The 72,089-nt window shown below is 36.1% G+C and overlaps 1 protein-coding gene across 1 annotated transcript; it reads right to left on the bottom strand.

Annotated features, from left to right (window-relative positions):
- Positions 1 to 41,765: 41,765 nt before the first annotated feature.
- On the bottom strand, positions 41,766 to 46,994 carry LOC149531893 (uncharacterized). Its single transcript, XM_089810533.1, has 8 exons — positions 46,690 to 46,994; positions 45,843 to 45,958; positions 45,459 to 45,577; positions 45,201 to 45,363; positions 44,832 to 45,013; positions 44,536 to 44,681; positions 44,060 to 44,394; positions 41,766 to 43,968 (listed from the first exon to the last, which is right to left on the bottom strand). The coding sequence occupies exons 1-8, from the start codon at positions 46,864 to 46,866 to the stop codon at positions 42,093 to 42,095; spliced, it is 3,114 nt and encodes a 1,037-aa protein (XP_089666659.1). The 5' UTR covers positions 46,867 to 46,994; the 3' UTR covers positions 41,766 to 42,092.
- Between the last annotated feature and the right edge of the window lie 25,095 nt (positions 46,995 to 72,089).

Below are 72,089 nucleotides of genomic sequence, written 5' to 3'. Positions count from 1 at the left end.
GAGACAACTTAATTCTCATGCAAGAGGACAAGTGTGTAAGAGGTGTGAGAAGCATGGATTCTCACACATGTGTGAGACACCTTGACTCTCATTCAAGAGGACAAGTGTGCAAGAGGCATGGAAGACATGAGGGGTAAGGAAAGTGTAAAAATTCCTCACACATGTGTGAGCACACATTAGGATTAAAAGTGAATTAGCAAGATGATTAGGAAAAGCAAGCAAGATTAAGGAAGTGGGTAGGTTTAGCATGATGGTTAGGTTAGGAAAGTGAGGTTAGGTGAGGGTTTAAGTTAGGAGCCATGTGCTCAAATAGGATTAAATTTAATATTTAATTCCAAGGGGGATTAGGCAAGGATTAAGTAAATGAATTATTTAATTAAAGTGAATGGGTTAGGATTTAAATAAACCTTAGTTTATTTAAATCAAGGTAAGTAAATATAATTAAATAAATGCAAATTAATTTAATTAAAGGTAGGGTAATTAAATAAATAATAAATATCTATTTAATTGGTTAGGTTAAGGGTATTTGGACAATTTTAGGTGTCTACATTTTACCCCTCTTTGATATAGCATTAGTAATATTATATCAAAGAATAATAAAATATAGTGGCTAGGAGGATAAGACTAGTAGCATGATGCCCTAGTCATGGAAGGATGAGGAAGGATGACAACAAGACTAGTAGCATGATGCCCTAGTCATGGAAGGATGATGAGGGTGGAAAGGTATGCCCCCTCGAGAGGACATGTAGGTTAGGAGAATATAGATGTTCTCTCAAAATGGATGGGAGGATGGAAGGGAGTGGAAAATTTATGCTGAAATGGTGTGAACAACCTAAGTTTGATATTGTATTTAACACTATGCACCAAGGTATGAGGAACCAAGATGACAATGTGTCAAGTATGTGAAAATAGGGGTCTAATACAACCATATGCCATATGAAACCATGATATGGAAGACCATGATTCCTAGGATAATAGGATGCAAAGACCATGATAAATGAAAAAAATACTAATGCATACAAGTAACAAGCAATCATGCATAGAGAACTAAAAGTAAACCAAAACTTTGCCCCTAGTCAAGGAAAAAACCCATTAATGGATTGATTGATGATGATTGATTAAGGATGGCAAAGCTAAAGAAAAGCACATCCAAGGATTGGGAAGGATTCATCCCATGATAATGTTTAAATATGGTTGATGGATTATCAGCTGAGTGGGTCAAATTGATGAATTGATTAAGGATTGATGTACAAGATTGCAAGATGAGATTGATTGGATTAGTATTGATTGTGCAAGCGATTTTTTTGATTTTATGGTAGATACAAGAATGAATGTGGATAAGATTGGAAGAATAGATATTTATAGGATGAAGAATGATTAGAGTAGAATAGAAATTTATGTGAAATGATTAGAAGAAGGGAAAATTGGTGGAATTAGAGGAGAAATGAAGTTGATTGAAGTGGGTGGAAGAATTAGATTGAATGTCAGTTAGATAGAATGAATAGAAATGAATTGATTGAACAAATGTGGGATAGAATGGATAGAATGGATTGGGACCAATGACAAGGGAGAGCTAAGGCATGGGAAATGGAGGAAAAGCAATGTGAGCTGGTGGATGAAAGGAATGGTGAAAGGATATGAGGGGCCAAATGATAGGGTATCAAAAAATGCAAAGCCAATGACCATGTTTTGAAGGAGTCCAAGTGTCCCATACCAAGGATAGGAAAATGGCAGGAAATGCAGTGGGAAAGGATGCATGAAAATGGAAAGATGGTATGAAGGCTAGCATATGGAGGAAGAGAAGGCATGCACTCTTCCAAAGCATGTATGAATGTTTTAGTATTGTGCCTCTAATAGTGATCATAAGCATGAGTATGAAAGTGAAATGAAAAAGGGATATGGGAGGGAGGGTATGAAAAAGGGATAATGATATGCAATGTGGGATATGAAGTGGAGGCAATGGAAGGGATAACCAAGATCAAGGACATATAGAATAAGGATGGAAGTATGTAGGTGTATTGATGGAAAATGGATGAAATGAACATGACAAGGACTATGGGATGCAAGATAGGGATAGCTTGTCAAGATCAAATACATGGAAGGATTATGGGAGTATGTAGGAATATGTATGGATAATGTGCAATGGATATGGAAAGTGCATATGGATGGATGAAAGGAAAGTGAAAGTCAAGATCAAAGATGGAAAATGATGATGAATGGTAGATGGAAGTATGGAAGTGTGGTATGGCTGGAGCTTGCCCCCAATATAGAGTGCAAGTGGAAGAGGAAAAGTGAATGGATGGATAACTAGAAGTGGAAGACATTGGATACATGACAGGAAAATGAAGGGAGGACTCAAGCATCTAGTTACATGGATGGTATCCCTTGATATTTCTTCCTTCATTTTTTTTTCTATTTTCAAGGAATTTTTACTATTTTCTCATAGATGCTGGTAGGATAGGGAATGGAGGACAATGACTTATGAAAAGGTTTGGAGTAAGTGGGTGGAGTGGGTGGGAGGAAGATATGGTTGATGGATGCTAGGTTGGAAGACTTATGGATGGGTGGATGAAGGAGGCAAAAAGATTTTCATTGGCACACACCTTGAAGGGTGATGGAAATGAGGAAATTTTGGAGGATATGTAGGAGAAATTTTGAATTTTGGGATATAGGGACCCAAAATGGATGAAGAAGATGATGGATTTAGGATGGTGGATTTGGGTATATAAGGACCCAAAATGGAGATGGAAGATGGAAGCTGGGATGGATTATGAATGCAGGAAGCCTTGGAATTAGCAAAATTGGATGTCATTTTGAATCTTTCTTTGAAATTCATTGCTGCATTAAGTAGGTTTGGAATCCACATAATTTTTGCATTTTTCATTTTTAGTCTTTGTGGCCTTTTGATTTTGCTTCAGATCATATTTTTATTTTCTTCAACATGTCTTTTAGAGGGGACATGTTGATCCTTGGGCTTCTATAGATTTTTAGATTTATTCTCATTTTCTTTGGCATCCAATTCACTTCCATTGGCCATGGTATGGGTGCATGAAGATAAATGAGATGGAGAGCTTAGGGATGGTGACCATTGTAAGGAATCCAAGGATGTGTGCCTTTGTTGATTTGTAATATGAGCATGAGGGGATGAAGTGGAAAGCATGGATATGGTGGATGGATGTAAGTAAGGACCCAAAATGGATGGAAGGGATGAAGTGTTGGACTATGGAACATAAGGACCTAGAATGGATGGAAGTGAGGAAGGAAGGGGAATATGGATGCAGGGTCCTAAAATGGACTTGGAATATGAAGGATGGGAACATTTTGGTTTGGATGGAGAAATTTTGGACTTGGAAGGGGTAGAAGGTATACCAACATCTTGAGACATTATTTCTTTAATGGGATACGTATCATTTTTAATACAAGATGCGAGTCCAGGTATATGGGGTTCATGAGTGGATTGGATAGGTGTGATAAGGTCATGTGGAGGATTAGGACCGTGAGGGGGATTATGAGGGATAATAGGATCTTGATATGGAAGGGGATCATGGAAGGCAAAGGAAGGGTTGCTTTGATCTTGACTTAAAAGTGGATCATGTAGCGAAATGAGTGGATCATGAGATGAAATAGAATCATGAGATGTAATGGAAGGAATGGAACCATGAGATGGAGTGATTTGATCTTGACATGGAGGAATATTGATGGATGGAGTGGAAGGTATCTCTTCATGAAGTGGAGGATCTATGGAGGCTAACTCTTGAGATGGAATGGAAGCAGTAATGTGCATGGTACATGGAATGTCTTGATCTTGATTAGGAAGGGGATAATGAGATGTACTAGGAGGGATAAATGGATCTTGAGGGATAGGGGAACAATGAGATGGAGAAATGCTTAGATCTAGAGAGTAATCTATAATGTCATGCTTTGGAGGAAGGTCTTGAGATGGAATTGGGGGTATGGCTTTGGATGATTGGCTCACTTCATTTTGTATTTTACACTTAGCCAAGAATGATGAGAAATACCCCTTACAAGGTGGGGAGGTTTATGGATTTTGGAGGATTAGGATTGTGTGAAGGTGGAACTATGGGTAGGGGATTGCATGGAGGGTTGGGGTTGGATGGGACATGAGGACTATGGTCTTCGAAACATGGGGGAAGAGGACATATGGCATGGAAGGTGGACTCTTTCTGTTGACTTGCTAAGAGATCATTCTTTAGTTGTTCAATTTCCATGGAAAGGTCATTTGTGTTTGAGGAATTGTGTGGGCTATGAATGGAATTGTATGTAGTTGAAGGATAATGAGGTGGATTTCCCTTGTCAAAGGTAGAAGAATAATGAACATGAGATGGATTAGATATGAAGTGTTGAGGATGAATTTGATATGTAGGTTGAATGGGAGGTGTAACTCCATATTTCCTTTAAAGATTTTAAACCATTTGATTAAGAAAATTTGGATCCATGGATGCTAGAGGAAGAGTGACAAAAGATTTGATGATTGATGGAATATGAACTTGGGACTAGGAGCAATTTGGACTTTAGTTGATTTGATTTGAAATGGATTGGACTTGATATTGATTGGATTGAATTTGATTTGATTTGATATTGATATGATATGAATTGATATTGATATTGATTAGATGAGGGTTTGATTTGAATTGATAAAAACCCTATGATATTGTGAACAAGTGAATGTGAGATGTGAATGAAAGTCCAATGTGTATGACTATGCTCCTATGTCCAAAGTAGAAGATATTATGCAAAGTTGAATTAGAAGAAGACTTGAATGAAATTAGAAAGATTGATTATGGATGAAGATGTAAATGGATTGAATTATAAATTGATTAGAAAAGAATGAATTTGACAAGGGATTGGATTAAGAATCATGAGGATGAATCATTGAATGAGGAAAGTGGATCTTGATGTGGATTATGAACCATGATTAGGATGAAGATTATGGATGAGATTGAATGACAAGGAAATTATTTGGATGAATGGAGATGATTAAGATGTCAAGGGATGATTTGAATGATGAAGACAAGATGTATGAGGGTGATGACTTGGATGGAAAGAAGATGTGATGTGGAATTGATGTGGACAACTTGACTAAGGGGACCTAAACCAAGACTTGTTTTTATTTTTTCAAAAAATTTATTATTTTTTGGATTTTTGAAGTTTTAAGATGTTTTTAGATTTTTTTATGTTTTACGATGTTTTTGGGTTTTTCAAATTTGAGATGCAAAATCAAACAATGAAATATATACAAGGTAGGTTTAGATGGTGTGTCCCCTTCAATAGGGGAGGGTTTCAAACACTCAAGCATGTCAAATACACCAACAATCCTATGAGGTTGCAACTAGGATGTACAAGGATCAACTATAGGGTGTCCTCGATATACGCAAGGTATGTGAGGCCCAAATCTATAGATGAAAGAAAATATTGCCACATAGTTAGGGGGAGATGGTAACCCAAATCTCCTCCTTCACTTCCCAAAGGTATAAATTTCTTTGGGGCTTAGCCAAGAGTGACAATATTTTACTTCTAAGAGAGGTGTCTTTCGATTCACCTCCTGATTTTTATACTCCACTAGAACACTGGAGTTGAGGTCATCCCAAGGGGTGATAAAATCCCCAAGAAGGCCTAATAAAAAGAAAAATAAGACCACTTATTTCTTGTGCACCCAAGATCACCCAAAGGTGCGAGGGGAGAGAATACGTAAGTGGCCTTGGGGTTCAAATGACACATGTTCTTTTCCCAATGAAGCTTTAGGTTTTCTATCTACTTTGCAGACACGTGTTTATAGCATACAATATTCTTTCCAACTTGAAATATCGCCAATGTAAATTAAAAATGTGGATTCATCAACAAGAAAGGAAATTGAGTGTGCAAAAATAAAATGCTGAAAATAAAGTCAATTTACCTTAGGTCATTCAAGAGTGTATGACTTCATTTTAAGAACCAAATCCAAATGTGATCTAGCCTAGGCATACATGTCCATTGTCCCTTAATGCATTCAAGATAGTGTGAGTTCTTTTTATGCACCAAATCCAAATGTTTTCTATCCTAAACATGCATTCCAACAAAAGTGTGAGCATTCACAAAAGTTTTCCTTTAGGCATTTAAGAGTGTGTTTAGGGTTTACTTATTAACTTGCATCATACATTCAAATGAAAGTGATTAAACATACAAGTTCATTAACCCCTAAGTTTAAAGTGATAAGAATCACTACAAACTTCTTTAGTGATAAAAATCACTATTATTTTTATTTTAAGTCTTTTGAGGTTAATTCCCAAGAGCAATAAAACATTAAGAAAAACCTGCAAAAAAATATGGTTAGGTGTTTAAAATGATCCAATCTCATGAAATCACCAAGTGGTTGATGATTTCCTTGCTTATAGGATGTGGTTACTCATAATTCCTATAGCATAACAATGAGGTAGATGGTAGATGTGGAAATGAGGAGAGAACTCTCCTTTTATAGGAAATGAGATGCAATGGATGGCTAAGATTGAATGCAAGATGAAGGGCTAGGATCCCTTAGGATCGATGAGGTGTCCATGAGGTGGAGGCCAAGTTGACTCCATGTGGATTAGGGTTTTTTACCATTCAAAGGGGGGAATATGCTCACACATGTGTGAGCAACCTTTGATGGTGACATGATCAAGAGGTGTGAGACAACTTGATTCTCATGCAAGAGGACAAGTGTGTAAGATGCTTCTCACACATGTGTGAGACACCTTGACTCTCATGCAAGAGGACAAGTGTGCAAGAGGCATGGAAGACATGAAGGGTATAGAAAGTGTAAAAATTCCTCACACATGTGTGAGCACACACTTAGGATTAAAAGTGAATTAGCAAGATGATTAGGCAAAGCAAGCAAGATTAAGGAAGTGGGTAGGTTTAGCATGATGTTTAGGTTAGGAAAGTGAGGTTAGGTGAGGGTTTAAGTTAGGAGCCATATGCTCAAATAGGATTAAATTTAATATGTAATTCCAAGGAGGATTAGGCAAGGATTAAGTAAATGAAGTACTTAATTAAAGTGAATGGGTTGGGATTTAAATAAACCTTAATTTATTTAAATCAAGGAATGGCTAGGATTTAAATAAACCTTAGTTTATTTAAATCAAGGTAAGTTGAATATAGTTAAATAAATGCAAATTTATTTAATTAAAGGTAAGTTAATTAAATAAATAATAAATATCTATTTAATTGGTTAGTTTAAGGGTATTTGAACAATTTTAGGTGTCTATAGAAAGTTGTATCCTACGAGGATCTATAGGTGGTATCTAGAGTAGTGATGGGATTTGGAAGAACAAAAAATTTTAGAAGAATGCTTGGATGACAAAGTATCTGGCATGAGGACTTTCTGAAATGCATAGCTAGAAGAACTACAAGTTTTGATTAGAAACATACTAACATGCAAAGTTGGGGTATACACAATGGCACCAAGAGAAGGATAGACTCTAGGATATACAATAAATGGACTAAGATATTTACAAGGATCATCATATAAAATCTTAATATGATAGGATAGAAAAATGAGTCTAACATAATACAATGTGAAAACACATAGGATGAAGTGATAGCAAGAAAAATCTCAAGATGAGTAGATAGAGGGGATAAAAATCTCAAGATGAAGAGATAGCAGATGAGAGGTTTATGATGAGGAGATAGCAAATGAAAATCTCAGGATAAAGAGTTAGTAGATGAAAACTCAGGATGAAGAGATAGTGGATAAAAATATCAGGATGAAGAGGTAGTGGATGAAAATATACGATGGTTCCTTAGTAAAGTTGAAAAATGGAAAGATGGATTGATGGTGGATAGGGCGATGTGGAGAAGAGAATGATATACCTTAACACAATGAGTCAAAAGGATGCATCACAATGATGATGATTGGATTGTGACCAATTGTAAAAAGTTGGGCAGAAGTTTAAGAATGTAATTAGATGAGTTGAAAGATGTGCAATGTGAGGATGCATATGATGGTAGATTTGTAGGAGCATTAGGATATGAATGGATGACATTGAGGTAAAGCTATGGAATTTGGCATGTAAAGAACATTAACAAGGACTATAAAATTCACAAACCAAAACAAAAAGTCACATATAGATTAGACAAGAGAAGGTGCAAAAGAGAGTAAAAATTAAAGGAAGAGCACCCAAAAAGCCTCCTTGATTGTTTAGATGTTTCCAATGATGGGGATGTATGTGATGGTGGATTTCTAGGAGCATTATTATATGAATGGATGATATTGGGGTACATGGGGATAGCTTAGAGCTAGATATGAATGACAAGGGATGTACTAGGTGATGGAAAGATGGAGGTGATGTTGGGAGGTATAAGAATAGATAGTGGATAGAAGGATTTGTGCAAAGGAATATAAAAAGATAGGGATTAGGAGATGAATGGTGTCGGGGATAACTAGATGGAAATGGGACTAGAATGGGGAGATGGAAAGATGGACATGATAATGCCTCCAAGGAATATAGTTCCCCCAATTATTATATGTCATTCATGACAAGGTCTTTATGAGAGGTGTGATAGCATGGAAGATTGGTCAACAAGAGGATGGCAAGGTAGATGCAAGCTAGGAAATGAAAGGTGAATGAGCAAGGGAGAGAGGGGATACTTATGGTTGAGAAAGAGGAGGTGGAGGGATTATATAGAAGAAAGGAATGGGTCAATAAATGATAGGTGGATACAAGCTACAATGAGGAAATAGATGCCAAAAGGATGACCAAAAGCATGTATCTGGTGGTATTCTTTATCTTATCAAAATTCAAAGGAGGGAGGTAATGAAATGGATAAAATGTTGGTATGGTTGGATGAGATGGATATAGTGGGTGTTGGAACTAGCCCCCAAGTGTGTAGAGAATTTGGTTGGAGGGGTTACACATGATGCCTTTTTGCAAATTTTTCATCATGGTACTTGTCCAAGGTGCTTGAATTGCCAAGTTTTCACCAATGGACACTTATTTTTCTTTACTTCCTTTTTTTCTTTTTTTTTTCTTTTTTCAAAGGATTTCTACTCATAGATGTTGGTAGGATGGGTGGAGCATGAAAATAATTGGATTAAATGAGTGGAATGGTGGATGGGAGTTGGTAGATAATGGATGGGAAGACATAAGACTTGTGTGTAAATGGATGAGGAAAATGGAAATATTATCATTGGCATACACCTTGAAAGGTGATGAAGTAGTGAGAAAGATGGTTTTGAATGAGATTAAGGAGAAAATGGAGTAGGAGAAATATAAGGACCAAAAGTAAACTTGGAAAATTGAGGATTGGAAGTGTAGGATAAGAAGTACAAGGACTAAAAGTGAATTGGGGGGATGGAGGATGTGTATATTAAGATTTGGATGAAGTATGAACAAATGAGGATTTTTTAGTAGCAGAAATGGATGCCTATTAAAAATTTTCTCTGAGATGCATTTCTTTTATGAGCATCCTGGGTATCCACATGGTTTTTGACTTTTTCAAGTTGGGCCTTTGTGACCGTTTGACTTTTTATTTTGTTTGGATCAAATTTTTTTCTTCTTCAACATGTATTTTACATGGGACATGCGTATACTTGGATTTTTGTGAATTTTTGGATTTATGATTTTTATTTTTGACATCCAGATTGCTTCTATTAACCATGGTATTAGAACAAGAGCATTGAGAATATGGAGGGGTTGTGGAAGGAATGGATTCAAGGATGTGTACCTTTGATGATCTAGCTTCTAGAGTTGAGGGGATGGGGTGATGGATTTGAATATAGGATATGGATGCATATAATTGCCCAAAATGTATAGAGGGAATGAAGGATAAGGACCTATTAGCCATTTTATTTCCCCCTCCTTTATTCCCTTGTTGCCATCATTGAAATTTGATTAGAGATATCTATTCATGGTGTCAAGGTTGCACAGTGTGCCAAGCATGTGGCTAAAGCCTAACTAAAACCCTAATTAACCACTTTAATGATATACTTTTGTATTACCTTTTTGAAGGGTCAAATTACCCATGTGTCACTTAAGTTGGGTCCCCTTGTTAGGTTCATTCACTCTAAGTGTTGACCTTACACCCTATTCATTTAAATAATTTATGTGTCTACCTCTATATTTTCCCTAAGTCCATTTTCAATGGGGCTTGGTGGTGGTGACATAGCATTGGACAGGTGTCAACATCCTAGGAGATCTCAATAGATCAAAGGAAAAAATGTCTCAAAGGCCTATGATCAATCTTGGTTGTTGATCAGATGTAGACCAGTGCTTTTCATATTCTCACTTTATGAAGTTGTATGAAGGATAGCCAAAGTGAGAAAGCAAGCATTCAACATGTGGACATAGTGGGACAAGACTCAGGTGTGGGCTGTAAAATTGAATGTGTCAGAGAAAGCTGATAGAGTGGCATGTTCTGGTTGGTCGAGGTGTTGACTATGACAAAAGAACTTTAGTTATATAGAAATTGTCAGATCTCATTAGATTGATGGCTATCACATTCTCACTTTTCAAAGTTACCTAAACTTTAGCCAAAGGGAGAATGCAACATAATTACGCGTGGAGATGGTAGGGTCAGCCCATGTTGTGAGCTTCCAAAGGTTGTTTTCAGTAAAAGGTTCCAACTAGCAATTTTTTACTTTGCTATGGATACAAGGCATAAGGAAAAAATAGTGATTTTCCATAGCTGTTAGATTTCAGTGGATCAATGCTTATTACTTTTTCACTTTTCAAAGATACACGAAGAATAGTGTAGATGCTAAAAAATGGTTCATGTCTATAATTTCATCACTTTTGAATACTAACTCATCCCATTTTCTCATTTCGCTAATTCTAATCTTTTGGCCAAACTTGAATATCACCCAAGTAGGTTTTGATAATGTCCTTCATCATTTGTATCCCCTTTCACATCATTTATAGGTCATTTTTGAATCTCATTCACTCAACCTAGAATCATGTCAAATCAACCCAAAATCATATCAAATCAACCCAGAATTACCCAAAATCACCCCAAATCTACCCAGAATCACCCCAAATCTGCCTAGAATCACCCCAAATCAATCCTAATCAACCCTAAATGTGCCAAACATCCCAAATTTACCATCATCAATCTAACCCTAGCAATTTTTATGTCTCTCAGTGCCTTAGAAACCTATCAAAACCTATCAAACTTATCAAATTGGTCTTAGTACTATCATGTTCCTTAGTGTTGTTCAAACTATCATTCTTATCATCTAATTATTGACATTGTCGAGTCCCTTAGTGTCAAATTGTCACATCATCAAATAAATGTAATAACATTAACAGTGTTCATCGATGTTATTATGATCAACCCTATCAATCAATCTCGATCCTATAGCATTTACAATGTTAGTTAAATGTTGCATGTCCTTAATCCATGTCATGTGTCCTTGGCATGTTATCAATTTTAATCACTCAATCAATTTGATCATGGCTTTGATCTACCCACAATCATCCTAGTCGATCTCCATAATCATCGCATTTCATCTTGCACTTATCTAATCAAATTGGCCAATCATCTACTAATTTTCTTTATAGGATTAAATAACCCATAATTTAATCCTATTTCATTCCAATAGTTTTCATCACACATTTCTAATTGTTCTCACTAACCAACCCTCCTCAATTGATTAATATTATTAATTAATTAATTCATCATTCACAAACCATGGAGATTCTTGATTTCCTAAGTCACATTTTCCACCTCTAATTTCCAAATTATTAATTTTCATTTGTGTGGATATATGAATTTTTAATTCAAAATATTCCACATAATCTTGACATAACCTTAACATCATCATGACACATGACCATGACACATCATAGATTCTCCATTTACACTTGGCTAAATACATCATAATCCATATATTTTATTCCTTACATATATCTATAATAAGCCTCCATCATCATAGATTCTTGGCTATAAGTGGCTTTGAGGTGTCGTATGCACATCACAAATTCCCTTCCACTTTTAGGCATATTGACTTTTGTGCATCATAGAATCTCATATGTGGCATCTTATGTCATATGCATCATGGATATCATATGGAATATCATGCCAAGTTGCACATTTCCATTGAAAATTGTCCATCCTCTCATTAAATTCCCTTCTCTTGCATGTTGGCTATAAATTGAGCCTTCTTGCTCCTATTTTTGATCCTTAAGAGCCATATCCTTAGAGTCTTCAACATCTTCATCTCTTAGCATCCATTAGGCTTGAAATCACTCTTCTAGTACTCTCATAGCATCATCTCATCAATTAGCTTTTGCTTTCAATTGTGTGCAATATAGGAAATTGGAGCTATATCAAATGGAGAAGAAAGAAGGACATGGGAGCTACAACTAAAGAGGGAGTTTTTACTTTATGTTACTTTCTTTGTTTTAGTTGGCTTTCATGGTACACTAGAGGGTACTAACATATGTTTATTGAGTTTTTTTATTTTCTCATACTATGTTAGATATTATCTTGTTTTCTGGTCCTATAGATACCTAAAGTGAGAAAGCAATTAGATGACACATGTCATATTCACCAAAAAAGTAAAGGAAGGAGATTGCATGATTGCAGGCAGTGTCAAGCTTAAGATGTGTTAAGTTGTGAAGAGGTGATGAGAAGCCATGTAGTCAAATTTTAAACCATTGCATAATGACAAACAATTAGATAAACTCTAGCTTCTAAGTTGTGAAGGTGAGAAAGATAGCAGTAGTTAAGTCAAATGGTCATTACATCATCACAAATTTTTAAGAGTAACCCAGGGTTAAGGTGGTGAAGCAATGAAATCATGTAGTCACAACTTCATAGGGTTAAGTGTTGAGTTAGATTTTTAAGTTGCAAGGTTGCGATTGAAAGAAAATAGTTAGCTTCAAACAGATATCACAAAGTCACAGGCTAGAAAGCATTGAAAATTTTCAAAGTTGTGAGGCTGGGATAAATGAGAAAATAGTCAAGTTGATAGTTATCACAACATCACACAATTAATCCAAGAGTAACATTTTTTGGTTGTGAATGTGTGAAAGAGTAATCAAGATAATTAAGGTTTGAGCAGTCATAGCATCACATGGAGTTAAGGCTAACCTGATATTGGAGTAGCAAAGTAGTGGAATTCTTTGATCGCATCTTTGCAATGTTAAAACTAAGGTTAAGATTTGAGGTTGAAAGACTACAAACAAAGAGAATTTTAGAGTTAAGGGCTAATCACAACATCACAATGTTTGATTTTTAGTTAAGGTCTTTAGTTGCAAAGTTGTGAAGAGAGACAGTGGTTAGTCAAAACAGTGTTTGCAACATTGCATGATTTAGACAAGCTTTCTATCTAGCAATTGCAAAGAAGAGACATGATTAATTTCTAAGGCATCATAGCATCACAAATAAAATAAATTTTAAGTTCTAAACTACCATGAAGATGCAAGGTAGTAAGTTTCATGGTCATCACAAGATTGCATTGGTTAATACACTGAAGTGATAGACAACTGGGAAGCAACAATAAAGCATAGAATGAAGAAGGTTGTAGTTTTGTAAAACCATGTAGTTAATGAAGAAATAAGGTTGCAAAGAAGAAAACAAGAGAAATCACATCATCACAAGCTTGACATGGTATTAGAAAAAGAAAGATGATTTAGTGGAACGCTTCAAAGATATAAGTCCATGTGGCGAGGTTGACTATTGAATTCAATGGACTCGATGACACAACTAACTTGGTGCTATTGTAAACACTATAAAAGTGGCTCATTGATGGCAAAAAAATCCTTTAATTTCATACAACCATCTTTTTGGTGTTCTTGATGCCTGAAAAATACAAATTTCCTTCTACCGATGCCATGGTTATCCATTTATCAATCAAAATAGTTATGGCCATCATTCATGTCTCTTCAAAGCCTAATTTTACACACAAAGATCAATTTTTCTACATATTTACATGCATCCAATTAAATATTCCTTGAATTAGTAGTTATTTTTCTCTACAACTTGAAGACAGTGATTGAATTTTAGGGTTTCAGTTGAAGTCTTCTCGGTTATGCCTATGCTATAAAGGCTTGTTTGCTTGTTGGAATATTATTTAAGAATTGGAATATAAAATCCTTGATTTTGGACTTTGGAACTTGCAATCCATATTATGGAATTTGGAATTTATTAGGGACTATTTGCTTCAAACCCAAAAAAATTGATATTGAGAATTTGTTATTCCAAGCATGTTTGGTTCAAAATATGAATATAAAGTTCAAAAAATAAATATAAAATTTATAGTGAGAAAGTTGATTCATATCTCCAATTTGTTCAAGGTCCTATTCATGGTTCTACCAACTCCACACATGCCAAAAATGTCGATGTTCATTACAAAATAAAAATTCAAGAAAAAGTTCAAAGAAAGACAAAAGAAATTAGATATGTGTGGTACTAGTTACTTTATTTAATCCAAACATATGAGCAAGTGCAAAAATATCCAAAACTTTTCCCCCAATTAAAAAAAAATTATTCATACAAATTTCTACAATAATCTTTCTAATTTCTTCAAGCGGCACCTGCTAATTTTTACAAAATGGCATTCAAAAGGTGCCCGAAGTAGATGAAAAGGCTATCATTTCTTGAAATGCCTCACTCTCTCAGTTACAACTCAATTAAATTTCAAAAATATGTGCAAAATTAGGTCCTTCCAAATGGACATCCAGATGTCAAACCCAATTAAATTTCACTTTAGTTGAAATCCTCATTTTTAAAATATAGGATTTAAAATGAGAATTAGAACAAGAATTCCAAATAACAAGTATTTTGAGGGGAGACAAAATTCTTGTTTTGGGGGTCAAGTGGGTATACCAAATCCACATTTCCCTAAATTCCAATTCCTATTTTGCAGACTCAAACAATGGATTAGGAATTTTTGATGATTTCAAATTCCAATTCCCACTCAAATCCGAGATACAAACGGACCCTCAAGGAAAATTTGGAACTCTTTCGAGACATAGTCTTTTGTCTAATTCTATATCAGTTGTATTGCATACTTTGCTACTATAATTTTCTTTGCCTCTAAGTGAATACACTTCTCTATTGTACCTCTTTCTTCCATTAATATATTGTGCAATACCTTCTTGCCTAATGTTAATGTGTTGCTTCCATTCTTCAACTTGTATGTTGTATCTATTTTCCTTTGAATGATATAGAGTGAAGATCCTTCCTTATAGAATTCTATTGATTTTTTATCTACATGTGGTTTTTGAGGGGGAAAAAAAAAGATTGAATCTGTGTGCTTTGGGATTATATTGATGAATTGTGTAGTTCTAGGCAGAGATAAGACTAAATGTACTATTTGGTGTATCACCCCTCTAGATTAGACTAGGTAGTTTTATTTCATTCATTTCCTTCTTCCTTTTCCTTCAAGAAGTAGTTAGGTGCATCTTGATAGTGAGGAAGTTAGCCTTCTCTAGAAATTCAATCTCATTGTTCAAGTCCCACAACTTGGAGATTATTTCCATGTTTCACAAGGTTGCCTTTAGGTTAAACTTCAGGCAAGGGTGCAAACCTTTGTGAAAACAAGACCTAAAATAGATGGAAGTGAGGAATGAGTAGGTCCAAAAATTGATGGAGGAGATAAAGGATTCAGATTAGGTATATAAGGAACCAAAATGGATGGAAAATGTGGAGCATTTACATAAGAGATATTGCAACCCAAAAAGGAGGGATGGAAAGAAGTAGTAGGATAAATGCCCAAAATAGATGTGGAATAAGATGGATAGAAACTTTGGGGTGAAGATGGAAGGACTTGGAACCATTAAGGGAAAGAAGGGATACCAACATCCAGAGATAGACTTTTATTTCTTTCTTCAATTTGATGTTCATTATCTATAACATAAGATGTGAGTCTATTAGTAGGTGAAGGAGTTGAAGTTTTAGATATGATAGTTAGTTCTTCTTTTATAGATCTATCACCATGGGTTATAGGGTATGTATGATCATGAAGAAGAGTGGAGAGGAGGGGAGGATCTTGATTTGGATGGAGGGAGGATAATAGCTCTTGAGATGGAGTATGTATAATGATAGGATTTGAATATGGATGGAATGGTGACTTCTCTTTAGATAGAGTGAATGGTAAAAGTGGATCATGTAGGGGAATACATGGGATGGTGGGATCTTGAGATGAAGTATGTATAATGGTAGGATCATGATTTAGGCAAGTGGATATTACAACATGCTTTTGGACAAGATCTTGATAGGATTGGATTGGAGTTGGTGGTGTGATAGGAGATGTATGGATGGTTTCTTTAAGTGACGTAGATGGATGGATGGGAGGTTCTTCAATGGGGATGAGTTGATGGTGGAAGGACTCATCAAGTTTATTACATGGGATTTGTGTAATGCTAGGAGGAGGAGATGTGGATAGGATTTGGAGGAATGTGATGGATGGGAGGTAGGAGATGGAAGGGAATTGATAAGTGGGGTGGATGAAATAGGGATGATAGCAATGGGATGATAGAAGAGGAATGATGGGTGTGGGAGATGGGTTTTATTTTAGTTTCCTTGTAAAACTCCTTGGAGATGTGTGTGTTGGATTGGGAAGAATAAGGGGATTAAGGTGATGCATTGTATAAATAGGATTGGTTGGAGGATTTGAAAAGTAGTTTGGAGGATATTGATATGGTAGGTTTGGATTAGGGATATAGCTAGTAGCATTGTTCTGGAAGGGTGGAGATTGAGATATGAAGGTGGAGAAAGATGGAGACATGACCAATGTATGAGGGGAATATGTGGGCGTGATATAGGAAGGAGGTGTGAATGAGTGCACTAATGGATTTCCCTTGTCAAAGGTATGATGAGGAATACTAGCAAGTATCCATGAAGGTATGATGGAGTAGTTTGGAGGAGTGTTTGGATTTTGGATGATGTTTGGAGGAATGTTTGGATTTTGGACGATGTTTGGAGAAAGATCTCTAAAGATTTCATTGTACCTATCATGGTCAACAAGACCTTCATCATCATTGTAACAGGATGGAGTGAGAGAATAGGTGGGATGACCAAATTCATCATAATAGATTTGTGACATCATGTTTTGATGATGATTTGGATAGAGATGAAGGATGAATATGGATGAACACTAAAGCTCAAATTAGTATAAAAAGTAAGCTCAAAATGGGATTTAGATGAAGCTCATAATAAGAGGAAGGCCTAACTCCAAAGAAGATGGAAATGGGGTGGGAAATGAAGAAAACTTGGCTTGTTAGGATATGGAGAAAAGGAGGACTTGATGTAAGATTTAGAAATGATGATACTAGAGCAAAACAACATAGGATAATAGAATGGGTGTGATTGGGATGACAATATTTTGGAAGCTTGGATGAATCTCTGATGAGGTAGTGACTATGCTAAGTATGCCATAGTTTAACTTTGAGATAAGGTTTTTGGATCAAGTGAACAAGCAATCCCTCAAAGGACAAAGTAACTTTGAGGGAGATAAATAATGGATCTCTTTTTTGGCAAAAAGGACATTTGATAACCAACATTGATAGATGTGTATGTTCAACAAATGTTTTCCATGAGGTCATTTCATAGATAAGATAGTTCAAGCACACTTTATGCCTATGGTCAATTTGGATTTGATGCAAGGCTAAAAGGGTAGCTGCTAGTTCATTTGTAATAAGATCTATGGAGTCTTCCCAAATGATTATTATGCATGTGACCCACTTAAGAGTCTATTCTGACCATGCTAAAATCATGGGAAATTTTTTCCACGTCAAACTAGCATTAGAAATGCATTGCCCAAACTTAAGTGGATTAAGAATAAAGATTACCTCTCTTTTCATTTATATATCGGCTGGAGGAGTTTACTAGTTTGAAATTATATCCAAAGGGGACGTGCTTCCTAGAGGATGATGAATTTGCTAGAAGAACTCCTAGGTTGTTGTGGATGATCTTTCTAACAACTTTTGGTACATGTTTTGCATACTTAAATGGTTCTATTTTACAAGAAATAAAAAGATAACTCAAAGATGTGTTAAAAGACACAATCTTAAGACATGCAAGACACTTTGTTCATTCTAATTTTAAAGCTTTTAGTTTTTTCCTATTTGTGACTTTTGAAGACACTCATGATTAGTATCTAAGGTTCTTCCCAACTTAAAATCATGTCATCAACATAATAAATCAAGTGTGAAAGCTTTGAAAAGAGGGAATAAGAGCAATTTTCCTTTAGAGCATTTGAGATTGGATGAGTTCTTTTTAAACACCAAAGTTTGAATTGTGTTAATTTGCAATGTTTATTGATTTTTAAGCATTTGAGATTGAGTTAAAATGTTTTATGCCCAAATTGAAGCATGAGTTATAACAATGGTTTGTTGATCCTTTTAGTTTGATTTCTACACATTCATTTCAACAAAGTGTTTGTTGATTTCTTTAAAGCATTCAAAGATTAAATTTTGGTTGAGTTTTAGCCTTTTGCATTCAAGTTTTAATTGATAATTTTGTTAGGCCCAAACTAAAGTGTGATTTCATCAAACCAATGTTTAAACATGCAAGTGCATTCTTTTTAACACAATCTTAAAAACTTAACCAAAACCTTCAAGCACAATGTTAGTAAAATATCAATTTTCTAAGCTGCTCCAACTACACAAAGATAAAATGCACAGTCAGACCTATAGGATTTTGTAGTTTTGTAAATGCACTACAGAAAACATCATATGCACTATAGAATCTTTCAAATGTTCTAGAGGATTGATCAAATGCAGGACAAAAACTGTCAAATGTGTTGCAAGATTTATCAAATGGGCTACGAAAACTAGCCAATGAGCTAAAAGACTTGCAAATGCTCTAAAAGAACTGTCAAATGCACTAAAAGAACAATCAAATGTGCTAAAAGAACAGTCAAATGCACTGAAAGAATAGTCAAATGTGTTGAAAGATCAATCAAATGTGTTGAAAGAACAGTCAGATCTAGTGAAATAATTTTTAGGTCATTTGATGTAGTAGTGAGTGCAAAAAGTGCAAAATATGCAAATGCACTACAAGATTTAACAAATGCGCTACAAGAATGCATAGATATGCTAAAAGACTAGGCAACTGCATTGTTACAACTTTAAAATGTATTATTTAATATTTGAAATACATTGTTTTATATTGTAAATACACTATTTTAAGAAAGAGATGTGTTATTCAAACCAACAAATGCATTGTGAAAGTATTCATTAGGCGCTACAAAAATGTGTAAATGTGCCACAAATCTAACAAATGTGTTGTAGGAAGTGGTATATGTGCTAAAACGGTAAAGAATGAAATTTTCTTGGGCTATTTTAAGGTATTTTAAGAAATTTCTGAAATATTTTATGTGGCCATTCATCTTTTAAGCATGTTTCCAAGCCTACACAAACAAAAAAAAATTACCTAGAAAGCACTAAAAACCATCATACATTAGATTGTTATCTTGCAAGCAAAAAGAAGGATAAATTGGATGAATGAATGACCCATTTGTGGGGTCCCACTAGACATGCCAAAATGTAGAGCTATGGAAGTTAGCATGCAAATAACATTATCAAATATTATAACATTCATGAACCAAAAACAAAACTCAAATATAGATAGACAAAATAAGGTGCAAAAGAGAATGCAAACCATAAGGAAAGCACCCAACAAGCCTCCTTGATTATGTAGATGTGTCCAATGATGGGGATGTATGCTCAAACATGCTTCAATCCTTCAATGGATGAGAACCTTCAAATGGATGACACATGGTGTATAGGGTGAGTGAGGATTCATGCATGGTAAGGGTATGATTTAGTGATTTCTTCAAAGGGGCATTATGAATTTGCATGAAAGTTGATTCCTAACATTATGACTTTAGTTTCAAGGGTGGATGATGTTGTCACTTAGGTTTGCACCCTTGTCCAAAGCCTATGCATGAGGACAACCTAGTGAAACATGGAAACAACCTCCAATCTGTGGGACTTGAACTGTGAGGTTGAGTCTCCAGAGAAGGCGGGCTTCCTCTTACTATAAGGATGCACCTAACTACTCTTGGAGAGGAAAAGGGAGAAGGAAAGCATGAAAGAAAATCTACCTAATCTATTTTAAAGAGGTGATGCACCAAAATAGAGTGTTCAGACCAATCTCTGCCCATATGTGCACTATTGAACCAGAATGAAACTAAGGATATACACATTCAGACTTGCTTTTAATCTAATAACCACATGCAGACCAGAAAAATAGAATGAATGACACAAGGAAAGAGAAGATTCACTTATATGTCATTCACAAGCTGAAAGAGATATAGTCAAGTAGATTACAGACTTCCACAAAACAATGATGAAGGTAAAGAGTTCTTGCACTTTCATACCAATGGCTGAAGGAGATAACATAGAGAATCATACAGTTCAGAGGCAAGGGGAATTTTACACTAGAGTTGCATAGCAATAGCAGAGAACAATAGAGAATGTTTTGACCCTTTCAAAACTTACAAAATCTGCCTTTATAGTGTAGGCATAACTGAGATGTCCTCTAATTGTAGTTACTCCTCAACCACTGCATTGAAGTCCAAAAGCGGTGGAGTTCTCTCCCACGTTTAGCATTCATTTCCTAGTGGTTGGGATTGATCATGAAGATTGGATTCACAAAAGACCTTGATTTCCTCTGTTACTAGTTCGTGAATCAGGAAGTTAACTTAGTCAATCTATCTTGGCACTGGGATGAGCCACGTGGGCCAATTAGTTCATTCCATTTTGCCACCTCACAAGTCTTACATGGTTGACCATTCCTTCCTTCACTAACTACACCAACTTTTCTCAAAGGATCCTGACGGTGACATTACACTAACCGCCAGCTACATCTAACCGTTACTGCCTCAACTAGACCCATAGAACTCTAAGGATACATGGAAAATCCTCGCTATGTTGCTATAGCTAAAGATCGAGCATCTTTTCATAACGACCTAGTGAGAAACATCAATCTTCCACCATCCGACGGTCCTAAAGATACACCCACTCTGTCAGTGTGCTGACCAATAGAAACCTGGCCTTTCTTCAACTTGTCCAGTAAGTTCTTACTTTTGCGGCATGCCAAGGAAAATAGGACCCACAATCCACATGTTGCTAGGTCATTAACTTGCTATACCTAAATAGCGTGCATCTTCCCATAACGAGTTAATGAGGACCTTTGATCCATGTTGATCATACGATAGTGAAAGATGCACTGAAGGGACTAGCCAAATTTTTGCACTGTCATTGCCCTAGCCAATGAGAAATCAACCAACTATCAATGTGTCATTAATCTGTACATTCATTCTTGGTGCATCATTGGTTCGAGGTCCACCCTGTGGCTTATGGAAAAAACCTAGCCCCACAAGACACGTGGCAGCGAATTGCTATCTCGCTATATATATCTTTTGAGCATCTTTCCATAGCGAGTTAATGAGAGCCATTGATCTAAGGTCAATCCAAGGGTGAATAAATTGCATCAGGCATTCTGAAGATTGGTGGGTCCCATACTCACTAAGTCACTATGAGTAAACAGCTTACAACTTTCCATAGTGAGTTAGCGAGGACTATTGATTTTTCATTGATCTGATGGTCAAAATTCCTCCTGAGCATCCACGTCACATGAGGTCCCACCAAACACTCATTTCACGGTGAGTCGCTATATCGCTAACAATGAGCTATTTGAATTTTCTAGTAGCGAGGTAGCGAGCGCCAATGACTTTATCCAAAATTGGTGCCAAAAAAACAAAAAACCACCACTGCCAAACTGGGCCCATCAATCCACATGGCAAACACTCGTTAAGTTACTATGCATATCTATCAAGTAGCTTTTCTTGGCAACATAGCAAGGGTCGTAGATCCTGAGAAGATCCAACGATGGGATAGGATACAGGCCAGCCGAAACATATCATAAGTTTGATTTTTTTTTTTTTTTATGTTTCTCAGGCATTAAAATAGCATTAACTCTGGGAACTAGCCGTTGGTAGGTAAGCATTTAAAATTTGAATATTGGTGAGGTGCAAAAATGAGCAACATTTCTGGCGACTCACAGGGGATGCAAGCTTGCTATGCATAAGACCAGTGGCCTGAAGCATCCATTGGGTTACAGAGTCATAAAATACATAGATTCTAAGCAGTGTGAAACCCTAACCTTACCTTTGAGATAGAAAAACATTGAAAAACCCTTGTCTCTACAACTAGAACTAGAGACCAAAACCTTCATCTGCAACCTTCAAAATTTCAAAACTTGCTATCTTACAGAGACAACTATGCCCGTGCACTTCTTGGAAAAGCAGAGAACAAATAGAAAAATAAAACTAAATTAACTATATACATGGAATCTCAAACCCTCAGAAACATGGCTTGAGATAAATCCCATTGACTGGGATGGGCAAAATTTCACCACCAGGCCTGCTTAACTAGAAAGCATTGGCCTGTTTACAACTTTCAATCAGATAGGGACCACTCCACAATGCATTGAACTTTGAGTGTCTTCCTAGTTTTTCCCTATCTGCATCCCATTTTAGAACCAAATCTCCCTCCCTAAAGATTCTGACCCTAGCCTTTTTGTTAAAACTCTTTTTGACCTATTGCTGGTGTGTTTCTAGGGTCTGCATAACGTGATTCCTTTTCTCTTCTAGCTCCATCAATTCTGACATTCTGACTGTCATGCCCTCATCTTCAATCAATTCCAACTGATGAGCTAACTGTAGGGCTGGGAACTCCAATGAAATTGGAAGCCTTGCTTCTCTACCATATACCAGCACAAATGGTGAATTCCCTATTGATCTTTTAGCTGTTATCCTATCAACCCATAGAGCTATCCTTAATTTTTTATGCCAACACCTCTGGTTATCCTCTATTGTCCTTTTAATAATTTTGATCAGGTTCTTGTTAGATGATTCAGCCAGGCCATTACCTTGAGGATAGTAATTTGAGGATGTACTCAAATAGATATTATGATCCACTGCTCATGCACAAATCTGAGCTCCAAAAAAAGACTTTGCATTATCTGAAATAATGGTTGAAGGGGCACCAAACCTAGTCACAAATCCATCAAGGAACTCAACAACTAAAGATTCAGTGGCATCCTTCAATGCAACTTCCTCTGTCCATCTGGTGAAGTAATCTATAGCATCTAAAATCCATTTGTGACCAGAACTGGAGGAAGGATTGATAGGGCCTATGAAATCCAATCCCCACTGAGCAAAAGGTTGATCCACCTGGATAGGATGAAGGGGAAGAACTGCAAATCTTTTTTTGCCAGAGAAGAAGGCACATTTTTCACATTTCCTCACATATTTATGACAATCATAGAACAAGGATGGCCAAAAGTAACCAGCCCTCATGATCTTCATTGCAGTTGTCCTTGCTGAGAAATGGCCACCATCAGGACCATCATGAAGTTCTTTGATCATTCTTTCAGCTTGGTCTATATCAAGGCATCTTAATAGGGCTCCATTAAAATCTCTTCTGAAAAGGATACCATCAACTATGACATAAGGAATTGACTACAGTCTATACTATTTCCTTTTAGTTCTATCTAATCCTTGAGGGTATCCATTCCCTAATAAGAAATTCCTCATACCATCCATCCAACTCTTTGGGTCACCATTTCTTACCTCTTGTTGCTCTGTCAATACCATGGCAACCTCCTCATCAGGTTCTTGAGATGATAACATCTATTTACACAACCCCCTCCCTCTTACTAGCTTGGTAATCTGAATGTCAACATCATATTCCATTACCTTAGTAATCCAGCCAACTTTTTTCTCACCAATATCTTTATTCAAAAGGAAATCCTTCACACTGGCATGGGGTACTAACAAATGAATCTTATTATGAGACAGGAGGTGTCTGAATTTCTTCAAAGCTCTGATGACTGCAAGGGCTTGCTTCTCAACATAACTGTACTTATCTTCATACTCTTTAAGCCCTTCACTAAAGAAAGCTATGGGCTACTCGTCACCTTTATCATTTATTTGAGTCAGGATAGTAGAAATACTTGACTCACCACCTAGAGTATAAAGGATGAAATCCTTCTCAAACTTTGGGTTCATGAGAGTAGGGGCTGAGACTATGGCTACCTTGATCCCTTCAAAACTTTCCTTCCCTTCCTTGGTCCATGCAAAGACCATACCTTTCTTGAGCATAGCTGTAAGAGGTTTTACCATGGTAGCAAGATTAGGGATAAACCTTCTCACAAAATTTATCCTACCAAGGAAACTTTGCAGCCCCTTCTTGTGTTTAGGAAGCGGGAGAGCAAGTATTGCTTTTTTTCTCTCTGGATCAATCGTTAAGCCATCCTCAGATACAACATGTCCTAATAATTTTCCTTGGTTGGTAGCAAAGACACACTTGCTTGGGTTAAGGGAAACCTCAAACTCTCTACATCTTAAGAATACCTTTCTTATATGATCAAAATGATCTTCTACATCCTTTGAATACACAATAATATCATCAAGGTAAACTAAGACAGACTTGTTAATCAATCTTTTGAAAGCCATCTCCATTGCCTTTTGAAATGTAGCACCTACATTGGTTAGCCCAAATGGCATCTTACAATAAGCATAGGTACCCCATTTAGTGGTAAATGCAGCCTTGTATCTATTAGACTCCTTAACTAGCACTTAATTGTAGCCAGAAAATCCATCAAGAAATGAAAATCTCTTTGAACTGCTAACCTTGGACAAAATCTGCTCCATAGAAGGGAGGGGGTGGTGATCTTTAAGGGAAGCCTGGTTAAGGTCTCTAAAGTCCACACACAATCTAATTTCTCCATCCTTTTTCCTAACAGGGACAAGATTTGCTACCCATGATGAGTGCTTGATATGGAAAATTATGTGGGCCTCAATCAATTTGGATAGCTCCTTTCTCATTAAAGGTTTAATCTTGGGATTTACTGGTCTCTATTTTTGTCTTACTGGTTTTACATTATCAACTAGATCTATGGTATGCTGAAATAACCTTGGGTCAAAACCCTTTAAATCATCATATGTCCAAGCAAAAACATCACTAAATTCTTGACACAGATGAATAAAATTTTCTTGTTCAATTTCAGAACATACCTTAACCATGTTTAAAGACCTTCCATCAGCAACCATGACTGGAATGTAGTCACTTTCATCAGCAGCTAGGTTCATGCATCTGCCTCTTGTTTGGTCATTGGGATTAAAAACACTTTCTAAGGTAATGAGACCCTTAGGTAGCTTATTAGAACTAAGATGAATGATCTGATCACCATACTGATTCTGCAATCTTGATTAATTTCTCTTTGAAATTTTTTCCTCATTCTACAAGAAACTCACAATTTGCTCATCAAACTCAAACACTTTCCAATGGGTGTTGTTATCAGGGATAGTAGGCCTTACTACCACTCTGATTTGTTGCTTCTTCTCCTCCTCAAGATTCCCTGGCACATCATAAGATGCACCTATTGCTGCAAGTCTATCAGCATGTCTATTTTCTTTTCTAGGGACACTTTGAATGTTAAATGCATTGAAACCTTCAAGCAAATCCCACACTCTATGTTTATAAGACTTGAGCAAACCATTCTTGGTGGTATTCTGATTTCTCACTTGATTAACCACAAACTCATTGTCTCCATACACCCTTAAGGCTTGGATTCCTCTTTTTTGAGCAAGTAGGAGGCCTTGAATCAAGGATTCATACTCAGTCACATTACTAGTGCAACTGAATTGGAGCCTAAATGAGAAGTAATACCTTACTTGTGCAGGAGAAATCAACATCACACCGACCCCTAATCCATTTTTATTTCTTGATCCATCAAAGTACATACTCCATATTCCACTCATATCTTCTTTAGTACTCACAAGATTGGGAACTAGAGCATCTTTTTCCATGATACAATATTTATTGAGGCCTATCTCAAGGGTTTCTAACATAGGGTCAAATTGATATGCATTAGCCCACTCATCCAACAAAAAATCAGGTATCTCTGCTAGGGAAGTAGTGGGTTCATTCACTATGTCACTCTCATCCATCTCTAGGATAGGGTAATTCATGTTGATGGAGTTGGGGATGTAGGGTTCAGTATGATGGAGGGCTTGAGGCTCTACTCTAATTGAAGCATTTTCTCCATATCTCATCTTGAAAGACATATATGACCAATCATAAGATATGAAACCACCTATTTGGGCAATAAAGTCTCTTGACAGACAGATGGCAAAATATGGCTTGACCTCAGCAACAGAGATATCTTGGGTTATAGTACAACTAGGGCATGCATGTAAGGCCATCTCCACATTCTTAAGGATCCCTATAGTCTTGACAGTACTACCATCCAACTGTAATACATCCCTAACAATGGGCTCATATTTCATTCCCAAAGCATCAGCAACACACCTAGGCATCACTGAACTGCTAGCTCCTGAATCGATCATGCAATTATGGACTAGATTGCCCCCTATAATTAGAGAAACATAGAATGGAGGAGGTCTAACCTTTTTTCTTGTTTCTACTTCCCTTGATGGTTTTACTAGACTTGTGGCACTTTCCATACTAGGTGTCTGATCTTTTGGTTCAATCTTTTCCAATTCTTGTTGCAATAACCTCCTTTGCATGGGTATAGTAGCAATAGCATTCCACATGGAGATATTCACATTTTTATTCTTCATTTTCTCTACCACACTAAATGGCATAGCAGGTGTCTTGGTAGAAACTTTGGAAGATGCAATTGTATGAGGTTGAGGTGGAATAGCCTGAGGATCACTTGTTTCCTTTTTTCCATGATTTTACCTTTGCTGTTGAAAGGTACTCGATTGATTATTTTCTTCTTGCTCATAAGATACTGCACTTGAAATTGAGGCCTAATTAGGGGGAGGAGGGATAACATCTTCCATAGCTCTTCTTTTTCTTCTAGTGTTATGAGCAATATAATCCTGGTTTACTTTACAATGCTCCTCCATTTGATGATTCATAAAAGAGCAGTCACCCTGTCTTTGCATATCTGAGGCATCCTTATGTTGGTCCTCTTTGTATGATTGTTTTGTTGCAGGCTCTTGGATTGTCAAAGCCATAAAAGATTTAGCCTTTTGACACATACAATAGGCATAGGAGTAGTTGTAGGATGGACAAAAATCCTGATCTTGAGCCATATTGTTTTGAGGGACTATGGCCCTACTTTGATTTACATTTGAGGTTGAAGCATGGCCACCCTGCCTACTCTGATCAAAAGAATTATTCCAATGATTAGGATTTGGAGGCCTACCACCACTTGGGGTTTGATATTGCAATTGATGAGATTTACTACCTTGAGCTTGCTGTCTTTCTAAAGTCACCACCTTGTTGCTCACTTTCTGCATCATAGAGAAATTATCCTCCAACCTCTTTCCTTGATCTTGTAATCTTTTCTCTAGGTTCTTCTCTCTTTTTTCCATGTTCTGCATCAAAGATAATATCATTTCTCTAACTTCATCTATCCCATTTGAAGATGTAGAAGCTTGAGGGACTGGGACAAGGGATTTTGATGTAGAAGTTGTGTGAAGAGGAGCCACTGTTGGTTGATGATTTGGAACATTAGGGAAGAGGGGCATAGGAGGCCTTGGAGCTAACTTGCCTCCTTGTATTAGGATGTTCTCTGATTTTATTACTATTTCATAAGCATTAGGTAAGGTATCTCCTCCCATAGTTTGGATTGTGGTGGCAATATCACTGTTAAAAGCTCTAAGATAATGCAAGAAGGCATTACTAGGGGTAGGCTTCACTGAAGTAGGTATTCTATCCCATGTCTTTTGAAATCTATAATTAAAATCAGTCATACATTCATGGGGGGCTCTTTTTATAGTAGTGAACTACTCTAAAGGTGACAAATAGTCACTTTTATCCTCAAAATGTTTGCACAATCCTGCTCCTAATCCATCCCAATCTATTATAGAACCATGAGCTAAACCTCTATACCATTGTAGTGCTTTTCCTTTCAAGGATGAGGCTAGGACCCTAACTGCAACATCATCCTCTGTAATACCATGGACATTACAAACATTTGCAACCTTTTGAATGTGTTCTGAGGGAGAGATAGAAGTTTCACCAGTAAACTCTGGTATACTTTTGAGAGTAGCTACTGGTATATCATGTCTTTGGGCTAATAGGAGAGGGCTCGTGGAAAAAGTATGAGCTCTAGGAAATGCCATATAGACAAGTGATCTATTGATATTTATTGATGGCAATCTAGGCTGAGATCTAATAGCAGGAGGAGTAGAGATAGATCTTGCAAGGGTATTTGTTACTATTGCACTCCTAACTGGTGATAAAGATATTCTAGTCCTCCTTCTTCTAGGATTTGAAAGCGAAAGCTCTTGGTAATGAAACTTACCTCTAGAAGATTCCCTTGTTTCAGCTCTAGGCATGAATCACTGCACCTTTGGTTTGGAACCAGATATGTATTGAAGCTCAGAGTTGCCAAGTACTTTGAAGAATGAGCCTCTTGAAGGCTTGAACACTAAAGCCAGTACTATCTCCTCGGTATTGGTCTTGAAATCTTCCCTTTGACACCAATAGGCTTGAAATTTTAAGATTGTTGTTGTCCCATCGGGCATGCCAGAAACTATTGTCACTTAGGTTTGCACCCTTGTACAAAGCCTACGTGTGAGGAAAACCTAGTGAAACATGGAAACAACCTCTAAGCTGTGGGACTTGAACTGTGAGGTTGAGTCTCCGAAAAAGGCCGCCTTCCTCTTACTATTAGGATGCACCTAACTACTCTTGGAGAGGAAAAGGGAGAAGGAGAGCATGAAAGAAAATCTACCTAATCTAATCTAAAGAGGTGATGCACCAAAATAGAGTGTTCAAACCAATCTCTGCCCATATGTGCACTATTGAACTAGAATGAAACTAAGGATATACACATTCAGACTTGCTTTTAATCTAATAACCACATGCAGACTAGAAAAGTGGAATGAATGACACAAAGAAAGAGAAGATTCACTTATAGGTCATTCATAGGCTAAAAGAGATACAGTCAGGTAGATTATAGACTTCCACAAAACAATGGAAAAGGCAAAGAGTTCTTGCACTTTCATACCAATGGTTGAAGGAGATAAGGTAGAGAATCATATAGTTCAAAGGCAAGGGTAATTTTACACTGGAGTTGCAGAGCAATAGCAGAGAACAACAGAGAATGTTTCAACCCTTTCAAAATTTACAAAATTTGCCTTTATAGTGTAGGCATAACTGAGATGTCCTCTAATTGTAGTTACTCCTCAACCACTGCATTAAAGTCTGGAGACGGTGGAGTGCTCTCCTGTGTTTAGCATTCATTTCCTAGTGGTTGGGATTGATCATGAAGATCAGATTCACAAAAAACCTTGATTTCCTCTGTTCCTAGTTTGTGAATCAACGAGTTAACTTAGTCAATCTATCTTGGCACTGGGATGAGCCATGTGGGCCAATCAGTTCATTCCATTTTGCCACCTCACGAGTCTTACATGGTTGACCATTCCTTCCTTCACTAACTGCGTCAACTTTTCTCAAAGGATCTTGACTGCAATGTTACACTAACCACCAGCTGCATCTAACCATTACTACCTCAACTAGACCCACAAAACTCTAAGGATACATGGAAAATCCATGCTATGTCACTATAGCTAAAGATCAAGCATCTTTCCATAACGACCTAGCGAGAAACATCGATCTTCTACCATCTGATAGTCTTGAAGATACACCCACTCTGTTAGTGTGCTGACCAATAGAAACCTGGCCTTTCTCCAACTTGTCCGATAAGTTCTTGCTTTTGAGGCCCACCAATGAAAATAGGACCCACAATCCATGTGTTGCCAGGTCATTAACTCACTATACCTAAACAGCGTGCATCTTCCCATAGGGAGTTAACGAGGACCTTTGATCCATGCTGATCTGACAATAGTGAAAGATGCACTGAAGGGACTGGCCCACTTTTTGCACTGTCATTGCCCTAGCCAATGAGAAATTGACCAACTACCGACATGTCATTAATCTATACACTCATTCTTGGTGCATCATTGGTTCGAGGTCCACCCTGTGGCTTATGGAAAAAACCTGGCCCCACAAGACACATGGCAGCGAATCGCTATCTCGCTATATATATCTTCTGAGCATCTTTCCATAGCGAGTTAATGAGAGCCATTGATCTCAGGTCAATCCAAGGGTGAAGAAATTGCATCAGGCATTCTGAAGATTGGTGGGTCCCATACTCGCTAAGTCGCTATGAGTAAATAGCTTACAAATTTCCATAGTGAGTTGGCGAGGACTATTGATTTTGCATTGATCTGACGGTCAGAATCCCTCCTGAGCATCCACGTCACATGAGATCCCACCAAACACTCATTTCACGATGACTTGCTATGTCACTAACAACGAGCTATTTGAATTTTCTAGTAGCAAGGTAGCAAGCGCTGGTGACTTTATCCAAACTCGACACCGAAAAAACAAAAAACCACCACTACTAAATTAGGCTCGCCAATCCACGTGGAAAACACTCACTAAGTTGCCATGCATATATATCGAGCAACTTTTCTTGGCGACGTAGCGAGGGTCGTGGATCCTGAGAAGATCCAACGATGGGATAGGATGCAGGCCGGCCAAAACATATCATAAGTTTGATTTTTTTTTTTTTCATGTTTCTTAGGCATTAAAATAACATTAACTCTAGGAACTAGCCATTTGCGGGTAAGCATTTAAAATTTGAATATTGGCGGGGCGTAAAAATGAGCAACAGATGATTTGTGAGAGGATAGGGGTTCAATTTATAGGCCAAGGATGTGAGATGTAGGTCCAAGATGCAAAGATGGAGGAAGGATGAGGGAGTGCTAGGATGCAAGGAAAGGGGAGCACATGGATTGTGCTTCTTCAAATCCATAGCCTTGTGACAAGTGTCACAAGGGGATTGGATGTGAGAGGATAGGCCAAATGGATGGTTCAGAGGGACTTATGAGAGAGAAGGAGTGTGGAAGAGGGATGTAAGAGACCTTAAAGAGCTTTAAAGTCATGTACAAGTCTTAAAGTCTTTTGGACGGAAATGTAAGAAGGATAGGATAGAAGTTTGACTTTGCTTTGGCTTAGGAATTCTTAACCCTTGGTTAAAGTTGTGCACATGATTAGGGTAGGGATTAGGCTTATCTTAGGAGGGAATTAGGATGCAAGTGGCATGTTAGAGGGATGCAAGTGGGCTAGCACTTATGAGGTGGGTTAATTAGTTGGGTAAATAGGATTAGCATGGGCGAATGGTTTGTGTTTAGCTATTGATAGGGATTTAGGGATAGTTAGAGGTTGGGGGATTTGATTAAAATGATTTATCAAATCAAATGGGATTTTAGGAATTAAATGAAATAGATATTATGCATTTATTTTATTTAATAGGAGAATAGGGCTTTAATTGATAATTAGACTTTGGGTTTGTCATTTGATTTTATCAATGGGGCTATAGTTGATTAACTGAATTAATTGACTAGGGGGTGACATTGAATTGATTAAATATTAAATACTTAATCAAAGATTAATAAATAGGATTACTTAAATGATGTAATCACATTTAAGTTTCTACAAGGATCACCAACTATAATCCCACTATAATATACCAAACACAAGCTAGCCACAAAAATACTATTGTGTGACACTTTAACTTTTCTTGCATCCATCACTTGGTCTTCAACACCCATCACCCTTTGACAACCTTCAACACTTTGCATCCTCTAATACCCTTCAGCACTTGATACCCTTTGATACTCAATCTTTAGCACCCTTCAACACTCAACAACTATCGACACCCTTAAACACCTAGCACCCTCGCTAAATTAAGCACAAAGTGAGATATCAGGGATGAAATTTTCAATGGCAAGCTAGAGTGGGAAATGGATCCCATCAAAACTATAAATATAGACTAGGGAGGGTCTTCTACCTTTGAAACTCCAAACAACCAAACCACCTTGAACCTCCAACTTTGGGCAATACAAAGAAGAGTTCAATTACATTACATGATAGCTTACAATGCTCACCCATCTCTTTATAAGGATTCTTATAAGAACATTAAGAAGTGTCTAAAATATCATAATAGACCATTGGCTGACATTATTTTATTATTTTTTCATATTTATTTAATAATTAAATAAGTCCACTGCATGCAAACTATAAAAATTACTCAATTATATCTAATGCATGGAGCCTTCAAACTATATGTATCTATCTAAAATTAATTGGACTCTTTTAACAATCTAATCTACATTTTCCAACTCATTCCTAAGGATTTAGAGGACATAGCTTTTTTTCCTTTAAAAAATCACAAAAATGCAATTGAACTTCAACAAATGCAATTCCAACCATAAATAGTAAGAACAAAGTCAAAGGTGTATTTTTTGCACTCATCAGACTTCCTGTGATATTTGGGGTTTTTCCAGACAAGCTCTGGCAACAATACATGTTCATACTCAAATACTTAGATGCAAAGAAAGAATGTTTTTAATCAAATAAAAAATGGAAGCATCAAACTTTGTAAGAGGAAATTGTGGAGATAATTTATCTTTTCTCCCTAGATAAATGATAGGTGAGCAAAGGCACACAAGAATAAAATATGAAATGCAATATGCTATGGCACAATAAAAAATCAAATGTATTTTATTACTCTTTGATTGACAAAATGGATACACAACACTCCCCTTTTATAGGAAAGTTTACAATTTCTAGAAATTTCTAGATTTGCCAACAAGACAATTATCTATAGAATTATGGAAACTACTACAGCCGACACAACCTAAACCTAAACCTAAACCTAAACTTCTAGAAACATTTAATGACGGATTGGAGTAGAAATTAATATTTCTAACACTCCCCCCAATTTCAACTATCAACTATTACAAAACTTTTTTAATATTTACAACTCTCAGAGCCTCCTTCAAAATTTCAAATTGTACTTGTGGTAAGGCCTTAGTGAAGATATCTACAAATTGCTCCTCTAATCTACAATGTTGTAGATTAATTTCTCTACTATTAACCAGCTCTCTAATGAAGTGATACCTTGTGTCAATGTGATTTTTTCTCTTGTGAAACACATGGTTCTTTGAAAGTGCAATAGCATACTTGTTATCACAATAGATTGTAGTAGGTCCATCTTGAGCTTGCATTAAGTCTTTCAAAATCCTTCGCATCCATACTGCTTGACATATTGTTGTTGTTCCTACCACATACTCTGCTTTAGCTGATAAGAGAGTTACTACAAGTTGCTTCTTTGATGCCCAGGCTATAGCACCTATCCCAAGATGAAATTCATATCCAGATGTGCTCCTTCTATCCTCAGTATTCCCTACAAAATCACTATCTGTATATCCAACTAACTAAAAATTATCTGAAGTAGAATACAAAATGCCATGATTCATGGTTCCTGCAATATATCTCAAAATCCTTTTTCTTGCCTGCCAATGTGAGTTCTTTGGTGAATCCATGAATCTAGCGATTAAACTTAGTCCATACATAATATCTGGTCTAGTAGTAGTGAGATACATCAAACTACCAAGCAATCTTCTAAATATAGTTGAATCAAAACCTCTCCATGAATCTAGCGATTAAACTTAGTCCATACATAATATCTGGTCTAGTAGTAGTGAGATACATCAAACTACCAACCCATCTTCTAAATATAGTTGAATCAAAACCTTTCTCATTATCTTCTCTATTTAATTTGGTGCCTACTACCACAAGTGTAGAAACTAGACTGCAATTTATCAATCTAAATCTTTTCAAAATATCTTTTGCATATTTACTTTGGAAAATAAAAATTCCTTTATCATTTTGAGTAACTTCAATGCCAAGAAAATATTTCATCAATCCTAGATCTATCATTTCAAATTCCCTTTTCATTGTTGATTTAAACATGTCAATGGATAATTTGCCTATGAAGATCAAAGCATCAACATATAAACAAACAATCAAAATCTAACCTTGTTCATTGATCCTGGTATATAATGTAGGTTCACTAGTGCTTCTCTTGAATCCATTCTCCATCATGTATGAATCTATTCTACTGTACCAGGCTCTTGGAGCTTGCTTCAATCCATAGAGTGCCTTCTTCAACTTATAAACTTTGTCTTCATATCCTCTTATTTCATATCCCGGTGGTTGTTGCACATAGACTTCTTCATCCAAATATCCATTCAAAAATGTTGATTTGATGTCCATTTGGTGAACCATCCATTTTTTTTTAATCTACAATAGCTAATACTATTATGATAGTATCAAGTCTTGCTATCGGTGCAAATGTCTCATTACAGTCAACTCCATATTTTTATGAAAATCCCTTAGCAACTAACCTTGCCTTATATTTGTCTACATCTCCATTAGCTTTAAACTTAATCTTATAAACCAATTTTACACCAATACAATCTTTGTTCTTAGGAAAATCAACTAATTCCCATGTATCATTTCTCTCAATTGATTCTATTTCATCATTCATTGCATTAATCCAATGTTCTTCCTTAATTGCATATTCAAAATATATAGGATCTTGAGTAAATAAAGCAAAATTTAATTGCAAATCTAATTTACTTCCTTGATCATAAATCTCACTCAACCTTCTAGTTTTCTTGCTTGATCTCAATTGTGCAAGTATAGGGTTTGAATTATTACTTGTGAATTTGAAGATTCTCCATGCTCAACTTCATTTTATAAGTGATCTCCTAGTGGATTTCGTGGTGGAGTTCCTTCTTGGTCACTTGGTTGATCCTCTTGATCTTCATGATCATTTTTATCCTTCCCATCATATGGTGTTGTTGTAGCACCTGTAACATTTATATCTATATTTTCATCCCAAGATTCATCCTCTTTAAATACAATATCCCTACTCACAATGACTTTTCTAGTGATAGGATTAAACAACCTCTATGCCTTAGATTGCTCATCATAGCCAACAAAAATGCATTTCTCACTCTTATCATCTAACTTACTTCTAGTTTCTTTAGGAACATGTGCATATGCAATACAACCAAATACTTTGAGATGAGAAACACTATGAATCTTACCACTCCATGCTTGTTGTGGAACCATGTCCCTCACAATCTTTTTTGGACTCCTATTCAAAATATAAGTAGCACAAGAAACTGCCTCAGCCTAATACTCATTAGGAAGATTATTACCTTTCAACATGCTCCTTGCCATCTCCATTATTGTCCTGTTCTTTCTCTCTGCAACACCATTTTGTTGTGGTGTGTAATTGGTAGTAAATTCTTTTGTAATTCCATGATCCCTGCAATAATCTAAAAATTCATTTGACTTATAGTCTCCTCCTCTATCAAATCTCAATACCTTGATCGGTAAACCACTTTGTTTCTCAACAAAAGCCTTGAATTCTTTAAATTTGCTAAAAGTTTTAGATTTGTATTTAAGAAAGTAAACCCATGTCTTTCTACTGAAGTCATCAATAAATGTTAAGAAATAAATGCTCCCCCCTAATGATGACATTTTCATTAGACCACATATATCTAAATGCACAATTTCTAAAGGTTCCCTTGCTCTATATGACATCCCTTTTGAAAAACTCTCTCTATGATGTTTAGCCAAAATACAATTTTTGCATGGACTTAATGATGCTTCAATTGGGGGTAAGCCTCTTACCATTTCCTTTCTTTGCAATAAAGATAATCCTTTGATATTTACATAACCATACCTCAAGTGCCATATCCATGTTTAATCTTGACTTGTTGCTTTGAAGCTTGCTGCAACTTCATCAATCATATTGCTCTTCATTTGAAGTGGAAACATTCTGTTATTTGTTATTTCTACCCTTGCAATCACCAAGTTACTAGGAGGCATATCAAATATAGTGCACAAATTTTTCTCAAAAATAACTCTATAACCTTTTTGACTAAGTTGCCCCACACTTATAAGATTATGTTTCAAACCAGGTACAAAGTATACATTAGAAATAGATTTCTTACCATGCTTTGTTATAACATTGATTGTGTCTTTTCCACTGACTTCCACTATCTCATTATTTCCCAACTTCACTTCTGATTTAATTGATCTATCCAAACTTTCAAAAAAATCTTTATTGCCTAGCATATGATTGCTGCAACCACTATCTAAAAACCAAAAATCATTTGTGCTCTCTTGAGCTACATTGTAAGTAATAAACAATGTCTCAAAATTACTCTCAGAAAAATTTACATTTTTCGTACTCATATCAGCTTGTTTTTTCGACACTTATTTGCAAAATGTCCAAACTTCTTGTAGTAATAACATTGAATATTTGATTTATCATGCCTTTGTGATGTCTGGTTGTTATAGCTTCCCCTTGAATAGGAGTATTCATTTCTTCTTCCTCCTAAATTTGGACTCCTTTCTTCTTTTTGAAAATTATTTCTGCCTCTTCCTCTTCCTTTAAATCTAGCATTTCCTCTTGCTCTGCCTCTGCCAAATTTCATTTTTGTTTTGAATGCATTCTCAAGTGAATTACCATTCTACTTGTTCAACTTGTCTTCATGATTATACAAGGATCCAAACACCTCATCTATAGACAATGTTGTTAAATCCTTAGATTCTTCAATTGCAACCACAACATTATCAAATTTAGGAGGTAGACTTCTTAAAATCTTTTCTACAACTTTATGGTCAAAAAGCTCATCACCATTCATCCTTAATTGATTAACCACATTCATAACGCAATTTGAAAATTGCTCTATAGAGTCAGAATCCTTCATTTGTAAATTCTCAAATTCTCTTCTAAGTGCTTGCAATTTAACAATCTTTACCTTACTTGTACCTTGATATGCAGTCTCAAGAATGTACCAAGCTTGCTTGGTTATAGCAGTTGGCTTAATTTTTCCAAGAATTGAATCATCCAGAGCTTGTCCAATAATCTGCAAAGCTTTTTTTACTCCTCTGCCTATTTTCATCAAGCTTTTTCTTTTGATTAGCATTTAAAGTAGACTCATATACATGTTCAGCATAACCATTTAAGATTATATCTAATAACTCATAGGAATTAAATATAAGCTTCATTCTAAAAGTCCAATCATCATAATTCTTTCCAAAAAAACATTGAAATTGAAGCCTAAAAACTCCCTGAAGCCATGCCTGATAGAAACTTATAAACAAAATTCACAGATATAACAAACTCTAAATAGGGCAATAAAAAAACCTTACAAATCTCGCAATAACTTTATATCCCTTTTCTTTGCTGCAATCCTCCTTATGCACAATCCTTCAAACTCCTCTTCTGAACTTGGCTCTGATACCACTCTAATGGGTGGGCAGAGGCACACAAGAATAAACTATAAAATGCAATGTGTTGCGATACAATAAAAAATCAATTGTATTTGATTACTCTTTGATTGACAAAATGGATACACATCACTCCGTTTTATAAGCAAGTTTACAATCTCTAGAAATTTTGACATTTGCTGACGAGACAGTTATCTACAGAATTCTAGAAACTACTACATCCGACACAACCTAAACCTAAACTTCTAGAAACATTTAATGACAGATTGGAGTAGAAATTAATATTTCTAACATTAAATATCTCTTACTACTAGCAAAGTAAATAACTCAAGCTTTTTTCAGAGATAGTTTTCATCAGATCTCTCACATTATGTTAGTTTTGTCAAAATGATTACAGAATCCCCATCGATGTATGTCAAATTTACCTTTTCCCTTGGTAAAACAAGAAGCTCATGTACTATATATAAGATTACCTTATGCACTGTAACTCTATTTCTATCTCTTTTTTGCACTACTTATTATATCTAGAGATACAAATTGTTACGTTGGTTTCTATTCCACTCTTATTTATTTGAAGTGAAGATGTTGTTGATGGAGAATGATGAGTAGCTCATGAAAGAAACATTGTCGAACTAAATTCTCTAGGCGACCAAATGGATACTTTGTTTAACAGTTGTTTATTAGTAATTATCTAAGAAATAGCATTTATTATAGTGCATCAACTTAGCTTATAATTCTCAATATTTTATACCTGCTTTCATGGACTTGTAAATTGAAACACTGATTTTGGCAAACATATTATCTCAATAAATGAAGTATTGTTGATGAAATTAGTGTTGAAAGCAAGACAATCATGCTTCTTATTGCTGACAAACAGTTCCCATAGCTTGTGCTTATTTTTTCCCATCTTTTCAGACAGTACCATGTAATAAAATTGTTTAAATCACCTACAAAATTACTACTAGTGACAGATTGTTTTTAAGAATAGATGCCATACATGCTTTAGAGTCTCTATGACACAGAATTTTTGATAGGCTACTTAGGCTACTCATCTATGGCCACGGAATTTCAACAATTCAAAAGATTTACTTGGCTATGGTTAAGAATTGTTGCATATATGCTACTTCAGTTTTTTGGTCATTTTCTTTGTTGGATGGTTATTCAATAGTTTAAATAGTTCGCTTCTAATGGATTCATTATCAGGGCAGAATCTTACAAGCTTATCTTAGAAAATATCATAATACATAAAATGAAAAGGGCTAAATTGGCTAGGATGAGCTGGAAGTTAATAAAAGGGAAAAATATTATAGAGTATTGCTAACTTGAGATGGAAGTTCTTATTTATAGCATCTAGTACCTCTATAATATCTAACTTGAAGAGTTTTCCCTCATTCAAAATGTTGTCAGGTTGAAAACTCCATCTATGGTAAAATTGATTTTCAGCCTTATTCAAATTCCATGAATGATTTTAAATTTGTTCTGTGAGAACGGAATTGCTAAAAACTCTCTATGCTTACACAAGAAGTCTTGAACTTAAAATATTTTTCAATGGCTTTGATTAGATATTTTTGTTCTATAACAAATTTGAGCTCACGATTAATGAAAGTTTGACAAATTTTACATATATACAAATTCATGAAAAAATGGAGAAGGTTATCATCCATAAAGTTGGCCTTTTGAATGGTGTATTATGTTGTTGAATCAGTTTTAAAATGTTGTTTAAACAACTTCACTGGCTTAAAGCAATCACATTCTACGGCCGAAAGAAGCAGCGAATGCAGACCAAGACCAACTTCACTGTTTTAAAGCAATCACATTCTAAATTTCTATATTAACACCTAAAGTGATTTTACAATCATCTATTGCTCTCACCAAAATTGCACGAGCCAAAAATAGAAATCTGTCTTGATACGAAGTTCAAATGCATTGCCAATTATATTTTCGCTCAGGTACTATTTCTCTATTCTTCTACTGATGATAGCACACCACATAATTGTTGAAAACAAGGCCAGACATTATTTTCCCAGTTTACAGCTTTACATATAACATGTTTTACACAAGTTTTAGTCCAAGCTTATATCGATTTCGATCTATATCTTTCTTCCCCAAGCTCTCAACTGACCAATTTGTAAAGCTTATCAGCATTTTCTTATTACTATTCAATTTTTGTCATTTTGAGGTTAAACTTAGATATAAGTACTCTAGTTTCCAGAGCCAACCCTGCCCCACCAGCATTTCTCAGGACTATGCTGTTAATTTCGTTTTAAATTTAAAGTAAATACTATATTCTTTCAAGCAACCTCATATTGAATGAGTTATCGATACAAAACGTGTCTACCAATTAATAATAAGTCTTTTATTTTTTATTTTTTATGTTTCTAAAAATCTGGTATAAGTTTTATTGGAAAACTTATTTCTCATAAAATAGTCTTTCGGTGAAGCCTTTCTAAATGAGCCCACCAAGGAACAAGTGTTGGTGAGTCCAAGGCTCCAACTTTTGAAAAAGAATCAGGCTGAGATTGTCCCTCCGAAGAACTTTGGCAATATAGGTACCCTCATCTATAGCTGTCAGGTGAAGAAATGTCAACTTAGATTTGTGTTACCAATATCAATAGATTAAAAAAAACTAATAATGACCTCAAATAGGAAAAAAACTCTATTTGTTTCCAAAGGACCTATTATTAAACTAAATATTCCACTTATTTGAATAATAAAGATGCATAAAAATCAACTATTATCATCAATAGGTCTAATGAATGGCCTATTGATCATAATCAGTGAGTTATTGTGCATAGAATATTTGTTTCGTACTATGAATTCTGCTCTGGAATGGTTGGTGAGGTTTGCAAACACAAATAAAATTCTGTAGATAACCCTTTTTCAGTTTTTTGATATTATGTGATTAAGTACAAGATTAAGCAGGTTCATGAGGGCATTGAGAAAATCAGTGGTTGAATGTGTAAATGCTTGTCTATCAAATTGTGTAGGGCAGATTTATGTCATGTCTTGGGATGGCAAAATGTTTAACTCATGGAAAGGTATCAGAGTGCAGTTTGGGTCAGTTTCACAATGGCAAATTGGGCAAGGTACAGACAAAAGAAAAGTTAAGTGGTCCCCTCCCCAACAAAACTTTATTAAAATTAGTTTTGATGGTTCTTCAAGGGGGAATCCAGGTAAGTCAGGTACTGGGATATGCTTATGAGACCATCAGGGCAGTCTAATTGCAGCAAAAGCCTGTCCTATTCCCTCCGGTACAAATAATACAGCAGAGGCGACTGCATTACTACAGGGTCTGGTTCTAGCCAAAAGAAAAGGTTGCAAACTAATTCACATGGAAGGTGACTCTATGATAATTGTTAACGCATGTGTCAAGAGATCCTCCGTAAATCGGAAGTTATCTTATATTCTGAGTCAGATTGGCAGCTAATTGATTCATTCCAAACCTGCAAGGTATCACCTATATATCGTGAGGGGAACAAAGTCACTGATTTTTTAGCTAATTGGGGTTGTGATGATAATTATCTAGAAGCCCTTTGTATGGAAGATGTGTCCCATGCTCTTCCTCAAATTCGGGCTATCATCCAACAAAAGTCCCAGCCCAATAGTTAACTTTCAGCTTTAGTCCTTTATGCACAACATACCCTTTTTCTTTGACTCTTTTGTTGCTGCTATCATGAAGCTTGCTTAAGAAGTTTCGATTTGGAGGGTCCCATTGGGGTATCTTCATTTGAGTCTTTTATTGTATATGGGGTGGGAATCAGAGTTTTCTTTCTAGTTCTTTCTCTGAGGAGCCTCCAGAACTAGATTATATTAAATAATTATTCAAGTGCTTCATCACTTTTTGTTAAAAATATATATATATATATTTGGATAAAGACTTATTTATAATTTCTTAATGAGGAAGAATCCATTCAATTCTAATAAGGATCCTTGCATTTGAAAAAAATAACACATTTAGTGATAGCCGTACATCAATAGATCATATAATCTCCACATGACATACAAATTTAGAATACAGGTAGCACTAGCAACGACCCCTGCAATTAACAATAACGTACTGACTTAAGCAATAGAACTAATGAGGAACTCTTTAGAACACTGATAACAGTAGACACCGATTATTGCAGGAAATTTAAAATAACTACTACTGCCTCATCTTTGTAGATTCTGGCTACTGTTCCAAGACTATTGTTCGTAATTTTTTTAGTTGCTGTGTGAGTTTATTTTTTACATTTCGGATTAAACTACATCTAGATCAAATAATTTGATTTGAAAATGTCAGAAATAAACTCACAGCTATTACCAGAAACTTTGCACAATAACATTATTAACAATCGAAATTATATCTACTGTCCTAAGACTGATTGACTCTCTATTTATTAAATTACTAAGTTATTAACAGTCCAACAAGCATTGATCTCTTGAAAGAACCAACAAAATGATATTAAAACACAAATTCATCTTCTTTATAGGTCAAACTTTTCACAATTTTCCTAATCTTGGTGTCTGTAGAGCAATCTCTTCAGATAGTCATATTTAGAATTCAGCTAGAATTCAATTAATATTTTATATCCTAGAATTTGGACACAAACTAATAAGACATGAATCTTTGAAACACGCATATGCAATGGAAAAATTATGGATTGTTTTTTACTCAATGTGCTGCAAAACAAGATACGTTTTCAACTATATACAAAATATGATTACAATGCAAAATACTTTAAATGAATTAATCAGCTTTAGGCTGATCAATGCTGAGACTCCTCTGCAAAAACCATATAGTTTACAACCATATAGTATAAAGGGGCTTTTCACAGATGAAAGAGCTATGAATTGAAAGAAAACAAGGAAATGTTTGATTGTTTGAGCTAATCTGTCTTACTCCTACAGAAAAGGTAGACTACAAAATGCCTAGTGAATTAGTCAACTTCTGTACTGACTCTGTGCCCTCTAATCTTTTAATAGCTTTTTCCACATGTGTGTGCAAGTCTTTATGGATGCAGTCAATCCATTCTTTAACAGTGTCAGTCCTTGTTGACCATCTTCCTCTGCTAATTTGGCTGCTTTAAATTTACCCTCGTCTTCAATCCTTCCTTTGGCTTGTCCTTCTTTACCCTGCAAACCCCACAATGAAGAAGTAGAATATGCATTGGACAAATATCCAATGCTATCACTTCTCTTTAATCTGGATTCTTGGCCTTTGAAGTTTATTGAATCTTCTTTATTATCGTATCTTATAACCATTCCTTCTGGTTCTCTAATTTCTGATGTGTATTCAGGACTGTCTTTCAGAGGCGTTTCAGTTACTATTTGAGCATCTTTCGGTTGATTAAGTTTATCATGCTTAATCTTCTCATGCTGAATTTCTGTTCCACAATCTAACATTGCGCCTTCACTATCTCTCACTGCTAATGGTTGCGCAAAAGATGTTGAATTTTCTATAATGGACTTGCCATTTCCTTGCAGCAGTGACTCCAAACATGCACCAGGTGCATTATCTAGCTCAGTTTGTGGTTCTTTCTCATCATCACAATCCAGTTGGAGGAACTTGAACTTTTCTATAAGGTCTAAATTCTCATTTACTTGTTTTTCACTGCATGAAAGCTGTGAAGTTCCTGTTACCATAAGACCACTTGCACTAGCACATCTTGGGTTTTCATGTATTTCATGTTCTTTCTTCTCTAATCCTCCAAAGCTGGGACTCCTTCTGTGAATGGGGTATTGTTCTTTAAAGTTGGCATTTATTGTCTGTTCTTCAAAAATATGATTGGTCTCACAAACTTGGATTGCACTGGAGTTATCATGTATTTGTGGAAGGTTCTCTGTCTCTACATTCTCGTTTGACTGAGGATTCAAAAGCAACATTTGCAGCCACTTGTCCACATTGGATTTGCCATTCCTTATAATAGCTTTGTCTTCTTCTGTTTCTTTTTCTGCAATTGCATCTGGTATGGCTGTCTTTGTTTGTCCTTGCATTTCTAATCCATCATCCAACATTTCATCTAATTTGCTATCTTCTACAGGTTTAAAGTCTCTATCACCTTCTACAAAAGTGTAATGTTTATTCAAGCCATCATTTTCTCCTACTCTTGATGCACAGTCCCCTTTTGAACCATCTTCAAAATTGGAGTGCTTGAATTCCGATGATGTGACAAAGGTCATATTCTCTCCAACAGATTCTTCTTCTCTACCTCTAGCTTTATTTCCTTCATACTCATATCCAACACATAAAACATCTATGTCACTCTGCTCTGCTTCTGAAAGCCTCTGTTTCTCCTTAGTTCTTTCTGTCTTCACAGGGTTTCTTAATGACATAGATGGTAGTACTTCTGCCTTAGGTGTACCTGTCTCTGTCTTATACTGGTCATTTAGAGTAGCTAAAGACGTATTAAATTTATCCCCTGATTGTTTTCCTTCTATAGATAATCTCAAGTCCTGCAAGACTTTAGGGCATTCTTCCTTAGTTTCAAAGTGAGGAAGTAATGTTTCTGTGGTCCCATATTTATCAGGATCTTCCTTCACAGTGTCTGCAGCTATGATGAGAGAATCAGAATATTGAGTAGCTCCGTTAAAGCATGGCTGTGTTTCTTCCAACCTAAGGCTGATATTTTTTGAGGGGTAATCTGCAGTACCATCCTCATGAAGCTTTATCCCAACCTGTCCTGGATAAGGGAGTAGGAGTGTCTCAAGATCTTCTCTCAGCTTCAATCTTTTCAAAAGGTCCATCTCAGAAGCATCACAGGCAGCCTTTTGTGTTTCAAGCCTTGCCATGAGTGCATTGCAGGCTGCTTGGTTCAACCTTCCTTGTTCTTTATACACAACACTCCTGTTTAAAACATCATTAAGCTACATTGACAATGATTGCTAGTTTATTCATTTTAAAGCAATGGATTTAGATCAGAAATAGATATACTTACTGGTGCATAGTATCTCTTATCATATTCTCCAAACACATTCTGTATGAGGATTGTGCTTCAGACCATCTTCTATGTTTCTCTAATCTTCTCCTGTGCTTTATCAATACAGTTTCAAGATCTTCCAATACCAGACATTCTGCCTCATTTTGTTGTTGTAATTCTTTCAGCTCTTTGTTCATTTGGGATATGTCTTCAACTTTTCTTTGGATATCTTCCTCTCTTGTCTTCTTTAACCGAGATTCTTTCTGAATCGCTGTTGTCAAAATTAGCTCCTTACCAGGCAAATATACTCTTTTGTTCTCCTTCAGCTCCCAGTCTTCTTTTACTAGTCGATACTGCATATTTCCACATCATAAGTTGTCATGCACCTGAACAACATTAGTCTAATACATTCTATAACCAATCTAACAAAATCATTTGTTATTACCCTTGAGATATAAATATATGTTTTGTGAAGTTTGTAATAGAAGACAAACCTTGTCTTTGATTTGCACTGTAGATCTGTTTCTAAACAAGGGTTCATTTTCTTTAATTTCTTTCCAGTTACCAGGTCCAAATCTTTGAACTGCTTGACGAAGAGCTTCCTCTTCTTCTACTGTCCATCTTCTTCTGCCCGGGGTACCTTTTTTTCACAAATTTGATTTCTATTTAAAGACAAGACTTGCATGATAATGCTTAGCAAAATGACTTAGTTCAGAGAAAAATGCTACTAAGGTGTTTTGAAATGCAAATGCTTGAACTTATGGGCCAGAGAGGATATATATATATAGACCATTTTGAGGCTTCAAGGTATCATTCGTTTGTTTGTGTATCCTAACTATAGCAGCTGGAGCAAGTCCAATTTGACTCTTCTTCTCACGAAAATGCTGAGGCCAGGAATGGCAATCTGCCACCAGAAGTTCAGTAAATGGTTCATTTTCCCCTGCAAAAAAGAGCAAAGAAAATGCTCTCTGCCTGCCACAATAAATAATGTATTTAAGCATCGCCTCATCAACCACAAAAAGAGGTTAAATCCTCATCAACTATATTACCCAGAAGGAATGAAGAAAGCTACAAATGATTCTAATTGTTGAAATTACTCTTTCCATGACTATTTTTTAAAACATTTATAAATTTATGTTTGAGATTATAGATTCTCTACCTAAAATCTGAATTTTTTGACAGAAAAATCAATAAAAACTGATTCACTGAGACTCCGAGCTGCAGATCCCACCACGGCACAAGGAATTCCAATTTATTTTTCTTCCTTTGATTGACTTGCCATTGGACTAATCTCAGATTGCTCAAAACTGTCTTGCCTCCTCCTGCAATCCAACAAAGAGTAGTGTATCAAATCATAAGAGTGTGCATCAAGTGTGCTCGAAATCTCCTGCAAATCCGTGTATACAATAGTACATACTTGAATGAGGAAACCAGTGATCAACCTCCCAAGCAAGTGGGGAAGCAGGGTCTGCATTTTTGTACAGAACATTTCCATAAGGATCTATTCTGAACAGAGCAGGATCAAATCCTGCATTTCTGCAATACGAAAAAGAAAAAGTTTTTTAACAAACCCTCTTTCTTTAAAAGAAATGTGCGACAGTTGAAATCCTGCAGAAAATTTCTAGAAGTCTCCAATGATAAAGACGTCTGTTATGACTTCGAAGAAGATGAATAGTATCAAATACATATAATATGGCCATCTCTAATAAGAAACAAAAGGTCTCTTATGACATCAAATAAGATGAACAGTGAATGATATCAAACACATAACAGATGCAAAAATGAGTATGATGTAACTAACCCCAAATGATCAAGTTGCTGCCAAAGAGAATCTGCAAATCTTCTGGCGCTTGATGGGTCTCTTTCTTCTGATTCAATGATTGGGAATAGCTGATTGAACTCCTTCACCTTGGCAATCTAAACAAATAACAGAACTGGCTGAGTTATTACATCTGCCTCATCACACCAACAAAAACCCTTGTGCAAACAAAAGAAACTATAAACCTTCTTGCTCACAAGCAACCTACAAACCCTCCCTCTACTAATTAACCTAAGATCCGCAAAGCTTTCAAACTTATTGTAGGAGATTGCCCATTTAACCGAAGTTCAATTGGGTAACCCAAACTTTGTTGTTGGGCTCCTAGAGATGAGATTATTGGGATTTTACTCTTTGCTGGGCTATGGCGATTCCTACATTCCTCGGGTCATATTGCCCTGCATATAAGCTCGTAGAGGAGATTTTCTCCAACAAGTAGTTCAAACTAGGTGTCTCAAATACAGGTGTTTGCGTTTGAAAAGAGAAACAATCTAAAAACCGTCTTTCTCTCAAGTAACCTCAAACCCTACTTCTAGAAGTTAACCTTAGCTCCCCCAAGCTTTGGAACTTATTGTAGGAGATCGATCTACCCAATGTTCAATTAGGTAACCCTATTTTGTTCTCGGGCACCCAGCGATGAGATTATTGGGATTTTACCGTTCGCTGGGATGTTGTGACTCCTACTCCAATAAAGTGCGTACATTCTCCGGCAACTAGTTCAGTACCCTAGTATTTTTGTTTAATCCTTCAACAGCACCAATTCAAGATGAAACGAGAAAAGAGAATGCAAAAAATTTGAAAAAGAACAGGAAGAAGAAAAAGCTTGGCTTACATCTTCAGGTTGTAATGCGTATGGTAAAAATCTCTGAGGAGGCCCCTCAGTGTATGGTGTGATGAGACCCTGCATATGAAGATGAGCATTCCTACAGAGCTTGGCATATCCTCTGGGGTAACCCAATTCAGGATCCACTGTTGTCTCTTCTTCTGTCAATATATTTCTGGCCAACATGGTGCTTGCTTTTAAGCCTTCCCAATGAAACCCGTGAAATGATAAATTTTATCCGTTTCCCTCTTCTTCCCCTGTTCGAAATTAAATAGGATTTGTGTCCAACGGCTAGGTTTACTGATTTGAAAGTTGGGCTATAGTGTGATGGACGACTACTAAATAGTCATGGGAAATTAGTGCTCCGAATTTCTTTCCGAGGATAATGTTTTAACCTGTTTGATAGGTGATTACTAAACTGTAAGTGTTATATACTATAATTTGTTATTTCGTATTTTCATATTATAAAGCTGTGTATTTACATAAAATTATTTATTTCAATGGAAGAGTATTTGTAAGTTAAGATATGGTAGATGTAATATTTATTTTTTTATTGTGTTTAAACTTTTGATTATCTTGTAAGTAGAAATATGTAATAATTTCTTATAGATTTTCAATAAAGAAATAATTGAATTTGTGTATATGGTGGAATGTTAGGATCAAAGAAACATAATGATCAAACATAATTGAAATAGTAATATTCTATAATTCTAGAGAGGATCAAGAAAATATAAATTATTGAAATTTTAAACAAAGTTCTAACTAAAAAGGTGCTAATAATTGATTATTTAAATGTTGGAATCATATATTAGTGGTGTATTTTTTAAAGATACATAAAAAATAGGAAAAATATGAGAATGTAGAGTATTCTATTCTAGAATTACATCAACTTGTCATCGTTAAATTAAAAAATATATTAAAGACAAATAAATTAGAGTTATAAATGATATCAAATTTAACTACCAAAGATATGTTAAGAGGGGTATCATATTACTTTAATGTTACTTATTAAAATTTAATAATGATTATCTTGCATGCTTATACTTGAGAGATCTATTAGTATTATCGTTGTCCCTAATGTTGAATTTGATTGTAATTCATTGGTTCTAGTTTTGAACAATAGTGACTATATGTTTCTTCAAACCTTCCAAACTCTATGAGTTCATCTTGTGAAAGTTTGTGATGTAAAAGTTTATATTTTACTCGCAATGTTGGTTCATAAGTCGAATGCTCTTTGATTAAGCTATGCAAAATTAATGGGATGTGGAAAGGCATTATGATGGTTGATGATTGTGATTTAGCAACACATGCATAGTTTAAAGATGATACCTCTCTTTTTGGTGAAGCCAACATTAAGGTGGCTAAAACTATCAAGGAAACATTACACTATATGAAATATAATCTATACAAATCATGAACAAGAAGGCAAAAACCTTTTTCTTCAACATTAAAAGAAGTACTCATAGGAGGATTGTAAAGTTTCTTGGTTTTTCCATCGCTTCTCTACCTGCTAAAAATTGAAACAAATCTGGAAGATTAAGAAGTATATGTGTGATGGCTCTGTTGATAGTGACTTGAATGCTCTTAGATGTAACAGCCTCATGGGAAGTTTAGTAGGTAGGGGACCTTGTGCAATATACTAAATAACCTTGAGGATTTTAGAAGTTGACTCTTCATTCTATGATGGGAAATGGAGAATAAAAGATAATCCTACTTAGGTGATCTACCAATGTCTTTGGAACCCTGTAAAAAATGCATAGACTATCTCCTAGAATGAGATAGCAAGGAAACCCTCGAGGTCAAAGGAAATCCTCTAGGTTGCTCAATGTAGACTTCTTCTTCAAGTTCTCCATTCAGAAATGTTGACTTTACATCCATTTGATACACTTTAAACTTCTTATTTCCTGCATAAGCCAAGAATATTCTTATTGCTTCCATACTCACAATAGGGACAAATGTTTCTTCATAATCTACACCTTCTTGTTGTGATTATCCTTTGCATACCAACTTTTCTTTATTCCTCACAACTTCACCTTATGCATTCATCTTATTTCTGAATTCCTATTTAGTCCCTATAACATTTTTATCTTTAGGCCTAGGAACCAATTCCCATGTCTCAATTTTTACAATCTGATCTAGTTCTTCCTTCATTGCTTGAATCCAATGATTATCCTTGCATGCCTTATATGTGCTCTTAGGTTAAACTTGAGGAATCAAACATAATTCCTCATTTACTATATTTATTATCATCACTCCTTTGTCTTTACTTCCAATGATCTATTCAATAGGGTGATTTTTTGCCAAATTCCTATTAGGTGTAGGAGTTGCTATTTCAACTCTCACTTTTTCTCTTGGTTATTATCTTTTTTCTTCTCTTTGTTCAACAATTTGAACATTGGAAGCCATTGTTAGTCTCAAACAAAACTTCAATATTTTCTTTAATAGATTTAAGATTATCTTCTTCTTCATCAAAAATATAATCCAACATTTGTAAGGGAAACTTGGCAACAAAGAATATAACCGTTTCCACATAACCCATAATAGATCTGAAATAAACACGGAATTAAAATTCACATGCAAGAGAAAAGACAACATACCCACAAAATGTGACACAAGATATACCCTGGGAAACCCTCATTGAGGGAAAAAACCCAGCCTCCAAAAGCATCCATCACCATGTATTATTTAACAAAAATACCATTGCAATACAACCATGGAAGCCTTCATGGCCATAGCCACAACCGAGCAAACTATGTGAACAAGCATGAATCCACACATCCCATGCCATGCTTCCAACCTTCACAAATGCTCCCTTGGCTAACCTGTCAAGCCTTATCCCACTCGACTCTTGCCTTTTGTCTTCTCCTTGTCACTCTCTCTTACTCACTACAACAACTACCCTTGTGGCTGCTTATATAGTAGCAAGTCCCACAAAACCACTAAGTGGTATTACATAAACCATGTGCTAAAAACATGTGCTACCTAACCCACTGACCCCACATTTAATATTGGGCATTTAATTCTTTTCCCCAATATTAAATAATTACATGAAATATTTTCACAATGTTACAATACAACTCATCAAGAATATTCCATGGGAATCTTTACATGTTGCACGTCCATCTAGGCACAACATTAGATAATAAAATAAAATAATAAAATAACAATATTATGCAATGTGTGCAACACCCATTATCTCAACAATCTCCCACTTGTTGTATACATTGCATAGGGTCAATCTGTACCCACATAAATGAACAAGGGAACAATCCCTCCTAGCACATCCACCATCATGGATCAAAATACACCAAGTGCTCCATCCTGGTACCCGCAACAAAATCAAAGTATCCAACATCTCAAACATGAATGATCTCACCTCCTATTATGCCACTCCCACTGGACATACATAGAAGCCATCCAAAGAGAAAACCACCCAACTTGTCGCATTAGAAGATCATAAAATCCTGTACCAACTGAAATTCCAAGCACAAATAACCTGATCCAAAGGTAATCACATGTATCACATGTAACACTTTACATTTTTTTCTCTATTCTCTTGCACTCCTCATCCTGATGATGGATCACTGTGTGTGATCCGAAACGTTGATGCTTAAAAATTACGACACAATCAAACTCCAGAAATTCTCATGATATTAAAATATCCATAGCTGAAATAGCACCCACAGCAAAGTGCTAGACCCATCCAACTATCCATACCTCAAAAGGTATAACAAGTGAATCTTATATCACAGACATATCCAATCTATAACCTGCAATCACAAGCCTCAAGAGCAATACCTGCCACATATATACCAAGAAGCTCCCACTGCAAAAGATAATGTCAAATCTATAACCAATCCACTCAACACATCTCAAAGAAGTGAATCCATGTAGTATCAAGGACATCCACAATACATAAACTAATATCCCGCAAGAATAACTCTCATAAAAAGTCTCCAACAGTCTCCCAAATTCTCCACAACCAACAAAGGAAAGAGAAAGAAATAACCATTTCATCTCTCACATGACATACATGAGCACAAACCAGTGATCACAATCTCCAACCAATCTCAAATCCAATGTAGGCAAAACTGAACATCCAAGAAGATAACCAAGATCGGAGAAACCATGCAAATCATAACATGTATCATGTCCTTCTACACACACCTCTAGATGTAAACTGTGCAAGTATGATCTCCTCCATAAAACCCCAACAAGAAGCCTCTCACAAGAAGATCAAACTCAATAAACCATTCCTAAACCAAGGAATATCCATTCCTAATCCAAGGAATAATGCCCAATATAAAACCATCTCCCAAACTCAACCAGCATAACAACATATGCACATGGAGATAACCAATGCTAAACCATCTCTCAAATGAACCCTCCAGAACTAACTCATGTACCATAGCTCAAGATCCATATCCATGAAAGACAAGCATAAATATAATGCAACTGAGAGAAACAATGGGCTATACCTCTCAAGTAGCAAACCGCCGAGTAGACCAAGAGTGGGGAATGAGAATGCTCATCAAGATACCCAAGTCTCCAACCAAGACTCATCTAAGAACAATCTCCTCTCAAGTCCATATCAGGTGACTACTCCTCGAACTTCCTGCTGAAACCATCAACCGTCCCAACAAATACTTCTCTAATCCAAGAGAAATCAGCGTCACCACCATCTCTAAGTATCCATGAGCACCTGTAACCAATCAATCTATGCCAACTCCAAATGCAACATAGCAATATCATGAAGTATCCAGCTTATGATCAATGTACTCAATACCAAGAAACTAAACTAAGATCAATGTCAAAGTTCCAACCATGGCCTCAGGAACATAAACATGACAACATGATCTAACCATCTCAACTAAAAGAGATAACATGCTCCATATGAACACACCATAACATGTCACAACTCTAAATGCGTATCAAGAGTATACCATGACATAATAATGAAACCATCCTCATACCAAGGATAACATGCCAAATAAAAGCATAAACCACACCTTTGCCAAGGACCCTATGAGTCCTCAAGATGCAACCATCTCCACACACCATGAAGAAAACCATCTCCACATACCATGAAGAGAACCATCTTCACATACCAGGAAGAACCATCTCCACATACCATGAAGATAACCAAGAACTCCATGAGTCCTCAAGATCTAACCATCTTCAAACACTATGAAGATAACAAGTGCACCATGCAAATGTCAAAGACGCTTCTGCAGCAACAGGATCTAAGACAAACCTCCAACATCTGCAAACACTCAATAAATATATCAATGCCAACAAAACTCCCACTCAACCGTGGTACCAAGTCACCTTTGGCATCATAAAATCCATCCTCTCCAAACCAAGAAGATATAAACCAAACCAGGAACTAATCCTGCATTGTCACCCCATCACTGTCACAAGCTCCCACTAAACCATGTATCCAAGCTATCCATGACATAATGATGAAAAACCATCTTCTAACCATGAGAATCAACCAAGGCATCAAACCATCAAAGAACTCAAAGTGCACATCATGAGCTCCTCAAAAGAAACCAAATAACTATTATCCTCAACCAAGAAGATATACCACCATAACCAAATCAGAAATCCAAGCTAATGAACATCAAGGATGTACCTGTATAACTAATCATGTCATGCCAAAATCTATGACACCATGATCACATCCATGAACCGAGCATCTGGCTCTCAATATGTCCAACCTGTTAGCATAGTCAACCACAATCCTCCACCATGACTGTCCCTGGTAACAACATCTCATCCCTTCTACATGAAGAAAATAGTAAATCATGTGACTTAGGGCATAGACAACCCAAATCCAAGCCACCAATCTGAATATGCATCAATAATGAAAGATCAATGGGCAAAGACAACCCATAACCAAGCTATAAATGCAACCTATAAGTATAGACCGCTTACAACACTGCACAACTTGTAGATCCAACAAGTCATCATGCATATCCAAACCAAATACTAATAACCATATCATCATGAGACCAAACTGAAATATGAACTGAGTATACAATGACATCAAAACTTAAATCTCCAATGCCATAAACTCACAATGTTACCATAGTCAAAATATACCTATAAACTGTTCAGATCAATATTTCAACAAATAAATCATGCCAAACTTGCACCAAATCTGAACCAATGTGTAGAGCTCTCCAAGAGCTTTCCGTTGACTACTCGAAGTCTAAAATCCGACTCCGTATGCCCAAGTTATGCCCTAATTTGTGCTCAAAATAAATAACATCTGACTTTAGGGCTCTTAAAACCTGAAAAAATCTCAAAATCATAGAACCAAACCTACACCATGTTGTAGTGCTCTGAATTAGCTTTCCAACGCCTATAAGAACTCTGAAATCCGATATTCTGAGAGAAAGTTATGGCCATTTTACTAAGACAGTCTTTTTCCCATTTTCAGTACGATTTTTCATTTTTTATTTTTTTAGTGACGAAAATTCCGACGGGATTAAATTTAACGGCCATCATCGGCTGAAACCAAAAAACTCTTTCATTTTCTCTGAACATGGCCAAACTAGGGCATATTATATATCAAAATTTATGGAAATGTCGACCCGGATCCAATGGTGAGGTCTATTTTTACCCAGGAGGTCATTTCTGCAAGCTACCCCCCAAAACCCTCATTTTAAATGAAACATCCGAAAAAATATTTTTTGTCCAACAATTTCACATGCCCAAATATTTTAACATCCCATCATAACAGCAAATCCAAAACCCTCAGATCTGCAATAAATCATTCATATATCTTGCCCTTTCTTTTATCCTCTCATGCATTCCCATGGATTCAATCTAAGGTTACAATAATAAAATCATAGCTCTGATACCACTTGTAAGGAAAACTTGGCAACAAAGAATATAACCGTTTCCACATAACCCATAATAGATCTGAAATAAACACGGAATTAAAATTCACATGCAAGAGAAAAGACAACATACCCACAAAATGTGACACAAGATATACCCTGGGAAACCCTCATTGAGGGAAAAAACCCAGCCTCCAAAAGCATCCATCACCATGTATTATTCAACAAAAATACCATTGCAATACAACCATGGAAGCCTTCATGGCCATAGCCACAACCGAGCAAACTATGTGAACAAGCATGAATCCACACATCCCATGCCATGCTTCCAACCTTCACAAATGCTCCCTTGGCTAACCTGTCAAGCCTTATCCCACTCGACTCTTGCCTTTTGTCTTCTCCTTGTCACTCTCTCTTACTCACTACAACAACTACCCTTGTGGCTGCTTATATAGTAGCAAGTCCCACAAAACCACTAAGTGGTATTACATAAACCATGTGCTAAAAACATGTGCTACCTAACCCACTGACCCCACATTTAATATTGGGCATTTAATTCTTTTCCCCAATATTAAATAATTACATGAAATATTTTCACAATGTTACAATACAACTCATCAAGAATATTCCATGGGAATCTTTACATGTTGCACATCCATCTAGGCACAACATTAGATAATAAAATAAAATAATAAAATAACAATATTATGCAATGTGTGCAACACCCATTATCTCAACAACATTCTCTCTTTAACTCCAAAACTTTCATTCACTTTCACATTTTCACATTCAACAATTGTCTTTGTTTTATGATTAAAGCATCAATAAGCTTTGATTTTCAATGAATAACCAAGGAACATACCTTCATCACTTCTTGGATCAAACTTACCAATATAATCATCTCTATTTATGTAACATTTACTTCCAAAAATTTTGAAATACTTTACTAAGGGTGCATGACCAAACCATAATTCATAAGGAGTCTTATTTGTGCCTATTTTGATCTGTACTCTATTCATGGTGTACACTATTGTAGTGCCTGTGTCTCTCCAAAATGTTTTGGATACATCATTTTCAAACATTATTGTTCTTGTTGCTTCTGATACAGACCTATTTCTTCTTTTTGCTATCTCATTTTTCTCAAGAGTCTTAGGTGTTGATAGTTGTCTTTTAATACCATTTTCTTCACAAATGATGTTAAACTCTCTATAAGTAAACTCTCCTCCTCTATCTAATCTCAAACATTTAATCTTTACTCCAGATTCATTCACAACTCCTTAAACTTTTCAAATGCCTTATATTTTTCTTTAAGAAATGCTACCCACATCATTCTAGTGAAATCATCAACAAAAATCATAAAATACCTTTCTCCAAATAATCCTCTTGTTCTAGTAAGACCACTCAAGTTTGTATGAACAATCTCCAACTTCTTTGTGGCAATGAACTTCTTGCTAGGAAATGAGACCTTCTTCTACTTAGCCATAATAAATTCTTTGCAAAAAAATTAGCAAGTTTCATGATTTTAGGTAAATTTATGATTGTAGATGTACTACTAGCCTTCACAATGTTATCAAAGTTTATATGGCATAACCTTCTATTCCACAACCAATTATTATTCACTTTTGTAACTAAACAAGTCATCTTAATAGGGTTCAATTGAAATACATTACCTCTAGATCTTATACCAGTTCCAATCAACTTACCATCTTTGTCTTTGATAATACAAGTTTTTTTTTCTATGAATTGCAACTGATAACCTTTATCAACTAACTATCCAACACTCAATAGGTTATGTTTTAATTCATCAATGAAATAAACATTATTAGTGCTAGTCTTTCCATCAAGAGTAATAGATCATATCCCTGTGATATGCCAAACTGTATTGTTACAATTTCTAACAATTCTTCCATCATGATTTCTAAACTTAACAAAATTATTCATATCTCCAGTCATATGATGTGAACATCCACTATCTACGATCCAATCAGTTTCTTTTCAACTTGCGAAACTAGATCCTTTTCTTCTCTAATTTCTTTTTTAAGATTTTGTTCTTTTATAGCCACAAATCCTAATTCATCATCACTTTAACTAAGAACTCTTTCCCCAATCTCATTAGCTTCATTTACATAAAAATAATCTCTAGGTCTTCTAGGCTTGAAATTTCTCTTGTACTTTTTCTCTTTTTTCGGATACTTAGAAGCATAATGACCAAATTCATTGCAAGTCCAACACTTAAAACTTTTCTTACCATCCAATTCTCTCTTCACAAGTAATGTTATTTCTTCTTCAATTTTCCTATCTTCTTTAGATCTAGATCTACTGCTACAAGCATAGTTTCCATTGGTGCTTGCATTTCTTAATAAATAAGGACGAATTCTTAATGCACTAAAATTTTGTTTCCACTTTGGTCAATTCTCTAGATTTCTTTAAACTTGATTCTATTGCTTCCAATCTTCCAAGTAGAGTTTCCTTGGTGAACTTCTTAGTGTAGGGTATTAGAAGTTCAATCATCTATGCTACTTGTTTGAATGGTGATGTTAAGGTTTTCATAATCTTCCATACAATCTCATCTTCCTCTTTCGATCCTTTGCAAGACTTAATTCCTACAACAATCTTAGATATTCTACCAACATAGATTCTCACATATTCATCTTCCATCATTTTAGCATCTTGAAACAAACATATCCAATTCTATAGTTTGACTATTTTAGCATGCAAGTACCACCTTCAAAAGTAGATTCTAAAGATTTCCAAAATTTATGAGATTTTTATAAGGATTTTACCCCAACTGTATTCATTCTCAAGAAGATCTAACAATAATGCTTCTTTAGAAAGCATATTACACATAAATAGATCTCTTTTAGCTTCACCACTTTTCTCAAGTTTTCTTTCTTCCACAATCTTCTTTTTAGTCTTTGCCATTAGCTAATATCCTGGACCCTTACATAGTGTTGGTGTAAATAAGTATTTACTTATTACACTTTACTTAAGTTTACTTAGGTTAATGCATTATTTTATTATTTCTTAAGTGAGACACTTAGGAGTTTGTGCACTCTTATGAGTTGTCATGTTGGTAACACTGGAGTAAGAAACTCTAGTTTAACACATGGTGTCTACAATACTGGAATTTGCATAATTAACTGAGTTATCATGTAGACAACACAATTATTCGTACTCCTATTTTAGCATATGGTGTCTACAACATAATTTTGTGTGCTACATCTTTATAGGCTTATCCTCTCATCATCGCACTTACTCTTGTGCTTAATGGAGGATAATCCACTTCTAGTGGACATGTGCTTGGTTGTATGGCTTATCAGTATGTTGATTTCTAGGCATTCTAGAAGCATTCCAGAGGCCTTTATAATACATGCACTCCTAGTGTACTTTCATATCAATTCATATAATCATATATTGAATGAATATGATATCGCCATTCTGATCATATTCTTTTGGTCTACTGTTGTGCTTGTGCTTGAGTTCCTTGGTCTTGGGTGATTTTTCCCTAGGGAAAATTCTTACAGTGTGTCTTTACATGGTATTGATGATGTCTCCCACATCTTCAATGTGAGACTCCATGAGCAGACTTGCAATATCTAGAAGTTTTCCCATGAAGCTGAAGTAGGAAGACATAGTGTGTCTTGTTGCACTGAATCAGAAGCATCTGTGGCTAGAATTGGATCAGTAGTAGCAATAGGAGCATCAGGAGTGTGATCTCATTTGGAGTTAGAGGAACCAAAACTGAAGCTGCTAAAGATAGAATGTCATCTGGAAAAGAAAGAATTGAAGGATCTCCATATTCTTTACAAAGAGCATTCACATATCATACGAGTGAATGAGTTTTTTAATGACATGCCAAGGATCAAAACTCATATTCATTATAATAATATCCAAGAGTCTACTAATAGGTGGCTATCTTTCAATGTCAGAGATTAGCTTGTTGGAACATAAATAAGGAAATACTTCCTTATGCTCACTTCTTAGATGATCAATGACTAGAGCACTCCATGTTTTCTAGTTCCTTTTTGTCAATGGAGGTCTAATCTGAAATTGATATTGAAACAAAACTTGTCCATGAGATTAAGCACCCCCCAAAATGTAGAAATATTCAATCAACCCCCCTTAATGTATGATTTGGCACTCAGTGCGATAGCCACATGCCAATTTAGGGCCTATTTCTGAATGTAGTATTTTTGTCCATAGAAGCCTATAATCGTCATGCATAATCCCTTTATCCAAATGCTCTATACACTTGGGGGCATGTTCCATCACCCACCATACCCACCACATCTTATCCATTTCACCCTCCATCCTCCTTCGGATCTTGAAAAAAACAAAGTCCACTACTAGATACATGCTTTTGGTCATCCTTTTGACATCCATTCCCCATTGAAGTTTGTCTCCACCTATCCTTTCTCGACCCCCCGCCCCCCCCCTTTCATCCATATAAATCCACCCTCATCCTCATCCACTGAATATTATTATCCCCTATCTTCCTTGCTCCTTCACCTTTTCTATCCTAGCTTCCCTCTACACCATCCACCCCTCTCTCCTATCACACCCCTCATAAAAAACTCCTCCTAGCTTTCATATATCTCCCTTATCCTCTTATTGACCAATCTTCCATCCTATAACTTCCCTCATAAACCCTCCCCTTGAATCACATAGACTGGGGGCACTATATTCCTTGGAGATCATGTCATGTTCATCCTTCTATTCCCCCCATCCTAGCCCTATTTTTTCTCTTGTCATTCCCAAAACCACTCATTCCCTTTTCTTCTATCCTTGCACTTCTCACCATCTCTTCATCTTTCCCTTGCCTAGTACATCCCTTGTCATTGGTATCTAGCTCTTGGCTATTCCCATATCCTCTAATGTCATCCATAAACTCCCTTCATTACCTCTTTAGGTAACTCACATGGTCTTGGTTACCCCCATATTCCACCAAATCTCACTCACATCCTCTGTTTCACCCCCATAGACCCAAAAAATCATCCAAAATTACCAAAAATATTCAAAAATCACTCAACATTACCAAAAAAATTCAAAAATCACTCAACATTACCAAAAACATTTCAAAAATCACTCAAAAATACCAAAAAAATTCAAAAATTTCCAAAAAAAAATTATTATCAAAAACATTCATAAATCATCCAAAGAAGAAGAAGAAGAGCTTCCTTCTCTCACAACCCTTTCACACACAGCTTACTTTCCACAATAAAGACCTTGACATGAGACAAAAATCTTTCATAGACCCTATACAATGAGAAACCAATAGACTTACAACCCTTTCACATAGACCTCTTGAAGAAAATCTTTTGGCGTTGTAACCATTTGCAAGGCCCATGCTAGTTGCCTCACACCACAAAAGGAGAACCAACCCCATCACTCCTCTACTGACCATTGATACATCTAGAAAATGAAGCCAAACTCACTCTTCAATGTCCTCCATCGGATCACCAGAGGATTATGCACAAACCACCCCAAAACTAAGCCCACAATGATGGAGGGAAAGACAATGATGATAGCCGACATAGCGATAGGAATCAACAAGGCAATAGCTTACCTGTTTGCGGCACACAGAGAAACTACCCAAAAATGCCATAAAGAAATTCATAAACTACTCAAACTTACAAAAAAAATTCAGAAATCACCCAAAAATACCTTAAAAATTCATAAATTGCCCAAACAATATCAAAAAAAATTTCAAAAAGTTGTCTAAAAATATCAAATAAATAAATAAAAATTCCAAAGCATTCAAAAAGGGGTCATAATTGCCAAATGTGGCCATCAAAAGCTTGAAACATTAAAACACCACCCCAAAATTCCTCTCAATTTCTGATATTGAGAAATTGATATTAAGAAGAAGTGTGGTAATGTCCTGAAACATAATTCTAGGCTTAGGAAAATCTAGCACAACTCGAATAGTGAAAGAGATGCCACAAAGCCAACCGTCACCTTCCTTCCATATAGCCATTATTAATGTGAGTCAAGAAAGATTTTTAGTCTTATTTAAGTTGCAGTGGCCATGATTAGTCTACCCACCTTCAACAAATATATCAATACTGTATCGAAAGCCCAAGTGTCCTTTTTGGACCACTCTAGCACCTTTTTAGGCCTTAAAAGCCTTTTTCAAAGCCCAAGTGTCCTTTTTGGACCACTCTAGTGCCTTTTTAGGCCTTAAAAGCCTTTTTCAAGGCCCAAGTGTCCTTTTTGGACCCCTCTAGCACGTTTTTAGCCCTTAAAAGCCTTTTTCAAAGCCCATGTGTCCTTTTTGGACCACTCTAGCACCTTTTGAGGCCTTAAAGCCTTTTTCAAAGCCCAAGTGTCCTTTTTGGACCACTCTAGTGCCTTTTTAGGCCTTAAAAGCCTTTTTCAAGGCCCAAGTGTCCTTTTTGGACCCCTCTAGCGCCTTTTTAGGCCTTAAATGCTTTTTCAAGCCCCCGAACAACCTTTATAGGCCAAAGCGCCTTTTTCAGGCCCCCAAAATGCCTTTTTAGGCCCAACCACCTTTTTCAAGGCCCTATTTTGACCTTTTTCGGCCCCCAAGTGCCTTTTTCAAGCCCCCAAAATGCCTTTTTAGGCCCAAACACTTTTTTCAAGGCCCTATTTAACCTTTTCAAGCCGTAGAAATGCCTTTATATGCCCAAGCGCCTTTTTCAGGCCCCCAAACTTCCTTTTTAGGCCCAAACACCTTTTTCAAGGCCCTATTTTGACCTTTTTTAGCCCCCAAAATCCCTTTTTAAGCCGAAGCGCCTTTTTTAGGCCCCTCGAAATGCCTTTTTAGGCCCAAACGCCTTTTTTGTAAGGCCCTATTTTGAGCTTTTTAGGCCCCTGACAGCACCTTCATAGGCCCAAGTGCCTTTTTCAGGCCCCCAAGACACCTTTTTAGGCTCAAGCACATTTTTCAAGCCCCTGAGACATCTTTTTTGGCCTAAACACCTTTTCCAAGGCCCTCTTTTGACCTTTTCAAGACCCTACTTGAACTCTTTTGGCCATCACAAGCCTTGTGTAGGTCCCAATGCCTTTTCCACGCCTCATAAACATTCGTCTCATCACACACCTAGAGAAATGTCCCCACATTTTATCTTATTATTGTCTGTCATACTTGCTAAATCTACATAAACATTCTCACCTACAAGTCATGGATACCCTTCCTCTATAGATTGTATTGTTCCCACTTTTACAAGAGTCAAACTATTTTATTATTTATCACAAAAGTACAAATACATTCAAATATATATCAAACATCCCATAGAACATTTAAATAATCAACAATGCAAAAAATCCATATATCTTCCATAAAATCCCAACAACAAAACATGATATTGCATTACAAACAACATCTGTTGTCCCTTTGATTGCTACAACAACAAGCACAACCTTTTTATTCTCCTACGACAGCAACAACAACATTCCATTTAAATATGTTTGGAAAATTTTTTATTTTGACCTCCCTGGGGGAGGTGGCAAGATAGGGTGTCCAATCAATGGCATTCCTTTAGACCCAGTCCTAGATGATGATGCCCCTGGAGTCATCCTTACACCTACCCAAAGTGTATCCATGGGGATCAAGATTTTACTGTGCCTCAAGAGTGTGTTTATCTACTCCATAAATTTTTTTTCAGAGTATACAACTCCTCTCCTTTTCTCCAAAGGGACCGCTTGGTGATATAATCCCATGTAGTATGCTTCCTCTCATGCAACCCTCACTAATTGCTCCATGACATCTTTCATTTCTGCCCGTAGTCTTTCTGCTCCTAGAATGGTTGTTGTCCTCTGCACAATATCATGTTCTCTTTCATATCTATTCGCTAGCATTTTCATTGACTCCCTCTCATTTTTCACTATATTCAACTAATTTTGGTACCATTTAATGCATGCATTACTTGCATTCAACTGCTCTTGTGACCTCTATGCTAAACTATTGGTCTGCACTGCTGACTCCCTAAATGCTTCTACTTGTGACCGCAAGAGCACTAATTTTTTTTCACATCTCCCCATCACCTCTCTCTCAGCTACCAAAGTTGCCTCCACAGTCTCCACTCTTGTTTGCTCCATCATTAACATCATCCCTAGGTGCTCAACTTCTATCTGTGCACTATCCTCTCGTGCTCTTTCAATCAGGCTTTGAAAGAAATTTGCATCTTTCTCTGCCTGGTCAGCTCGTTCTTTTTCCACTACCAATGTTTTCTCCATCACCACTACTGCATCATGAGCCACTTGTACTACAGCATCGGATTGCAATGCTTGAAATGGCCGAAATGCAGACAACACTAGGTCACCCTTTTGTTCCCCAGAGCTCTGCATCATATCCCCTAAACTGCTTTTTCCCTTCTTCCATACGACCGTTGTTGGTCACATCATGAATCTTTGTTCCTCTTCTGGAAGAGTCTCTTCTATAGATGGCTAATCTTCTGCACTTGCTCCCTCTAATAACACTCCCACACTCAGTACATTTGTCTTCTTCTCTTTTTCCCTCGACTCTATTTGTTGCATCGCACCTTTTGCTAATAGCTGCAGCAAGGTCAGATCTTCTTCTTCCTCTTCTGGCTAATTTTAAGCTGGATTAATTTTGCTAGCCTCCACCACTCCCCAATCCCAATGCCACACAATTCGACATGGCAAGGTTTCTCTTCCTTCTTGTTGGCTCCGCTTTACACCCCACTTCTTCCCTTGCAACCCTTTCCTTTCTCCTTGGCTTTCATTTTCCTCTTCACTCTGCCCCCCCATTCCTCCTTCTATCACCTCTGGCATTTTCTGCCTCTACTCTTGTGAATCAGCCATTGGTATTTCACTTACAGCTTAATTCTTCACTCACACTTTTCTTATGCTAACACTTCTTGTTGTTGGGATTTCATCAAATTCACTCACCTTTTATAGAACCAACAACATTCTCCATCGCTTCCATTAAATGTTATCCATATCTTTGGCAAAAAGCTCCAATACCTGCCATCATAATAGTCAAATCAGCAACTACCTTTGTCCTTTCCACACCTCACCTCCCCTATAGTCACAGTATGCTATATCCTATCTCTTTCCACTAGCTTCTCATCCCATGCTTTTCATCACACTATCTCCTCATCCATAGATTTTCTTCTGCTAACCTTCTCATCTTCATCTTTCCTGCCACTATCCTATCACACCAATATTTTGTATGGTAATCCCTTGTAAACACTTTGATTTTTCCATAGTATGTTCATTGCATGTCAATCCTTCACTTGGTATCATTGTATATCTCTCCTCTCTTCATGTCAATTCATGCTTGATCATAACTTGCAGTTCTCTTGGTTAGGTGCTTTAGCGAATCCTCATACGAGATCCCTTGTCATCAAAATGTTTTCCTAAAAAGTTATGATTTCCCATTTGATCCTAGTCCTCGATATTACCAATAGACCCTTGTAGGATGCATCCTTCCTCTCATCTAATCTTGGTCCATCAGTATCCAGTCCTACTGATCTCTTTGGAAAAAGATTACTTTTTCATGGATTTACATTTTCCTTCAATTTATTTTCTTTTTGAGATTTCAAATTTTGGTTCTTAAAACTATCTCTTCAAAGTGATTTGGGTTGTTCCCTCCTCAAAGTTGCCATGATCTTTTATATCATGGTGTGTTGTGAATGGGGCAATTCAAGAGCAAGGTTTTCATCAGGTCTTTTTCATTTTGTTTTCTACTTGTGAGTTAGTTGGATGTGACCCTTGCATAGTCCAAACATGTGATCACTTGTGGTTACATGGTGCACTTGGGAAATATTGTTTTCTTGTGGGTTACCTAGTATCATTTCCACTCTGATTCTTTTGGGATTCATGTGTGATGCTAGGGCAATTCTTGCATATTCATTTCATGTCAGTCCTATGTAATATTGGTAAAAAGGCCTTGATGTTCTTAGTAACCTTGGCATATCCCCAATATTCCTATATCAAAATAAGTGCTCAACTACATGGTGGTGCTCCCATTTGGAACACCCACATGCTCAAGCTTCAATGGATTACTTAATACTCCCATCTTATTAAAACATCCCATCCTATCCAAGAATCCCATCCAATTAGTCTTACAATCATGATCTAACAATTTTATCCATATCATAATCATATCTCCTATCAATCCCATGGTATCCAATCCTGTATCAATCATAATCATACCTCCTTCATCAATCATAACCATAGCTCCTTTAACAATCATAATCATAGCTACTTCATCAATCCTAAATCATATCTCCTTCATCACTCATAATCATAGCTCTTGCATCAATCATAATCATAGCTCCTTTATCAATCATAATCATAGCTACTTCATCAAGCCTAAATCATATCTCCTTCATCACTCATAATCATAGCTCCTGCATCAATCATAATCATAGCTTCTTTATCAATCATAATCATAGCTACTTCATCAATCATAAATCATATCTCCTTCATCACTTCTAATCATAGCTCTTGCATCAATCATAATCATAGCTTCTTTATCAATCATAATCATAGCTACTTCATCAATCATAAATCATATCTCCTTCAACACTCATAATCATAGCTCCTACATCAATCATCATCATAGCTCCTACATCAATTGAAATCTTAGTCATCACCAATCATAAATCCTTGAATCATAATCTCCCCAACTCTCCCATCTTTCGAATCACTTCCTTGGGTTCAATTTAGAAAACCAATCATCCTCCCCCCTCTCCCTATAGCCAATGTTCTTACCCATTGGTTATCCTTGCACCCAAAGTTTTCCTCTATATCATTCTCCCATAGTGAGAGTATGTGCTTCCTTGCACCACCTCTCTTAGCCACTCTCAGTCCTCCTACTCACCCTAGATTCTTGTACCTTTCAAGAAGTTGTTAGGCCTCACCTTCTCTCCTTGCCATCTTCTTGAGGGGGCATCATGCAGTCCACTCTCTCTTCTTCTAGTCAAGACTGGGGCAATCATGTTGCTTTCAAACTTTCCTTTGTGTCCTCTATCTTCAAACTTCTTTGAAATATTATTGTTCCAACGCTATCTCAAAGAGGGGCAAAATGTAGACACCTAAAAATCCTTTAGAAAATAAAGTATTTTTATTTTCTGAAAAAAATCCCTGATGACATCATCATTTATTAATTATTTATTTATTTAACTAATTTATTTATTTTTATGCCATTAAATCCCTTTATCTTAATTAAAAATATTTAATTAAGGATTCCCTCCCAAAAATGTTTAAATCTTATTTAAACATTATTTTCTTATTTATTAATTATTTAATTAATAAATTGACTAAAAATCCAAAAATAAATTATTTATTTATTTTTAGCCCAAAACTTGGCCAATTTCCTTAAGACCACTAACCTCTTCCAGAATCTTCTAATCCTTCTTTAATTTCGATTAAAGGCTAATCCATCATTTCCTAACCCTAATCCCAACTCAAAATATTTAATTAATATTAAATATTATTCCTCATGTTTATTAAAAATATTTTAATAAATATCTCCTCAACCAAACCCTTGAAATAAATAAAACTTTATTTATTTCCTAAAAACCTTATTTATCCTCATCCTAGGAAGTTCTAGACTCTTCTAAGAAAGTCTTCATCCTCATCCAAAGCCTAGACTCTTCTAGAAGGTGTCAATCCTTATCTTTGATCCTAATCTTCCCCCCCCTAACCTTGTCACATTCCCTAAACAAGGTTAGCCAACTCCTAAGCTAATCCTAATCCCTCTTCTAATCATGTACACAACTTAAGCAAGGGTTAAGACTTGCTAACCCAAGCCAAAGTCAACAATCTCCTCCTCCTCCTCACCATCTCTATTTATGACCCAACCATCTCTATTTATGACCCAACCATCCCCATTTATGGCTCAACCTTCCTCATTACTCCTTTGACCAACCCATATCCTACCCTCTCACATTCAATCACCCTGTAACATGTGTCACCTCCTAATTGGCTTCAAATAAGCACAATCCATGTGCTCCCCTTTGAGTGCATCCTAGCCCTCCCTCACCATCTTGCCATCCTTGCATCTTGACTGTCCATCCCTCTACCCCTTGGCCTATAAATAGAAGCCTCTCCCTTCACAAACATCATCAACTTTTCAAGAAAACTTATAATGCTATTTTGAGAGCCTAAAAACTACCAAAATACCATCATAATGCTGAAACCTCTCCATACCTTCATTGTTGAATCATTCATCCACACTCATATTTGATTATCACTCATCCACTTGGAGCTTGAGTACATCGTGAGCATACATCTGCTATCCATTAGGGACATAGCTTCGTCATCATGAGAAGCACTTGAGGAGTTTACCATCTTTGGTCTACTTTCCTCAATTTTGTCTTCTTTGGTCCTATCTTAAGTGTTTACATATTATTAGTATTGAGAATTCTTTTTATAGATTAGTGTTCATTTTACTCTACTAAACTAGGTGATACACTAGACACTCCCAATATTTGAGGAACTCTAGATCTACGTCGAGGTGCTGAAGCAACAATGGTCTCAAACGACTATGTGAAAAGAATCTCCCTCAGCTCTAATACTATGTAAGAATTCGATATAGCTCTGATACCATGTAAGAATTTTCTTTAGGGAAAAATCACCCAAGACCAATTCATTCAATATATGATGATATGAATTGATATGAAAGTACACTAGGAGTGCCTATATATATAGGCCTTTGGAATGCTTCTAGAATGCCTAGAAATCAGCATACTGATAAGTTATACAACCAAGTACATGTCCACCAGAAGTGGATTATCCTCCATTAAGCACAAGAGTAAGTGTGATGATGAGAGGATAAGCCTATAAAGGTGTAGCATGCAAAATTATGTTGTAGACACCATGTGCTAAAATAGAAGTGCAAATAACTGTGTTGTCTACATGACAACTCAGTTAATTATGCAAACTCCAGTGTTGTAGACACCATGTGCTAAATTAGAGTTGCTTACTCCAGTGTTGTCAACATGACAACTCATAAGAGTATGCAAAATCCTAAGTGTCTCACTTAAGAAATAATAAAATAATGCATTAACCTATGTAAACTTAAGTAAAGTGTAATAAGTAAATACTTATTTACACCAACACATAGAAAAGGAGTCTTCATCTTTTCCTTTCATTTGTCATACTTAACTCCATCAAATTTAGGACTTTCCTCTTTGAAGTGACTCGTCATTGATCTCCCAAAGTTGTTAAGCTTTCTCTTCAAGGACCTGAAGCTCTTATACTTCAGCCTTATTAATCCTTAAGCATGTGATCAATATAATCAACAACCATAAGAAGATACTCATACACAATAACACCCAATATGTTAACTAGGGAAATCTTGTTGGAAATATTCAAGTCTATGCTAAGTTACTGAGAGAAGAGGGGTGAATTAGTAACTTCTAAAACTTCTAACAATTAATAAACTAATTACCATTTAATTCATCACATCTAATCTAATTGCATGCATGAGAAACTAAAAATATAAAAGCATCCACAACACTTGAACACAATGATTTGGTGACCCATAAACCTTCCAAATAGAATGTAAAACTAGGGTGGGGATGAAACCCACAAAACTTTAGTACTACAATATAAAGTTAGTCTGTTAAGGCTTAGATTGATCACTTTCAATGATCTACCATGTTAGGAGCAAATAGGACTACTAGGTCCACCTTTTGAGAGGATTTACAAACATTCAATGAAGTATGCACTCCATAAAGAGATTTAGAAAAGATTGTTAGGTCTACCTTATTAGAGGATTTTGACTAGTTCACCTATTAGGATGAAGCAACAAATCTCTTATTTGCAACTGAGTTTGCTGATAGAGATTCCTTGATGTACTGATCACCTTTCTATGATAGATTTGTCACTATTGCTCCTTATGTTGATATCGCCTTCATAAATCTTTATTTGTTGCTTACATTTGCATTCTTACACTTGCATTATATATACATTACATTCCATACTATATTGATATGATGCAATGCATCACATATATATCAATTGAATTTACAAAAGTATAAAGTCAGCCATGACACAAGTTAACACAAATATGACAAAGTCAGCCAATATGAAGATACTTGGGTTCTGAAGACTGACTCAGTGAGGTTTTGATACTCGACATCCATTGTCATTGCTTGGCATCATCATGCTCTTGGTGAACATGGAAGCTTGGTCCATACTAATCACTTTTAAGTCGTCTTGAACTTAGTCTACACTAGTGACTCGGTAGATATTGTGCAACTTGGAAAACATTGAAACACTTGGTTACCATGGAGTGGCTCAGTCAATACTGCCTTCACATCACATGAACTAAAAACTTGATAGACACTGTAATGCTTAATAACCACTGGCTTCGCATCACATGAACTACGAACTTGGTAACCATTGATAAAATTGTTATATACTAAATTGCTCAGTTTGTGAATTGTTGAACTTCACACTAACTAAATTTGCTTAATAACCACTAGAAATAGTCCAAAGGACTCGGTAACAACTATAGAATCTCGGTGGCTACTGAATTACATGGAAAACACTATAAATTGTTCAATGAGCTTGGTAGCTATACAAAATCTAAATAAGTGTGTGTCACTAATAACAAACTTGACTATCAACAATCTCCCCCTTTGGCATTAGTGACAAAAACACTTATTAGCCCAAAACAAAATACCTTGTATTCATCACCATGTGATACTAGCTTGGTTTTTTTTGTTTTTGAGATTTTTCAAAATTGATCTTTGTAAGATATATACAGAGCATATTTTCCCATACTATGTAATCTATTATCTACATGAATTTTTTTGTTCTTATATACATATCTCCCCCTGTAACTTTGCTCTTCTCCCTCTTTAATTTTTCTCCCTTATCTCATCTCTTCCTTTAACTCTGCTCTTCTCCCCCTTTTTGATAGTAATGCCAAAGATTTATTCAACATATTTACATAAAGACACCAAAATGAGATAAGAATTTAGAGTGTACCTTGAGGGTAATTGCCAATGTTTTATCCCAGTTGTCCTGTAAGACCTTACATGTCTGAATGGCAATTTGAACTTCTATTGAGAGTTTAACCATGTGATCAACAATGGAGAAGTTGGTGTACTGGATCAAGGTTTTTGAGTAAACAATGTGTTTCTGCATAGAATCCATGATAGGAAGGATCATATTTTTTGATATCAACTAGTGTGGAACGGATCCTTGCTTCTTCTCTTAACAACTCTACATGCATATCTGACAAAAAATTGATTTTCTTAAACTGTGCAAAGCTTGAACTAGGGTCAAGTTGCAATTGTTGAGCACTTGCCTTAAGATCAGTATCAATTTTGGACAATTTTTCCTTAACTTCTTTGGTATACTCAGTGACATCACATAGCTAGGAAAAAAGTGATGATACATTAGAACAGGATGCCTCAAGATTGACCAAAATTGTTGATAATACAACTTGATTAATAGAAATTTGCTGAGCAATGTGCTCCAACACTTTATTATTGAACTTGTTTTTTGGTTTTTCAATCAATTTCTCTTGTCCCTCGGTGTCCTCTTTAAAGTTTTGAACTGGCTCTTCAAGCTAAAAAAAAATATGTTGAGAAGAATCAACCTCAACTCCAATAGCCTTAGTCAAAATGTTTGTAGCATCATCTAATATCTTATATTCTCTGTCCCTTTCTTCTCTCAATTTTTGCTGCTTGGCCTTTTTCTGAAGAAGTTCACCAACCAAGTGCATTTGATCTATAGAAAGATTGTAGAAATCCCATTTGGGAATTTCTATTTCCTCATCTAGACCTATATCTTCTTCTATTTTCTTTCCTATTAAATTTTTTTTATTCGGTTGAAACTTAAGTTCAACTATCCTTGTACTTATTGCCTTAGTACCCAAAATGGAAACAATGGTAGACATACTCAGGCTTGTAGTAAAAACTATAATAAAACTGACTAGTGGAGTACTTACAAAGATGCTAGAGGAATCCAAAATTGATGAAGCCAAAATTGTAGAATCCAAAACTCAAGTAGACAAAATTGGAGTGCTTACCATGGATGAGCTCAAAACTAAAGAAGTCAAAATTGGAGAGGAGATAACTAAAGTACTCAACTTGGTAGATGAAGGAGTAACTTGCAGCTCAGTTGATGAAGTGAAAGTCACTTCTGTCAATGATATGCTAAGCTATGTTGGGGCGAAGAGTGATTGGACATTTGATATATATGATGTAGTCACAACCACACTTGTTGAAGCTACCTCCATACTTGATGTTGTCAAGGGTTTTCTCAGGGGGTGAGGAAGTGAGGCAATGAATGTAGTTGCTATCTTTATTGGGTCAGTCTCCTCATCATTTTCTTTATCTTCCTCGGTAGCTTTTGTACCTTGCTCCTCTTCTTCTTCCTTTTCTTTAGCTAATTGCTCCTTATACTCTTTATAATCAATAGTAACATAATGAGTTGATCCTTCATCATCCTCTTCATCCTTACCTTCTTCTTCTTCATCATCCTTTACATCCACTAGGAAGTCACTTGGTTTATGAAGATGATAAAGATTCTTCCACTTTGTAGCATTCTTAACTACATGCTCTATATCTTTGATCAAAATTAAACATGTATTAAACCTCAGAGTCATTTTATCTTCATTTTTCTTTAAAGACTCTTTTACCTCAGCATCTGTCATGCTCGGTAGTAACTACCTCAGGGTTTGTATGTATATATCTTTTGTTGTTTGCACTACAAAGTCCCATCTTGGCTTTATTTTCTCTAACAATTCATTAGAGATTTGAGAGGTGATTTGGTCTGGTGAATACTTCTATTTTCCCATTTTGGACAGCACTAGTTCTTCAACCTATTTTTTCTCTGCCTCTATCCTTGTCTCATACTTCAAATATTTGAATTTTTTTATAGTAGCACCTTCTTCCATTTGTTTCAACTTTTCTTGAAAGGTTCTTCTTGGACCTCCTTGTGAAGACTACAATGGATGCCTTTGGAAGATTGGTGATGATAATCTTGCCCTTTTTCTTTAAAGGTTCTTCTTCTTCTTCTATTTCTTCTTCATCCTATGCCTACTCTTCATCTTCACCTTTTCCCTTGGTTAACATGAGAGGTGCACTAGTTTTCAGTTTGGCTATCCTCCTCTTTCCTTTGTTAACCACCTAAGGTAGCTTAATTTCTAGCTCTATTCTTGCCTTTGCTTCATGATAGGTACCAAAGTAAGGGGCCTTGGGATCCACAGGTTCATTAACAAGAGCTTCAATGATATCCTTGGTCTCATCAATGTTTAGTTCATGGCCAAGAGGCTTTACTCATACAGTTCTAGGCTTGATTTCCTAGATGTATACCTTGTCACAATCAACCATAAAATGCACATCATCCTTGTAATCCTCAACTAACTTCTTAGGTATTCTAAACCTATTGTTCATTTTGTCTTTAAACACATCGAAGTAGTTGTCCATGATGCTGCCATAGTTTTCTCCCATTTCTACAATGTATTCATTTATTTGGTACAATACTGGCACATCCTTTCTCCAAACCACAGTGCCTTTAGAAGGGAAAAACTTTTGTACATAGAAAAACAAACATGTTAACAGAGAACTAAATTTGCAAGGATTATTCTTGGAGGTTCTAATGCTTTCCATATTTGTGTTGAATTACCTCAACAACAAGTCAACAAGGTCATAAGACAAGTTATTCTTTACCACTTTGTATGCCAAGTCCATAGCTTCACATGATACATTGTTGAGATGGCTTGAACTATATATCTTGTGAGCTATAACATGAATACCAAAGTTGAGTTTTGCATCTGTGACACTACTTATTTTCATGGCTTTGTCATCCCACTTGGCTAGGGTTTTCTTTTCCAACTTAGCTTGACCTAGGGTTTTGGTGGTTTTGGCTTTGGCAAGCATGGGAAGACTAGTTATTTGATGAATCATATGTTTGGTTATCAATATTGGTTGTTCCAACCATAATTGACCACTGTGCACCCACCTAAGAATATACCTAATCTATTTAACTTGAAACTCTTTGGGCATATGGTGAATGTGAGTTAAACCTTTTGTTTCCAAATGTTGATGCTCGGGTTTGAGGTTTCCATCAACACACAACTGAGCTAGGGCATCATCCATCTCAAAAGTACTAATTTCTTGAATTATGCATTTAAAATGAGTTCTAATGTCATTAAGAAGAAGTATCTTGGGAGTTATTTTCAATTGAGCTACGCTAGGGTCTAGGGTTTCTACAACTACGGGCATGAGCTTGAAGTCTGGTGCCTTCCACTCAACACCTTGAACCAACATATCAAAACCTTTCTTTTCCTTGCTGCTACTATTGGATGCCATTTTCACTTGGTAGGTTGAGAGAACTTCAAAAATGATTGCAAGAAATTCACTCAAGTCACTTGATTGCACAAAAAACAACACTTTGCAATAGCTCCTCAAAAATTCATGGTGAAGAATGAATTCTCTTTCATGCCTTTTGTTAAAAATTTTCCATTAATGCTCAGTACGATGGTAGATGAGTTAACATAATGCTTGATAGGTTGTCATCCACTACTCTGTCTTGATCACTCAACAAAGTCTTCATGATTCAGTAACCATAAGTGCTTATGTTACTCCTAACCTTGCTTGGTGG

This window comes from Cupressus sempervirens, chromosome 11 (genome assembly GCF_028749045.1).
Source record: "Cupressus sempervirens isolate cs-2001-9-10 chromosome 11, ASM2874904v1, whole genome shotgun sequence".
Lineage (NCBI taxonomy): Eukaryota > Viridiplantae > Streptophyta > Pinopsida > Cupressales > Cupressaceae > Cupressus > Cupressus sempervirens.
The sequence above is the reverse complement of the archived record's forward strand: the minus strand, read 5'-3'. Positions and strand labels throughout refer to the sequence as shown.

Excerpts from the sequence above, each read along its gene's own strand:
- LOC149531893 (XM_089810533.1), bottom strand. The coding sequence starts at position 46,866 with ATGTTGGCCAGAAATATATTGACAGAAGAAGAGACAACAGTGGATCCT. Across the intron at positions 45,959-46,689 it reads ACGCATTACAACCTGAAGAT|ATTGCCAAGGTGAAGGAGTT; the intron begins GTAAGCCAAGCT and ends TTATTTGTTTAG. Across the intron at positions 44,395-44,535 it reads CAGTGCAAATCAAAGACAAG|TATCGACTAGTAAAAGAAGA; the intron begins GTTTGTCTTCTA and ends GGAAATATGCAG.